Below are 71,912 nucleotides of genomic sequence, written 5' to 3' on the forward strand. Positions count from 1 at the left end.
CCTCAGGTGAATATCCCCGAGGTCACGGTCAGCAGCGCTGACTTGCAGGGCTTGCAGGAGTGGCTACGCCATGGTGCCTATCAAAGCGAGGCCTCCTCTTGGTCGGAAAACGACCCGTATATTGCCAGGAGGGAGTGAAGCAAGTTGTTTGCTTCGGTGTGCGACTGCGTGCGTCGCGCGCAGCTGTTCTTGTTGATGCCTGTATGTAGGCTTGAAAGTCGCAGGGGTAGCGGACGCGGACGCCGTAGGCGTAGATGGAACAGACGCTGCTTAATGGGATATGGCCAGCGTTTCCACGCTTGAGATTTCACCCTTGTACGCGTGGAGTATCGGGGTCCACTCACTGGGACGAAGGTCTTCCCTCTGCGCTTGCACCTCCATGGCTGCGGGGGGGGGGGGGGGGTAGGTACGCTGCCGGTGAGTGAGGAACGCAGCGCGCCGGCGAGGCTCGCCTCGATGAGGCGAGGCTTAGTGCAGCGGTACAGCAGGCGGAGACGTTTTCACTTGCCAGTTCTTGTGAATCATCGGGCACATCCAAAAGATGATAACGGTTAGGGCCCGTGTACCTTCCTGGATCTGTTCAGGGTTTTGATGGGTCCTTGGGAAGATTTAGCTGGGCACACGGCACTGACTTGCCCCGCAGAGCACTGTCGGCGCGCTCTAGACAGGGCTGCTCACCACGGTACCTGTACAGACGAAACTTGTCCACGGCAACAGCGAACGCGCTGTGGAGCGCCATTCGTGAACAGTGGGAGGTCCTTCAAGCTGATCGCGAATATGTCATCTCTCTTTACAATTCCAGGTCAAGGAGAATGTGGGCGACAATTTCCGCGGGTGGTCACCCTAAATTAACAAGGAACGCAGTGGACGCATTGCGTCAATGCTATTTTTTGTGACTCTGAAAACAATAAAAATGAAAATTGGTTTTGGGGAAAACGAAATGCCGCAGTATCTGTCTCACATATCGGCGGACACCGATATAAAAGAGGGATAAAGGAGGGAGTGAAAGAAGAAAGGAAGAAAGAGGTGCCGTAGTGGAGGGCTCCGGAATAATTTCGACCACCGCTGCGTTTCAATGGAGGCGAAACCCTAAGGCGCCCCTTTTCAATGCAATGAGAGTGCGCGTTAAATGTCCCCAGGTGGTTGAATCTGAACCCTGCACCAATTTTTGTTCTTTAATCTTCAAGCTATGACTATGCCGATATCTGCTGGCATTATTTTTTTCCTCTTCTAATGGCTTGTTTTATTTTGTTTGCATAGTGGCCTGCCTATATCGGCTCCTCTGATGAAAATGAAGTTAGCCATTTATCGGCGGAATGCCCTTGAGTTTTCAGTGCACTCGTTCATATTCCAACATCACACGGTATGTCTAAACAAAAAAGAATGCAAAGAAGAGAAGAAACCCTTTATCAGGCGGCGGTTTCTCGTCGAGAAGGGTATATTTTATCTGATCGGGACAAAGCAAGCAACGCGTGCTTCACCGTAGTCCTGCCCCCGCTGAACTGCACACGTGGGGCACAGGATAAAGAAAGCGACCCCTAGCCCCAATAGCAGCATGTATTCAGCTCGTGGCCAATCCCCCACCATGGGTATGTGCCATCGTATTTGAGGCAACCCGGGTCCGAACCCGACCGTGGCGGCTGCGTTTTTTATGGAGAAAAAGCGCTAAGGCGCCCGTGTGCTGTGCGATGTCAGTGCACGTTAAAAATTCCCAGGTGGTCGAAATGATTCCGGAGCCCTCCACTACGGCACCTCTTCTTCCTTTATTCTTTCACTCCCTCCATTATTCCTTCCCTTACGGCGCGGTTCAGGTGTCCAACGATATATGAGACAGACACTGCGCCATTTCCTTTCCCCAAAAACCAATTATTATTATTTGAGGCAACAACAACAACATTCAGCTCGTACGCTGCAAGAGAGGCAAAAAATTTGTCAGTGGCTTAGCTCAACTGGGCCAGGATATGTGGCAAAAGGTACTGTTTAGCTTGGTTTGTTTTGGCGTAGCTGTAATGGCAAAGCTGTATATAATAAGTAAATGTGTGACAACCAATCGTTTATTTACAGTTCATCAACGTTTATCGCTTTTAAGGCCGCAATAACTGTTCTATGCTCAGTAAAGTAAACTGAAGACGCGGCTTGCTATACACCCGGCCACCAGCCGCGTCTACGTTTTCAATTGCACCTTCTCCCAAGGCTAGCGGTCGCTCCGCGGCTTATATCCACCGCCGCGCACGGCCGCTAAGAGCATAGCGCATGCGCAGTGAGGTGCATAGCTAAGTGATGACGTCACGCGCTGCGCTGCGCGGAGAGCTGCGAGACGACGTTGCGTGGCTCGGAGCACCGCGCATGCGCACTGAGGCGCATAGTTAAGTGATGACGTCACGCGCGGCGCGGAGACTTGCAAAGCGGCGGCGCGCGGCGAACACCTGGGTCTCGGCGCTGCTGGTTGCCATGGTTATGGCGCATGCGCAGAAGTGACTATTATCGACCACCTGAAATACGCTGGCTGAAATTAAACGCACTGGTTTAACACGGCTAAACCTAAGTATACAAAGCGAGAGCGGAAAGTTAGCATAGTTATACTTGGCTAAGCTCGGTCTTGCTAAATTGTGGTATTGGGCAACTATAGACGCGGTTTGGCGTCTGTAGCGTTGAGTGCGTTCCGCAGACTGTATAGGAAGCGCACCCACCCTGACACCCTGGCAGGTGGCATACAAATAATGGTCGATTGCGAGAGGTTGCTCACCAAATGAACGCTGCGGTCCATTGATGCAGTACCGCGTGTTTGCCACAACGTTGTCAGCGCTATTGCATGCAGACCACATCTCTCTCTCACCGCCGCCACGTACCTCAAAGCGTGATTGAGGAATCCACTAACCCAGGAACCCAGTTAGGCGCCCTTCCTTTCCTCGAAATCATCGGAGACTAGAACGTTGTCAAAGCCAATGAAGACGATAAACGTCGGCGGTTTATGAAAATATAGGTGAACGTTCGGTTTCGGCTGCGGCGGCGGCTGAGTGACGTCATTGCTGTCACGTGGTGTCTCCTTGGTTCAAGGTCAAACTCGCGCACGCGACGAAGAAGCTACGGAGGACAGCAGTAAAGCTTTCGTTTTAAAATACACGGCTGCGACCAAAAAAAAAAGGACGCGCACGAGCACTGCGATATCTCGACACCAGAAGTGAAACGTTAGGCGACGAGCAGTTTATCTTACTTTCGCCTCCTGCCTTGAGTCCTGAGTTGCGTTAGCAATCGCCCGGACCAAATCAGGAGTTCGCCATCGTGTCGGGCACGCTAAATAACGGTTTTCTATCGATATTAGTCCAAATCGGTTGAGTGAAATTTTGTGCGTCACGCGGACCAAGTTATTAGAAATGATGGGCCTGATTTGGAGGTCGCCATCGTGTCGGGCACGCTAAGTTATGGTTTCAAATTGATTATGGTCCAAATCGTCCAAAGTCATAATTTATGAGGCCATCCAGACCAAGTTGGGATGTTGCCTTGTGTCAGGCACGCTCAATTACAGTTTGCATCCACATTGGTTGTGGGGTTTGTAGAGCGGTTTGGACCCCGCACTAAAGACTAACACCACTAGGCTAGCTCGAACCAAAGCTCTGGCCGCGAGACACACCCCTACCGCAGATTAGCCCGCTGGCAAAACCGTTCACTGGGGTCTCCCAAATTCGCACGGCCTCCCCTCCCTCCGTCACAGGCAAGCAGCAGCACCGCGGCAGGCAGGCAGCAGCAGGCACGGGAAACAGTTCTGGTCTCCTGGGCCGCGGAGGTGTAGTCGCCTGCGTCCGCTCCGTCCAGCGTCTCGCTCTCAATTCTCTCGCTGCCCGTCGCATGTCCGCCCGAGAGGCTGACGGCAACCGAGATACGGGGGGAGGGGGAAGGGGCCTGCCCACGTCACGATGAGGGGGCCCCATCACCGGGGTGGTCGAGAAGGGAAGGCCAGCGGCGGGCCCCGAAAGAGAGAAGGGGAGCGCTAGCTTCCGGCGGGTGAGAGAAAAGTGGTTTCCACATCCTACAAATCGATTTCGAGACCAAATTTTGGAAATGATCCGGGCCAAATTTGGACAAACAGAGAGGTGGTGGTGGTGGTGGTAGTGGTTTTTATTAAAATAATAGCAAAGGGGAAAGAAAAGATTTTTGCTAGCCCCGGCATCTCACATCGATACTGAAGCACCTGAGCTGGGGAAGCGGAAATAAAGGACAGCAGGCAGAATGGAGAAATGAAATGAAAGAGGTGAGGGGACAGGAAGAGAGGATAGGGGGAGAAGTAATATATACAAACTATTTACACAATAAGAAATGTGTCCAGGTTGTGCGCTGATTAGTTCATGTTGGAGGAATTAAAACGCGCACAGCACTGTGTTGGCTACAACTGGAGTGGGGCGTCCAGTTATTAATCGTTCAAGGTAGAACTCGCTGAGCGTTCGGTCGCTGCGTGTAACTGCCTGACGGAGAACAGACGGGACGTCAAGCCCATGTGTTCGAGGAATGCACTGAGGCTCACCAAGGTTCGCTCACGAGTGCGCGCACTGCCCTGCGGCCACAATAGCGTCTTGAGGGAGTCTGGTAGTATGCCCAGCTCCCTATAGGCCGTAAGCATATCGCGACGAGCATCGGTGAACGCGGCAAAGTGAAGGAGCAGGTGTTGTAGTGTTTCCACTGCACCGCATCCATCCTACACATCACTCGTCCCGATTTCGTGACGCACCCGTCGTTTCCCGGGCCACACGTAGCCAATGCGCGGGCGGAGGATCATTACACGTTGCGACCGCGTAAGTTCGCGACACCCGGTGATACTGTCAATGCGCTCACCTCCTCGATGCGTGGGTCGGGGTGCTGCTTTCGGAGATGGTCGTGGATGGCCACACGCACGTCTTCCAGCGCAAGGGGCAGATCGCTGGCAGGTAGTTGATGTGCAGCGGTTGCGAGGTCGTCAGCTTCTTCGTTGGCAGCGATGCCGCAGTGACCGGGCACCCACTGTGCACGCACGGCACATCCTCTCTGCGCGAGGCGCTCGATACGCTAACGAATTTCCCACACTAGTGAGGTACCACGACCGTTAGATTGTAGGCGGCTGAGGGCGGCGCGGGAGTCGCACAGCAGATCACTCCTGGACGGCGGAGGGCCGAGGGTGAACAGCAGGTCCAGCCCGAGCCGGATCCCCATCAACTCCGCCGTGGTGGAGGAGCCCAGGAATGTTGCGTGTTGCTGGCTGTGCAGTCGCAGGGCGGGGATGGTAGCCGCCGCTGCAAGGGAGCAGCTGTCGCGGGCCACTGAGCCGTCGGTGTACACGAAGAGATGGTCCTGGAGATCCTCGTGTACGACGGCTCTGGCCAGCTGCTGCACAGCACAGAGGGGTGTGCTCCGCTTTCCCGCGATGCCGACGATATCTCGCTGAACCACCGAGGCAGCAGGCCAGGGCAAGCAGGAGCCGGTGGCTCAGTGGTTAGAGCGCTCGGCTACAGAGAGAAAAACTTCTGCAAGTGAGGTTTAGACCCTGCTCTGTCCCTGGGCCACTGCGCGGTCCCGGACTGCATCATGTAGGTCATGCTGAGACATGACGTCGGCAGCCCGAGTCATTGCAGCAAGCTGCGATGCCAGGTCTGCAGACGTGAGCAGGACCTCCCAGTCCTCCCGGCTCGAGATGGCGTGTTGTCCCTGCGGGGGAGTTTCAGCAGAGCATCGTGAGCTTCTCCGTACTACTTATAGAGGGCATTAGTGCGAGCTACACGGCGAGGGATATGATATTGGGGATGGACGTTTCGAGGAACAGGTTTCACATTAGAAGTGTACGGATGTGTCGAGGGGTGGCTATAAGGATTGACTAGTTATTGGGTATGCTGATGTGAAGGGAGGAGAGTATATGGCGGCCAGTGGCGCTCGCGGCAAGTCTGTGTCTGAAGGCGCGCGTTAACTAGTTCCTGAATGGTGTTATGCATGCCCAGTGCTAGGAGTTTGGCTGTGCTAGTGCTACGAGGTAAGTTTAGGGCCGCCTTATTCGCAAGGCGGATCGTGGCGTTCACGCGTTCGGTTTCCGTGTGGTTCGGTTTGAGATATGGGGTTTCGTATAGAATGTGGCTAATTGTAAATGCATGCACTATTTTCAAGTTGTCCGCTTCGTCTAAACCCTGGTTAAGGGAGGATACTTGGCGTAGAAGGTGCAACACGGATTGCGTGGAGGCCTTGAGTCTTTTAAGAGTATGTTCATTTCGTCCATAAACCCGCAAGTGGAGGCCGAGGATGCGTAGGGCGGGTGTAATGGGGATAGGGGATCCTTTTAAATTGATCTGGATGGGCGAGTTAGCGCCAGATTTTGGTCTAATTAGGAAGAGCGCGCACGAGAGATGGGGAACATTCGAGCCAGATGGATGACGCGTCAGAGGAGATGGTGTCTGCTGCTAACTGAAGAGTTTCTTCAATTTCCCCGTCAGACCCATGTAGACCATGTGGACCAGGTAGTAATATCTTCAGCGTACAGAGTATGCTTTTGGTGTGGGATTAGAGCCAGTTTGTGAGCTAAAGGGATGAGAGCAATGTTATAAAAAAAGGGAGAAAGGACGGCCCCCTGAGGGGTTCTGAGCTCTTCGAGTGTATAAGGGGGTGTAGTAATCTGATCTATCTGCATGGAGGCAGAGTAGCCCGAGAGGAAGGCTCGAGAGTAGTTGTAGGTCTTAGGGCCTACCCATTGAGCCTGCAGTTCCCGTAAGATTTGGAGTGTTCCATCGCGCCGGGCTAGCTCAGTTATGGTTAGACATTGATTTTGGCGCAAATCGAATGAGGCAAAATTTTGAGGGTCGCCCGGGTCCAATTTATGAAAATGATGCGGGTACTATTTGGAGCTTGCGATCGTGCCGGGCTAGCTCAGTTATGGTTAGACATCGATTTTGGTCCAATTCGACCAAAGTCAAATTTCGGGGGTCGCTTGCGCCAAATTTTCGGAAATGATCCGGGCCAAATTGGGAGTTTGCCCCGTGCCGGGCACGCTCAGTAATGGCGAGATTGATTTTGGTGCAAATAGGATAAGGTCTAATTTCTGGGTCGCCCGGGCCATATTTTTGGAAATGACTTGGCCGAAGTTTAGAGAGCCACATTCCAGGCACGTTCAATTATGGTTGGTCATCGACTATGGTCCGAATCGGCCAATGTCAAATTTCGGGGCTGGGCCGGGCCAAATTCTTGCCGCTTGACGTCACAATTGTTATTGCAACGAGCGATACACAAAAACGTGCCCGTTAAGTCCGATCGTCTACGGCTGTATACTTAACGGGCATGCATTGGTGTATCGCTCGTTGTCATAGCAACTGTAACATCAAATCCGACCGTCTACGCTCGAAACTCTAAGGCGGCTGTGTGCTGTGCGATGTCAGTGCACGTTAAAGATCCCCAGGTGGTCGAAATTATTCCGGAGCCATCCACTACGACACCTCGTTCTTCCTTTCTTCTTTCACTGGCTCCTTTTCCCTTCCCTTCCGGGGCCGTTCAGGTGTCCGCCGATATGTGAGACATACTGCGCCATTTCCTTTCCCCCAAAACCAATTTTCTATTTTCTACGGCTAAAAAAAGTTGGTTTTGGGGAAAGGAAATGGCGCACTATCTGTCTCACACATCGGTGGCCACCTGAACCGTGCCGTGCCGTAAGGGAAGGAATAAAGGAGGGAGTCAAAGAGGAAAGGAAGAAAGGTGCCGTAGTGGAGGACTCTGGAATAATTTCGACCAACCTGGGGATTTTTCATTTTCTACAGCTACCCGCCGCGGTGGCCCATTGGTTACAGCGCTCGACTACTGATCCGGGGTTCCCGGGTTCGACCCCGACCTTGGCGGCTGCGTTTCAGTGGAGGCGAAACGCTAAGGCGCCCGTGTGCTGTGCGATGTCAGTGCACGTTAAAGATCCCCAGTTGGTCGAATAATTCCAGAGCCCTCTCCTACGGCACCTATTCCTCCCTTTCTTCTTTCACTCTCTCCTTTATTCCTTCCCTTATGGCCCAGTTCAGGTGTCCACCGATATGTGAGACAGATACTGAGCCAATTCTTTTCCCCAAAATCCAATTTTCAATTCTTTTCTACGGCTCCAGACACCATGCTGTCTAACTTGGTTGTGTGTGTGGCGATTCGGCTGAGAGAACACATTTTCTAGTCACTTATACGCGAATTTCTAGCGTACTCCGGCATGCTTGAAAGCTCTTTCATTACAGAAACGTGACTTTTGATGGGATCAGTGACGCGCTGCATTATATGAGAAATTGCGGACGAATTAGCTTAAGAAACTTTTAGTAGAGCCTCCGAATAGCTTGCGCACATTGTCGATCTCTCCTGCTAAACTCTGCAGAAAATGTGTTTATTTGCTGGCTGTATGAGGCGGTTTCAACTGTCTCCTGAATATTCGAAATTTTGGCACGAGGTTTCAAGTTGCAGTGAATGTATTAGGTTTTCGTAGTGTTTTTAAGCGATGCGAAGTAATTGATTTGCCATTATTGATTGGTTCTGATTTTCTTTGTCTACAAGGGAAAGTTTACCCCGCTGTCAGACGTAATAGCCTTGACGCGCTTAAAAACGTGGACGCACTGAATATGCTATGACGCCTGCATTGCTCCGTGGAGGGTCGCGCGTTGCGCTGCCGAGTGTTATATAACCTGCCGGCGGAATTTTACTTGGCTCTACGCTATCTTCGCTTGTTGAGGGGGCTGAGTGCCCAGTGCGGATGCTCGCCTTCTATTTTTTTGGGCGCAAGGTTAAGGGAGTTAGTACCTGGTGTAACACTCAACAGGGGTCCGCAGGTTTTCCGGATGCCCGTTTTTTATTCATCTATGGTGGCTTTTCATCGTAACGCCAACCGTATCAGTCCGGACTTCAACATCTCGGCGAATAGAGTGGTAGAGTCATTGTGTGCATTGCTTCTTCCTCTGGTAACCTCCAAACCGCAGGCGACGGGCGGATTCCACTTCTTTTTTGCCGTTTTCGGCGCCTTTTCTTCCGGGGCATCTACGTGACTTTATGTGGCTCTTGGAGTGGAGAGTTTTGCCTACACGAGACCGGCTACAACAATGGGGCTTCATGTTTGCGCCCGTCTTTGGAATTATCCGATAACCTCGTTGAGAAGGTTCGCCGTAGGACGCTCCTCTTGAACGAGCGCCGCTGCCTCCACATAAGTGCTCGTTCCGGGACCAGGAGAGACACACCGAACACAAGGAGTGAGGGGTGGAGAGGAGTAGCAAGCGAAAATTGGCTTAATCTGGGCTGCTACGTGGACCGCGCTGCCAGCAATGAGGTGAAGGAGCGAGGAAAAGAAGAACGAGAGAAAGGACTACCGTAGTAGACTTCTACGGAACAATTACTACCGGAGTAATGTCGGAAACTTCAATCTGCACTGACATCGCACTGCACACGGGCATACTTTTTTATTCTGCCTCCATCGAAATGGCACCGCCTAAGGCGACATTTGTTCCACCCTGCTCTTGCTCGACTGCTGTGCGCCTTACCACTCTGCCACTTAACGGGTGAGGGAAACAAAACGATAATTGCTTTTAAGGAAATCAAATACGCACAAATTCTACACTGAGTGGACACCTCAACCACTAGGCAGCCGAAAAGCTTACCTCTGAGCCACTGCGGCGGCCGAGAGAAAAAACAAATATTGCTTTTGAGGAAGGGGAAGGCTCAGTAATTGTCTTCCTCCTCGTTGGACATTTCAACCGTGCAGTGAGGGAATACATAGAGGGAACGAACGAAACCAGAATAAATTAGATGGACTCCTCAGCTCCACCTTAAAGGCGTGACGCGACAGTATCCTGTGTTCCGGACTCATTACAAACATACTCATCAGCATAAAATTTAAAGATGCCGCTTTACGGGAAAGACCGCACAACTTACATATCAACTCCAACTTGTTCCCAAGCCATTCAAGCGTGCCTTGTGTGTCCTACTCTGTAGCGAGTTTGACTCTCAAGCGAAGGATCCGGGGATCGATCCCCGCCTAAGATTCATAACATGATAAGTAAACTCATTAACTTTAGTAAGTTTATTCATTCCAGACATGCAGCTACCTTTAAATCGCATTGCTAGTCATGTTGTAATCACTTTAACTCCAGTCATGAAGTCAGGTTTCACGTGGGGGTTATGGGTTGTTTGGAATTCCTGCGTGAGGTCCAATGGCTGTGACGCGATTACTGTCAAGCAACCACGATATTCGCGTAACAACGCCACCGACGCCTGCTATTCTGCGACACCAGCTCGTTAAAGCCATCGCGTTAAAGAGGGCTGCAATCGAAGGTTTCGGTACATTTAGAACGCCTGGCGTACTTTCACATGCACACCCGTTAATTATGGCGGGGGAGGGGATGAGGCAAGGGGGCGATAGGGTAAAGCAGGTCAAATTGGCGCTTTTTTACAGATGCGGAAATGGCGCAGTAACTTCCTCACTTCTCGGTGGACGTCTCCACCGCGTCTAAAGGCAAGGGGGGGGGGGAATGGAAGGGAAAGAAGAGAGAAAGGAGTTACGTAGGGCCTGCTCTGGAATAATTTCTACCGCTCAGCTTTTCGTCGCACCTTTGAATAACATGCCAGATTTCCAGGTCTGGGAGCGCGACGATTTTTAAAGAGGAGTCGTTGTCCTCGCGGCCAATTTGCGCGTCTGGTGATAGTTGCTGGTGCTTTTGCGCTCTGGCGCAATCGCTGTGAGTCTTTTGCGTCAGAACGCCATAACCGTGGCGCCTTCGTGGGGAGCTCTTAAGCTTCGTTTCTGAAGAGTTGTTCCTTTAGATTAGAGTTCGTCGACCTACCCTTTCTTGTCCGCTTCGGACGAGCATGTAAGGATCGTTTTCCGGCAGACCTGGTTCGTGTAACCAGGTCGCAATTCTCGTGTATTATCGCTTATTGTGATCACACAGTGTACGTCAACAACACGGCCATTGACATGTATTCACTGTATGTATATATAGCCACCTAAAGGCTCTAGATATGATTTTGTAGGCAATAACTGTATATGTATTCATTGCTACCGTGTATTCGCTGTATATGTATACTTTCCCAGTTATCAGTACTATCTTCATTGTGCTCTCGGAATATTTTTTTTCATGACTAGCGACTAGCATGCAAATAGGCACCCATTCTGTGATGTTCTTGGCTTCTAATGTCTGAAATGGGCTGTGACATTCCTTGTGTGCTACGAGGTACATTCCTTGTGTGTGCTACGAGGTACATTCCTTGTGTGTGCTACGAGGTACATTCCTTGTGTGTGCTACGAGGTACATTCCTTGTGTGTGCTACGAGGTTCCACGTCCGACGGCGCGGCGTAGACGGAGACCCAGATGACAGGCATCAATTACCCAGCCATGCTCGTTGAGAGTGACAACCAGAACGAAGGGGTTTAAGCTCAACCGGACCGAACCGGACCCGCCGCCGCCGCCGCGGGGAAACAGGCTTTATCCTCCCCAATTGGCGTGGCGGTTCCAGGGGCGGCCCTTCCGAGCACATTCCAGGACAAGGGAACTGTCAGCAAGCCAGAGCGCGCCTTACCACAGCCGGCGCTATGCGCTACCTCGAAGACAACCTTCTTTCCCCAGGACTAAACACGTGAGGGGGGCGAGACCACGATGCGGTGGTATGTTTGTGCGCCCAAGTGAAAGCCCTAGCCCCCCCTCCTTCCCCTCCGGCGTGGGCGTCCTCACCCTAGGGAGTGTGGAGAAGAGGATATAAAAATCGAGAAGCAGTACGGAAGAGGCACGCTCAGGACGACATCGTTCGCCAAGAGGGCCTTCAGCGCCGAAGCCCGACGGCGTGCAGCTTCTGCCAGCAACCGCTCGAGCCCAACTCCGGAGCCACTCCATCGCCCCCATGAAGTCGTCGGCACGTAAGCTCGGACGCCCCAGCCTCTGATGTATAATCTTAATCATGTGTAATTATTGAATATACCTGTTTGTTTAAACTGAGCCATACGGTGTCTCTTTGCCTCTCCGTCCCGTGTGGACCTGCGCATTATGGGGGTCATCACACTGGTGTCAGAAGTGGGGTCTCAAAAGCAAATGTCCTCTGAATGCTGTGACATTCATGACTTCAAAATTGTAATCAAAAGGGAATCACGGGACTGATTGTGGGACTTTTACCCCCATTTGAGAGGCTTGAGGCACTGGAGGGCTTGAAAAAAAAATGTCTGTATCTGAGGGAGCTCCCACTCCACAGCCGTCGCTCGGAGCAAGCATGCTGGCATTAGGAAGCGTCATTCCGACGTTTACGGGAGATAAGACAGGGGTTCCAATCTGCGATTTCTTTTCCATGCTAGAAGAGATTGGGAAAATGGGGGGATGGTCGGATGCTCAAATGCTGGGAATGGCGAGGTGTAAGATGGCAGGAGCTGCTCATGATTTTGCATGGCGAGACGAAAAAGTAAAATCCACAAAATCATTTGCGGAATTTAAGAAGCTCGCGTTTGAGCATTTCGACACTGAACCACGTCACGTGCGGGTACAGAGGTTCCGTGACGCCGGACAGATGGTAGGGGAGGACGTGCGAACATTTGCGTCGCGGCTTCAGCGCCTAGCACGCGATACGTTAAGCAGGGAGGAGGAAGGAGACCAGCTAAGAAAGAAATACGCGGAGGATCTACTTAAAGAGGAAATGACCGCTTTGTTCGTGGCTGGTCTGCAAGACCCCGTGCGCCGGTTCGTGCTCTCGCGCAAGCCGAGCAATTTCGACCAAGCCGTGGCGGCCGCATTGGATGAGGAACAAAATGAGGCGTTAACGACAGCCGCAGCGAGAGTACGCGTCATAGAAAGAGCGGTGCTCAACCCTGAGGTTGCTCTCTTGACAGAGCGGTTAGATCGCTTAGAACAGCTGCTATCTCAGCAGGGGGAACACCAGGTTGAAGCGCGCGCTCAACAGCGCCCATTCGCTGGAAACCGGAGACCGCCACAAAGCTACAGGCGCGGTATGCGAGATTTTGAAGAAATCGTATGCTTCGCTAGCCAGGGTCGCGGACACATCGCCAGGTTCTGCCAAAACGTGCGCCGTGGGGAGCCACAAAGAGAAGCAGGCGAGACACGCCCTAAGCAAGCCTACAGCGGGGCTCCAGATACCGAGACAAAAAACTAGTTAGTCCTCCCCAGCCTGAGGAGCGTGGGGAGGGAGCAATGGATGATGAGGTGGTGGTAGTTTGTGTGGCCGACGAGGCATGCCCTGTTGTGCGTTGCAAGTTAAATGGTTGTTGCATGGAACTGTTGATAGATACGGGGTCAAAGGTGACATTGCTTAAGGAGAGCAGTTTTAACACGCTTCGAAGGAAGGGGGACCGCGAGGTGTTGGAAGCGTCTGGTGGTATGGCAACCAAATTTGTAGGCATAACGGGGGATCCTCTTGGCATAAGTGGACTCTACCGGTTACACTTCTCTCTCGGCGGAATTGCATTGGAGCACCCCTGCTACGTATGCCCGGACACGGTGTCTCTGCCAAACGGAGTGTCAGGTATATTAGGGCAGGATTTTTTGAGAAAAGGGAAGGTAGTAGTCTCATTCTCTGAGGAAGAGGTTAATGCGGGCGGATCAAAAGTTCCGTTTTTGAACAGGAGAGGGGCTGAGATTCGCATTACCGATATTGACACCCGTCAAACAGTGGGATCATTGGAGAAGGTATATTCGCGGGTTGCCGTCAGGCTGGTCGATGAGGCGGTCATCCTTCCTTGGTCGGAGCACATTTTGTACGCGTTTGTGCCTTCAGATGTAGAGAGCGGCGCCGTGGGAGGGCTTGAGCCGGTCGACTCTCTCAGCAATGGCCTGAAGGCAGCCGCGTGCCTCGTGACAGTTTATGACGCCCACAGAGTGCCCCTACGGGTGGTTAACTGTAGCCAGCAGCCACTGAGCCTTCCCAAGAACAAAACATTGGCTTTCTTCACCTCTGCGATAGAGAAACGTGAGCCCACCGATACGGTACTCGCAACTGTAGAGCATGCTAGTCCTTCGGCTGCTCCAAAGGTGTCGTTCGATCTTTCTCACGTAAAATCCAGGGAGAGGGAGGCTCTGGCTGGTTTGCTGAACGACTACTCGGAGGTATTCGCCGCGTCCAACCTGGATTTGGGCTGCTGTGGCGTTATAAAGCACAGGATAGAAACCGGCACTTCATCGCCCGTTTACCAGCGTGCGTACAGGATTCCTTACTCCCAACGTGAGGAGATGGAGCGGCAGGTGCAGGACCTGATTGATCGCGGCATTGTCGAACACTCAAAGTCACCCTGGGGAGCACCAGCACTATTGGTGGAAAAGCCAGATGGCTCGTATCGATTGGTAGTGGACTACCGCAAACTAAATGCCGTAACTCGCATCGATCCATACCCCATCCCCAATATACAGGAGACGCTTTCTCAGCTGGGCTCTGCCAGGTACTTCACGGTAGTGGACATGGCGGCGGGATTCTGGCAGATAGCAATGGATCCGGCAGATGCCGAGAAAACGGCATCCAACACGCCCTCAGGGCACTATGAATGGAAAACAATGCCGATGGGTCTGGCCAACAGCCCTGCTGTCTGGCAGAGAACCGCTGATGTTATCCTGGCAGGTCTTCTGGGGAGGCTGTGCTTCGTGTATATGGATGACATTATCATATACAGTGACAGTTTTAAGAACCATTTGCGCGATATTGAGCAGGTTTTGGTGCGACTAAGAGGCGCGGGTCTCAAGCTGAAGCCCTCTAAGTGCCAATTCCTCAAAAACGAGATGAAATACCTCGGGCACGTTGTTTCAGCTGACGGCGTGCGACCGGACCCTGAGAAACTAAGGTGTGTCTCGGATTTTCCATCCCCGACTAGCGTCCGCCAGGTCCGGCAGTTTCTCGGCCTGATTGGTTACTACCGAAGGCACATAGAGGAGTTCGCCAAGCTCGCTAAGCCGCTCACCGCCTTAACAGCCAAAAATGTCGCCTTTCGCTGGGACGAAAACGCGGAGGATGCTTTTGAGGCCCTGAAAAGGAAGCTAATGAGTGCACCGCTGTTGCGCCACCCGGATTTTAATTTGCCCTTCGTTATGGCCACAGATGCGTCAAAGTTCGCAGTTGGTGCCGTGCTATCTCAGGTTATCGAGGGCAAAGAACATCCCGTTGCTTTTGCTAGCCGACAGCTGAGCCCCACAGAGCAAAAGTACGGAGCTACGGAAAGGGAGTGCCTCGCCGTTGTCTGGGCAGTAAAGCACTTCAGATGCTACCTTTACGGCCGCAAATTCAAGCTAGTCACAGACTGCCATCCTCTGAAATGGGTGATGAGTGTCAGGGACCCTAGCTCGCGACTCGCTAGATGGAATCTACACCTGCAGGAATACTGCTTTGAAGTTGAGCACAAGTCAGGAAAGACACATCTGAATGCTGATGCACTCAGCCGCACAGAGCAGTGCAAAGATCCTGACCTGAAGCGAATAATCGAAAGCTTAGAGGGCGCACCGTCTCACCCCGAACAGCTAGGTTATTTCATTGACAAAGACGGCACCCTGTGTCGGCGCACGAGGCCAACCAGGAAAGGGAGACCAGAGAAAACCGCTTGGGAGAGAGTCGTCATACCTCGGTCGTGGACAGAAAGGGTTCTTCGCGCGTTTCACGATGCGCCATGCGCCGGTCATTTTGGCGTAGCGAAGACACGCAGGCGTGTGGAGCGTTTGTACTTTTGGAGTGGCATGCGACAGGATGTTAGAGACTACTGTGCGAAGTGTCATTCCTGTCTCGAAAGAAAAACACCCAAGGGACGAAGACCAGCTCAAATTCAGCCGTTCCCTGAGGTTTCGGCTCCCTTCGAGCGGACAGGTATGGACATAATGGGCCCCTTGCCCACGACCACTTCCGGAAACAAGTACATTTTAGTATTTGTCGATCACCTTTCAAAATACGCGGAAGCGGTAGCACTCCCAGATCAGAAGGCAGACACGGTTGCAAGAGCATTTGTCGAACAGATCGTGCTCCGACATGGACCCCCGAGGCAACTCTTGACAGATCGGGGAACGAACTTCGTGTCGCAGCTAATGAGGAGAGTTTGCGAGCTGCTTAAGATCGCTAAGAAGGAGACAACACCGTACCATCCGGCTTGCAACGGCGCGGTGGAGCGACTGAACCAAACCGTGGCCGGGTTCCTGTCGCATTTTGTTTCGCGCGACCAGCGGGACTGGGACTTGTGGCTCCCGTATGCAATGTTTGCCTACAATTCCGCAGCACACGAGAGCACGGGCGAATCGCCATTCTTTCTTCTCTACGGCCGAGACCCGGACCAGCCTAGTGAAGTGCCAGAGGGCCCCCGTCGTGTCCCATACGCTTCACTGGACGACTATAAGGTTGAGCTAGAATCGCGCTTGCAAGTGGCGAGGGACATCGCAAAGGAGTCCTTAAAGAAAGCGGCGAAGCGCAGGAAGGAGGTGCACGATCGCAGTGCTAAAGACGCGCCGTTTGATGTGGGGGACAGCGTGTACATTGAAAACTGCCAAAGGCAGATTGGGCTAGCTCGTAAGTTCCAGACGAAGTGGAGAGGACCGTGCGAGGTTGTCGAGAAGCTTTCTCCGGTAAACTTCAGAGTCCGAGACGTGAACCGGCGTTTGATAAGTTTACACGCAAATCGCCTCAAGTCGGCACCGGTTCAGTATTCACGAAATGAGGAAAGGGAAAGCGCGGATTTTGATGGGGACAGAAGTGAAGCGGAGCGCGCAGATAGTTCGCAAGAAACGCCCTCTCCTGCATTTGTTCGGCAGGCGCCCGAGGTGACGGCCGGAATGCCACCGGATTTACTTCATGCATTGCTAGAAGAAGAAGCGCGCGAGGTTGCCGCGCAGATAACGCCATGAGAGGCTCCTGCCACGAGCCCTCGCGAGTCCCAAAGCAGACAAAGGGGCACAGACTTACTTAGTATGACTCATGAAGGCCGATATCCGCTGCGAAATCGGAAAGCTAAGTCGGACTAATGGTGTAAACAGAGCGGAGTTGTGAACTGGTCAGAATTGTGTAATGCCGCAGCTCATAACATTGCTATATGCGTATGTGTTAAGTTATCGGAGTTAGTAGTTAAACCTTTCTGTCATTAAGTAACACCTTCACAGGAGAGCATGCGGAGCGCATGCAGAACCTGCCCTACTTCCTTTCGTTATCTATATTTTTGTCTGTGCCGTGATCGTGCTAGAAGTGGGAGCTCCTTTGTAACTGTGGTAAATTTATTTCGTCCAGTTTGGACTAGAAAGGAGAGGCTTGGGTGCTGAGTTTCATGTTTATCTGTAAAAGAAGATCAGTGCTGCCCCTGGAGACGCCAGTTATGACAGCGGAGGCATATGGTGTTGTGCAGTGGTGTTGAGTGCAGGGAAAAGTGTTTTGTCGGACGCACTGTGCGAGGCGATTCAGAAAGACAAGGGGAGCTGCAGGGACTCAAATGTTCGGAGAACATTCTTCTGGAGGGTGAGCGAGTGTGACATTCCTTGTGTGCTACGAGGTACATTCCTTGTGTGTGCTACGAGGTACATTCCTTGTGTGTGCTACGAGGTACATTCCTTGTGTGTGCTACGAGGTACATTCCTTGTGTGTGCTACGAGGTTCCACGTCCGACGGCGCGGCGTAGACGGAGACCCAGATGACAGGCATCATCAATTACCCAGCCATGCTCGTTGAGAGTGACAACCAGAACGAAGGGGTTTAAGTCCAACCGGACCCAACCGGACCCGCCGCCGCCGCCGCGGGGAAACAGGCTTTATCCTCCCCAATTGGCGTGGCGGTTCCAGGGGCGGCCCTTCCGAGCACATTCCAGGACAAGGGAACTGTCAGCAAGCCAGAGCGCGCCTTACCACAGCCGGCGCTATGCGCTACCTCGAAGACAACCTTCTTTCCCCAGGACTCAACACGTGAGGGGGGCGAGACCACGATGCGGTGGTATGTTTGTGCGCCCAAGTGAAAGCCCTAGCCCCCCTCCTTCCCCTCCGGCGTGGGCGTCCTCACCCTAGGGAGTGTGGAGAAGAGGATATAAAAATCGAGAAGCAGTACGGAAGAGGCACGCTCAGGACGACATCGTTCGCCAAGAGGGCCTTCAGCGCCGAAGCCCGACGGCGTGCAGCTTCTTCCAGCAACCGCTCGAGCCCAACTCCGGAGCCACTCCATCGCCCCCATGAAGTCGTCGGTACGTAAGCTCGGACGCCCCAGCCTCTGATGTATAATCTTAATCATGTGTAATTATTGAATATACCTGTTTGTTTAAACTGAGCCATACGGTGTCTCTTTGCCTCTCCGTCCCGTGTGGACCTGCGCATTATGGGGGTCATCACAGGGCAATGTTCAGTTATTGCCCCGCACGGTCGTTGTTCTTGCGCCTCGTTATCGCTCGTACCCACAGTCAACGTGAATTAAACTTTTTCTCACTGTAGTATAACCGTCCTTTGTAGGGTGACCCGTACGCTCCCCTTTAAAGGCGTGACTCGATAGCGGCTTATGGTCCTGAGTAGTTACAAACACACCCAAGCCGGTCAGGCGTGCCTTATGTGTACTTGTAGGTAGCGAATCTGGCTCCCAACCGAAGGATCCTGGGTATAAACACTGCCTATAATTCTTAACATAAATATTAAGCCTGATTATATGTCATGTTCTAATCACTTTCATTCCGCGCATAACCTTACATTTCACGTCAGCGTTGTGGGCTGTTCTTAATTCCCGCGCAATGTCATGTGGCTCTGACATTATGACCATGTGGAACAATTACGATATTCGCGTAACAACGCCATCGACGCCGGCTTTTCTGCGACACGATTTCTTTAACGTTGTCGCATTAAAAGGGGCAGCAATGGAGGGCTCCGGGATCTGGGCATAGGGTCTCTTCAGATCTTCTCCCTCTGTCTAGCGGACCCTCCACCGTGGGGCCTAGAGAACCTCAAGAACTGGCAGGAATGGGAGGCCCGCATGCCCAAGGAGAATCCGTCCTTACAGAACATCGCCACCGGCTGTGCTGCCAGTGTTATCGACATAAGGAACATAAACACTTGAGCGCAGTGGGGTCGGGAGAACACATAGGGGCGTGCCCCGAATTCCTTTCTAATAATAAAGTTTTCTCTTTTTCTCTGCCTCCGGTAAATATGAAACACCGGGTGTTCTTTCACTTGCATGCTCGATAAAGTTAGCAAAGGAGCGAATGGGAAGGGGGCTGTAGGATTAAGCGGAGCAAATTATCGTTTCTTCGCGAAAAAATGTGGCGCAGTAACTCCATCACTTCTCGGTGGATATCTCAACGGCGCCGTATGAGAAGGAAGTCCGAAGTGAGCAAGGAAGAAAAAAAGTGGTCGAAATTTTTATCCGGAGACCTTCACTACGGCACCTCTTTCTTCCATTCTTCTTTCACTCCCCCTTTTTTCCTTCCCTTACTGCGCGGTTCAGGTGTCCGACGATATGTGACAGAGATACTGCGCCATATCCTTTCCCGAAAAACCAATTTTTATTTTACCCGGGCCAAATTTGAGGTTGCCGCCATAATTGGGCATCCCCGGCGCGACGGAATAATAATAACAATAATTGTTTTTATACAGGACAGCGCGCACTTTGACAGGAACTACGAGGAAGACACGACACAGACGAGCGTTGACTTCCAAAAAAAGAAGACAGAACCGTTCTTAGATTCAAGTCATTCATACATGCTGCACTGAACAACGACGATAACTAAGATCATCATTTTCCCCCCGCTATAAAAAGAAAGAACACATTGTAATGATACCTACCTTATGATCAGTAGGTGCTCGTTGATATGATATTTGCTAGTGCTACTGTTATCTGAATAACAACCCGATTATAGCCCTGCCAATACTTACCTAAGCACCTCAATGCTAACTGATTAGATGTGGAATTGCCACAGGTGATAGCATCCACAATAACACCAGCATTTGTTAGGTGCACAATAAACTGCAGTACCAGCTTTGCTAATATTCCTCCTGGTGTAGCACCAGAGGCACAGAAAGTCCCCACAGTCTGTGACCAGCCACCCAGGAAAGGCCGGGACAAGAACACGAGCACATGAGCAGCATCTTTCTTTTCCTCTCCTGGTCTTCTGTGCTCGGAGAAGCTCACCTTGCCCATGAGTGCCATGTCAGACTCTCTGATGTGAACGCTTCTTCTCACAGACATCCCATCAAACATTAAGACGCCTACAACAAAAACTTTTATTAGTTTTGAACTATAAGACTCACATGATATCTTCAGAATCATACGTGCCAAACTAGATTTCAGCAAATGTTACCTCGGCGCTCTCTGTCTGGAACTGCTAGTAGCTTTTCCTTTAGGACAATGAATAAATTTGCGTCAAAGCCAAAATAAGCCTTCAAGTTCCACATGTAGCCATAGATTGTGCGAGAATTTGACAAAGGAAGGTACTCGTTCTCGTGAAGGAACATGTACACTGCAGTGGACTTTATCTTGAGAAGAAGAAAGTCATACAGTCACTCCTTGTTGTAACTAGCGAAAAAAAAGGGAAATTTTCACTCAGAGACGTATTCAAGGGACTTCACACTTGAACGGTATTACAGCATAGGAATCCTGGAACACGAGACTGTATGCTAATTTACAGGCATGACCCAGAACAGCATTTAAATTAGCAATTACAACATGATGCAGTAAAAATTGATAGTCATTTTATGAATGCTGCAATAATGAATCATACAACAGCAAATTAAAGGCATCAATACGATATGCTTCTGTTCAGTTTCTGACGTGCAATAGTCAAAAGAAGGCAGCCAATAGCAGAAATTATACTTTGTGTTTACCGTGCAGCTTTCGAAGACTTGAGGTTGGCTTTCATCAGCCACTGGTCAAAAATTACCTTCTGACACTCTGACAACTTTGCGCCATCTCTCTCCAATTGTATCAGCTTGTTCGCCTTTAACGCCATCGTCGCCAGCTTTTTCTGGCACAGGCGAAGCTGTTGCTGTGCGCTCCGGAGCTGGCACTTCACTGCCTGTAGCTCCGACAGCTAACATACCGCTTCCTCTGTTTGACAGCCATGGCAGTGTGTGAGCGTGTGGACGCACTCGCAGGGTTCAGTGTGATATCTGCAAGGAGCAGTGAAAAACAGTTGTTCAGAGCGCGGAAATAGGAGACCATAAAGGCTACAGGAACAACCTGCTGGTAAGGAAAGAAAAAAAGCGCCTAGGGGCGTGAGCCTTACCGTCATCTCCGTGTGTGGGAGTGGACGGGCATTCGCTTGAAGGGCGAACATCATCTGCCACAGCGCTGTGTTCTGACAATTATCCAAGCCTTTTTGCTGACGGCTCCACTCTGAGCGTGCGAGATCGTGGATTCGGCTTGCTCAAGTACGCTGGCAGGCCGTGGAACGGCCGCTGCTGAAGATGATCAAGCGAGGGGCGCTGCGGGGTTTACGGAGCTTCTCCCAAGCGAACACCACTGAAGAAAGCCGGGCGCCAGGCCGGGGGCCGCTGCACCCATTTTCACCGGTGGGTGTCCGGCGGTGGTTTCGAACCAACCACCTCCCGCAGCCGAGACGGGCGCCCAACCTCCGTGGAACGGCGCCGGGCCTGGGTTTCAACTTTTCACGTTGCGGCGACACTGCTTCTTCGCTGACCACAAATTCGTCAGTTCGAATAATACCCGGGGGGTCACAATGCTTCTCGCAGACACGGACATGCTTGGAGTCGAAGCTAAATGCACCACTTTCTTGTCATGGTGTCGCCCGTTTCCATATTTCACGCTGCTCGGCGTCGCTGGGTAGACAGAACAGCGAGACCTTTTCTTGCGTACCTCTGAAGCCGGAGCGGCAACCCGTCACGCAGCAAGTCCGGCATCGCGGGTGAGCGTGTAACATGCGCTGCAGTTGTTTATGAAAATCAGGACCAAAAATACTAGCTGCCACACCCAGAGGTGGGCAAATGCCCTCGCCTTTACTTTTCCTACCTCACCCTCACTTTTGAATCCATTGGTCCTCCCTCACCCTCGCCCTCATTTTGAAAAGTTATCCGGCTTTCCCTCGCCCTCATCTTCACTTCGAAAAACTTGCTCGCCCTCTCTCACCCTCACTAACAGTCATTTTTAAAATTCGAGTTGTATTTTCTAGTCTGCAACTTCTGGCGATATTACAGAGTAATAAACATACAAGGCAAGCTTTCAAGGCTATGTTGAACGAGAGGATATGGACGCTTATACTGTTATGTGTGTGCGGGTAAGTGTGTGTGAGCTATTTCAGCTAATACGTGAGACAAAACCGAGACAGTTGCGAGTTGGGCCTGAAATATCATTCTGGATTTACTTCTGGCACACACTGCATGCATACGTGTGCACTTTCTGCACATATAACATTTCATTCTTAGCTATATTTATTTTGCGTACACTGCAATCCCCACTGGGGATTTTCGCAGGGGCGGATACAGATAAGTAAACAAAATATAATAACACAGACAATGAACACAAGAACAAAGTAGAATAACGTAGCTTGAAAATTTTGGAAAATTCGTACACAAGAGATATTTAAACAATACTGGAAAGAAATGTCAGCATAGATGATTTCGAAACGTGGTCATTGGTTAAGAGATTTCCTTCAAAATTACTGTTCGTGGGAAGAATACTTAAAACGGTTATTATGCGTGGTTAATGGCGTTACTGTGCGGCTATGTCTTTGCCTAGTGGCGTACTCAAATGAAAAAAAAATATTCTCTTTGGATCTGTCTTATAGTGACATTAATAAATTGAAAGACGAATTTTAGCCGTGACACACGGTTTCTTTGTGTTAATGAAGGCAAGTCCGCTTTGGTTAACAGTTTTGTCACTTACGTACGTCCAGATCTATTTTAAATGAAGCGAGCTGCTTTTCGTGGCGCCATTTCTATCTTATTAGTGAAATTTTTAGTGAAAAAGTGTCCCAAAAAACGCAGGCACAGTCCAGTACCGGCATAATTATGTATTTTATGCGAGCAGTTGGACAAAAAGACTAAGAAGTGTCAAAGCTCTGCTCAGAAAGAACAACTTGCGCTTAACATTAGCCATTATGTAATCAATGTGCTTAGTCCAAGTGAAGTCATTAGTGATCAAGAGTCCGAGATACTTATGATGTATCTTATAATGTACGCCGAGAAAAGTTCGAGAAAAGTTTCGATAGGATGAATGTTTAGGTTTCTTATCTAAAGCGGCGTCTCCAGTAGTCAGCAGTACAGCTTTGTGGTCCGATAGTCTGTCTACTATCTGGCTATTTATTTTGGCAGTAATTGATCTGCTAACAAAAAAGAGGTCGAGCATTGATGGAGAATTGCCCTGAAATATGGTTTTTTCTTCTACAATCTGCAATAAGTTGAAGTCAGAAGCAATGCACAACATAGCTTCACCTAGGGGGTCGTGCCTTTAACTGAAAAATTTGACCTATCTACTTCAGGCGAATTAAAATATCCGGGCAGTATAATACGGATATTGGGTTTAGTATGCTTGCACAAATATTCTTTCAGTTCCTATAGTACGGCAACGATAGAGTTGGGGGGCCTGTATATTGCTCCAACAATATATCTAAACTTTTCATAGTGCGCTGTACAAAAAAAATGTACTCTACATTGCGTACAGGGGTTGGCAAAAATCCACAGGGATGATTTAAACCGAATGCTGACATCTCAACCTCTACCATCACGATCCTTTCGGTACTAACTGTAGCCAGTGGTAACGATCTCACTGTCAAACATTGTATTGTTAAGCCAACTTCCTGTCAAAATCGCTATTTCAAGGTTGTGCAAAAAGAGAAGGGCCTCCAACTCAGTTGTCTTGTTTATGACACTTCTGCAATTAACTTTTAGTATTTTCTGGGTGTGAATTGTCTCTTAATTAGTCCGGAGTCAGTTTGATTTCTTTCTAAGCCTAAAGCGAGCAGCTCCTGTTTCATCCTAACCATACACTACGCTTTTGCCGCTTAGCTTATCATGAATTAGCTTTAAACATTGGCGCCCTCTTTCCCCTCTTCTTCACAGCTTTTCCACTGCTGTCTCTGTATTTTCCTAACTCGTTTAAATCCTCGGCTAATTATTTTGTGCTTTTTTGGAGTTTGGATTTGGAGCTGATTTTGGTGTTTTTGTGCCAATAGAATGATCGAAATATTGAAATTTTTTCACTAAGGAGTTTCCAAACGATTGGTCGCGCCTTATTTATTTCTTTTTTACCCAACCTGTGGCATATTTCGACACCACTCACTGTTCAACCTTGTTCCAGAGAAAACATCATCAATTACTTCCTTTCCCACATCCTCGCTGGTCCCCTCGCTAAGCTCTTTTATTCCTTAAATGATCAGGTGGTTTCTCCTGCCTCTGTTTTCTAAATCGTCCATCTGGTTCTTAACGGTACTAAGCTTCTCCTGAAGTTCCGATATTGCCGATTCCATGTCTTTTACCTTCGTGGCTAAAACATTTAGGCACGACAACTGTTTCTCAGTGCCATCAATTCGCTGAGTTAAACCGGAAAGTTTATTCTCAGTTATGTTTTGAGACGCCTGCAGGCCAGCCATTGTTGAATTAATCTTGCTCTGGCCTTCTAGCAATTCCGACAGCATTTGTTTTTCAATCGGGCCAGGATTTGTTTTAACACCGCCACAAGACAACAGATCTTTTGATAATGCGATCACGCAAGAAAGGAAACGCTGAACAGACAGTGGGCAGGGCAGCAGCACTAAATAGCGATTGTGACTCCTGTAGCAATGTGCAGATTTGGAATCCCTAACCTGGATGGAAAAGCAAAAAGGATTGCTTAGCATGCTGCCTCGTTTGCTGCTGCCAGCCCACTGTGCTAAAATGGACGGCTAAAATCAGTGAGCGCGTTGTTGTGTATGTGTACAAAAACTAATGTAGGCCAAGAGTAGTTAGATAACAATTCAGGAGCGTTTACCACGATAATTAATAATAATAATTGGTTTTTGGTGGAAAGGAAATGGCGCAGTATCTGTCTCATATATCATTGGACACCTGAACCGCGCCGTAAGGGAAGGGATAAAGGAGGGAGTGAAAGAAGAGAGGAAGAATGAGGTCCCGTAGTGGAGGGCTCCGGAATAATTTCGACCACCTGGGGATCTTTAACGTGCCCTGACATCGCACAGCACACGGGCGCCTTAGCGTTTTTCCTCCATAAAAACGCAGCCGCCGCGGTCGGGTTCGAACCCGGGAACTCCGGATCAGTAATTACGCAAAAGCATTTTTGCGCTGCAGCCAGTTCAGTGAAACCTCACTGAGCTGGAATCTGATTTCCTTCCGGCAAAGAAGGCCTAGAACTTTGGAATTCAACAGCCTTACTAGGTATAATTTCTACGTGTTTTACTCTACACTGTGATCAATCGACAGACTCGGGGCTGATAATGAAAATGTTGACTGCGGTACCGTGGTTCCCGTTGGATTGGCAGCCATCCGCACGGCCCGGACAGTGGCCCCTTGTTATCGCATTATACAGGGTGTTTCATCGAATACATTACACAATAAAAAAGAACAGGTTTTTGAGCTAGAAGAGCGTTTTTTTTCGGCAGTGTAGTATATCTAGACGACAGAGAAGGTGTGCTGCACCCGCGTTTCGTTTTCACCTCGTGTAGCTCCAGAGTGCAGACACTATGTGTTCTCCAGGATCTTCACCCTATGAAGTAGCGCTTTAAAATGGGCATTCATAATGGGCGACACAGGCAAAAGCGTTAGCCCGGAGTATGGTTTGGGCCACCACCCTCGCCCTCGAATAGTGAATTCTGCCCTCCCTCACCCTCACCTCATCATGTCTTCCCTCCCTCGCCCTCACCTCACCTTGTCTTTCCTCCCTCACCCTCGACCTCAAGTATTTTCATCCGCCCATCTTCCCTCACCCTTACCTCATCAAGTGAAATCCTCATGAGGTGAGGGTGAGGAAGGCCTCATGAGGGTTCGCCCTAGTGAGTATGCCCATCTCTGGCCACAAGCGTTTGCGGGCAGGTGGGCTGGAAACGCTGATTGGTCAAACAAAATGTGACGTCACGTTTAAAACGTCACGTGACGTCATGGTCACGTGACTTTTAACACGTCCTGTCCGGTTGGGAAGAGACATATTTTCCCTAGATTTTTCTCGGAATTCCCCACGTTTTTGACAGCGCGCGCGGGTTCAAAAAGCGCACCTGATGCGCCGCGCTTTCACACACTGCATGCGCGTTTCTATATTTTTATTATATATGATATCCTTGAACTGCTGGTGTATTATTTTAGTGCGCTCGAACGGCGCGCTTCGTTGTGCATTTATTATAATCGCCACTGCCTGGCGGACCCGATACAGCTTTTGCAGACCTGAGAGGTTAAACACGTACTATCCATGCAAAGCCACGCAAATGCGCCTACAGGTGACCACGCCCGTCTATCAGCGCTCCGTCGAGTGCCTGCATTTACAATCGAGTGCTGTAGGACTATGAACCTGACCTAGAGCATACATATTATAATTTTTCCTTGTATTCTACATTCTCTACATGCAGGAGACTACACTCATAGCTTTCGTTAGTGCAGAAATTTCGTACAACCGTGTCAAAATTTGGCGGTCCGGTTTTTTTCTGCACGACGTTTTGGAGGAGAAAAGCATTGGGTCTTTGAAGGACGACAGTCTATATAAACTCCTATTCACTGTGTCGTCGTACCTATCGTAATTAATGACGACATATAAAGGCTTTTGATACAACTCTCGTGATTTAAAACAAAACTGTTCGTTTCACTAACCCGCGAAAAAATATTGCGCGCAATCATTCGCCACAGCCCGTTGCTGCGTAATTTTTGTTTTGTGCGGATTTTCTTTTATAATATGACAGCTGCACGCGATAGCTTATATATATAGTTGCGCAGCCGACCACAGCAGGTACCAGTAAACACGTACCCCGTTTAGAATGAATTTAAAAACGCGGTCGGGAGTTGGAAATATTTGCCCGGGACGCTGCGGTCAAAGTTCGCAGTTTTGAAAATTGAAACACGGAAATTTTTGCGCATAGCTAGTCACTCTTGCATAAGTAAATATCTTATTCCTACCCATCATCCCCTTGTCAAAACACATATATTAATGAGAAAAACGACCCATTTGATGCAATTAAGTTCACAGTCCTACAGGGTGGATTCCACAACAAAGAGAGCAACGGGAGTCGTACTTTATTTACAAATTTGTAACAATTCCTCACGGCATTAATGAAAGTCCGGGTTTATTGACCTCCATCGCCCCTTTCAGAGCCAGTGCTGACCTTAGGAGTGCCGGCGCGCCAAACCTCGGTCGTTTGTCGCCAGCGGCATCTTTTTCAAGCTTCGCTGCCCGTCCGCTTACACAAAGCTCTTAATTCATCCCCCACCCCTGTCTTCCCAGTTCGACGTACCACCTTGTCGAGCGGGGTGCAATTGAAGAACCAAGAACCCTTGATTAAATGCTCCTGCCATGTGCACCTTTACCCCCCCACAGGACACTTTCGCGAACTCGTATGTTTTGCCGCCTTTTTTCTTTTTCTTTTGGGTGTGTGTTTCATGCACAGTGCACGTGTGTGTAGTTAACCTAACTGCGCCGCTGATTCCGCCTTCACTATTCGTACCGAAGACGCTCCTGGAACGTCTCCTGCCCTGTCTGAATTTATTGTTTATTTGTTTGCTCGTTTTGGCCGGCGGCACGGGCAGTACATGCATCTATGATTCTTATCTGCTCCGGGACTCCGCCAAAGTCTGTTATTGTTGCTTTGAGCGCCCAGATGCCCTCCCTCCCCTCGTTATTCCTTTTTTCCCCCGGGCTGGCCTCCCGCGCAAGCTCGCTGGGCGGCAGGGGACAAAGCGTTTTTCTTTTTCTCTTTATTTCTTTCTCCTTTTTCTAGTATTTTTCTTTTGTGCCCATCAAGGGTTCTTGGTTCTTCAATTGCACCCCGCTCGGCAAGGTGGTGCGTCGAATTGGCAAGACAGGGGTGGGGGATGAACTCAGAGCTTTGTGTAAGCGGGCAGCGAAGCTTGAAAAGGATGCCGCTGGCGACAAACGACCGAGATTTGTCGCGCCGGAATTCCTAAGGTCAGCATTGGCTCTGCAAGGGGCGATGGAGGTCAATACACCAGGATTTTCAATAATGCCGTGAGGAATTGTTATTAAATTTGTAAATAAAGTACGACTCGCGTTGCTCGAGATCTCTTTGTTGTGGAACCCACCCTGTAGGACTGTTAACTTAATTGCATCAAAGGGGTCGTTTTTCTCATTATTATATGTGTTTTAACAAGGGGAGGTAGGGATAAAATATGCGTGCGGTGGTTATTAAAGCGAATTCGTATAAAGTTAACGGTCTGCCCAATGTACTGCGTACTGCACACACTGCATCCTAGGAGGTATATTACGTTGCAGAAATCCCAATCAGAGTTGTCATTAATTTTTCATTTGAATCCTGAAGCTGTGCTTATTTCACAGCTTGATGTTTGTAATGTGTTTGCAGACCTGGAATCTACTTTTTCCACAAGGTCGACACCCCAAAACCGGCTCTTTATGTGACTGAGTGTATTAGAATGTTTCGAATGTTTTTCGGTCGTCTGTAGACTGCACGAGGGAGAGCAGTGAAAATTTTGGCGAGGCGCTAGCTCGCTTTGTTTGAGAATGTTGAAATGTTTTTTTGAAGATTTTGTTTACGTACGTTAGGCGGCTGGGTTACTGGTGAAGGGAAGTACGAGATTTGCCTGATGGTCTGTTTGCTCGCTGTATCGACGTCACTCCAGTATTTGCTCTCGGTTGGGTTTAGATGTCCTTTGAATGGCATCGTCGGCAATGGCGACGGGTATCGCTGCTTAATGAGGACTTCTTGCATGCGTTTGGAATTTTTTACGAAGTCTTCATCTTGGGAACATATTCCTTCAGATCGATGTGCCTGAGAGTATGGGATGCTTGTTTTAGAGTGACGAGGATGGCAGCTCTGGAAGTGTACGTATTGTTGACGGTCCGTTGGTTTTCTATATACACTGGTGGTGAGTGAGCTTTCGTTTACCAAAATCTCAACATCTAGGAAGTTAATTGTGGTGTGGGCGCACGTGTAAGTGAAAGATATGTTGGGGTGGACGAGGTGTGTCAGTCCAAATTAAAAAGATGTCATCCAAGTAGCGTTTGTATAGGGTGGGCTTAATGGGACAATCTTTCAAAAATTTACACTTATTACTATGCATGAAGATGTTGACGTAGGTGTGGGCCATCCTTGTACCCATGGCTGTGCCGTTAATTTGTGAATAGTGTTGATTGATGAATTCGAAGTTGTTATATTCGAGTACGATTTTCGACAGTATTTATAAAACACGTGGAGCAGGGGAGCATCAAATCACTGATCGAAGCGTATGAACAAAACAGAAAGAAGGAATCCCCTGCTGCACGTGTGTTAGATATGTTGTTCTCAGCAACATCTTGCATGAAGCTGCAGGGAAGAGAAAAGTCGATGAGACGTAGCCAATTGTACTTGAGCCGTCTACATCGAAGGATTCACCACCGATCCTCTCACCAGGTTTCGTGAAGCTTGCGCTTTATCGTGCCGGTTTACCATTGTCCTTCTTGCTAGTGAAGCGATTATTTTTTTAATGTTCTCTTTTTGTCCCATTTGCCATCTGCCATTTTTGATCGTGCCATCTTCTGGGCAAGTACTACGTTTGAGGTTCGAAAAAGATGCATAAGCGATCACGACCTATGCAAACAATAACAAAGACGAAACACGCTACAAGAGCACCACTAGCTGCATATCTGCATATCGCGCGCACACGTGCGACTGATTTTCGCTGACGATCGGCCGCTCCCGCTGTATTCAATTAGCTGTGTCGCCAGATCGTCTGTCGCGAGGCGCTTTCGCTGTGCCCGCATGACCGTTTGTCTTGACCTTCCAGGAGAATTGCGCGTTGCTCGCGCGCGGCTTAGCCCGAAGCCGGTAAACCGGCTGGCCACCGCCACATCTGGACCTGGTTTGACTCAAATTGGTCTCAGCCGCGTCTTGTTCGGTTCGGGCGCGAACAATACGCGAGATTCAAAGCGCTCGGCCGTCTCTGTCTCTATGGGGGGGGGGGGGGGGGGGGGCACTTGACCCCAAGGGCGCTCCTTATCAGCACCACCCCGCCGTCGCCCGCCTCCGATTGAACAGGCGGGAGGTTCAAAGGGGAGCTGCCGCGGAGAGGCCGGGCAGCTCGTTCTAATGACAGCGCAGAACATGCGTCACTGACAGCCCGCTTCCTTTCGCCGTCTTGTCCATCGTGCGTCGCGCCGAGCCCGACAAAGAAAAGGCCGTCACCCCCCCCTTCCCCTTCTGAATCGGGGGGTGGGGGGGCGGAAATTCCGCAAATAGTTTCCCAGAGGCATCCTGTTTTTTTTTTCATGGGGTCAAGGAAGGTGGCCCAAACAGTGCGAGGCAACGTTCTCTGTTCATTCTAGAGAAGCAAGCTTACACTGCAAAATTAAACCTTGTCTTTCTCTTCCAAATGCAATTAACTAGGAGTCCTGTCCAAAACCATTTCAGGTTGTTATGTGGGCACCCCCAACCTTTTTTATTTCCGTGTAACTCCAGCACTTCTTCACCTTTGTCATTGTAGCCGCTATTGTTCAAGTACCATGCAACATCTTGTTATTAGCACTTGCTAATTCATGCCTTCTGCAGGGTTTAAAGGACCTTTTTAATTGGAAATGAGAGCATGTGCACAGGGTGGAAAGCGCGTGATCTGCCAGGAAACACTAAAGCGGCCCCGAGAAGGGATCTTTATTAAGGATGCCAGCCATCTTGGGCCTCTCCACTTGGCAACGACGACAAAGCGTGTGCGGTCCCTATGGTTAGGCCCCAGCTGTGGAAGCCATCCTCGGACACGACCATGACCTTCGACATCTGATGTTTTTATTTAAAAGCACAGGGACCAAAGTCGTGCTGTATGCAGTGCAATCGCCATGTGGTTCCATAATCATCCATATAGCCCGGCTCTTTGGACGGATTCAGGAAACGACTGAAAATAACAAAAGTAACGAGCAAACAAAGGTGCGCTGCATAAAAATTAGAACGTAAAGAGACGAAGGCACGCTGCGCTAATGCTGTAGCGAGGTCTAACATGTAAAATTTCGCGGCTGGCGTCGATTTCTACAAAGCGCGAGTAGTGCCTACGGAAATAAACAAAGGCGCACTGGAGATGGGTAAGTCTGTATACAAGCACGAGTTTTTGTCTCTACCAGCGATTTACTAGCTCACACCGCGCGATTTTGATGTCTGGCGTCGATTTCGACAGAGAGGGAATACGGGCACGAAACGGGACGCTCGCGATCTGCCAGGAAACAATGAGGTGGCCCTAAAAAGGGCCGTTTGCAGGAGCACTTCAACCGTGACCTGCAGCGGCGTGGAGGCGCGGTGAGCAGTAGGCCTAGCAGTGGTCCGTCTTGTGCCCTTTGGCTCCGCACCGACGACACCGGTGCACGACGTACACCTCTCCTGGTCTTGCCCTTGAAGCCGACGCTATCCCTGGTCCGTAGATCTTGACGAGGGCCGCGACGATAATCTTTGACATCTGGTCGATGCCCCGGTCTCTCGCCACGTGATATCGGTCTGCGGCAAACAAGGACAGCATCGGCTTGCCAGAAGCATCCAGGAAACGATGCTGCAAAAAAAGTTACGTTACAAGCGCCGCAATTTGGTGAGTTCTGCTCGAGAAAACTTGCGAAAATGTTGTTCAACCCTTACCTCGGGGTTGAGAATGTGCACGCCCGACAAGCGCTTCAGCGTGGCTGACAGACGGCGGTTCAGCTGGCGACGCCGGCCGTCCTCAAATTGCGCCTTACGTGGCTCATCGAAATGGCGTGGCAAGACTTTGAAGACCAGCACGACACTGGCCACGTTCTCCTGCAGCAGCAAAACGAGGTCCTGGAATGCGCAAGACATGTAGGTAAGCGGTACAGCACTTCATGAAGCGAAATTTGAGATAAAATGCCTACCTTTATGTGGCTGGAAGCGAAATTTGAGATAAAATGCGTACCTTTATGTGGCTGGCGATTTCTCGCGGGTCATCCCCTCTGTCGAGATCGTTGCCGCCAACATATAGGACAACAAAATCGGCGTGCCGAAAGCATGTCTCTCGAATCATTTCAGCTAGGCTGATTGCGTCGTGGCCGCTAAAGCTGAAAGTGCATGTTCTCACTAACGGCGAAAGCCGTAAGCGAGAACTGCACAGAAATTTCAGCTGGCTGTCGCCGACGAGCGCACCACGCAAAAAAGCCATACCTGGACAGCTCCCGAAACGCGCCCGCCGCCGCCTAGGTTCACGAAGCGAATGCCCGCGCACCACGCAAGCACGGCGGACGGCCGGACCTAGCGATTCCCTAGGCCGTCTAGGGACAGGCCAAGAGAGGCGCGGCGACCCCACATCCGGTTGAGAACGAGAGAGAAGCAGAAAAACGTCACGGAGAAGCGCATCCCATCGACCAATCAGTGTTTCCAACCCACCTGCAGCCAAACGCATCTCTCTGGCCCACACCACAGAAGCGTTTGAGTGCAGGTGGGCTGGAAACTCTGATTGGTCGATGGGATGCGCTTCTTCGTGAAGTTTTTCTGCTTCTCCCTCGTTCTCAACCGGATGTGGGGTCGCCGCGCCTTTCTCGGCCTGTCCCTAGACGGCCTAGGGAATCGCTAGGTCCGCCGTCCGCCGTGCTTGCGTGGTGCGCGGGCATTCGCTTCGTGAACCTAGGCGGCGGCGGGCGCGTTTCGGGAGCTGTCCAGGTATGGCTTTTTGCGTGGTGCGCTCGTCGGCGACAGCCAGCTGAAATTTCTGTGCAGTTCTCGCTTACGGCTTTCGCCGTTAGTGAGAACATGTACTTTCAGCTTTAGCGGCCACGACGCAATCAGCCTAGCTGAAATGATTCGAGAGACATGCTTTCGGCACGCCGATTTTGTTGTCCTATATGTTGGCGGCAACGATCTCGACAGAGGGGATGACCCGCGAGAAATCGCCAGCCACATAAAGGTACGCATTGTATCTCAAATTTCGCTTCCAGCCACATAAAGGTAGGCATTTTATCTCAAATTTCGCTTCATGAAGTGCTGTACCGCTTACCTACATGTCTTGCGCATTCCAGGACCTCGTTTTGCTGCTGCAGGAGAACGTGGCCAGTGTCGTGCTGGTCTTCAAAGTCTTGCCACGCCATTTCGATGAGCCACGTAAGGCGCAATTTGAGGACCGCCGGCGTCGCCAGCTGAAGCGCTTGTCGGGCGTGCACATTCTCAACCCCGAGGTAAGGGTTGAACAACATTTTCGCAAGTTTTCTCGAGCAGAACTCACCAAATTGCGGCGCTTGTGACGTAACTTTTTTTGCAGCACCGTTTCCTGGATGCTTCTGGCAAGCCGATGCTGTCCTTGTTTGCCGCAGACCGATATCACGTGGCGAGAGACCGGGGCATCGACCAGATGTCAAATATTATCGTCGCGGCCCTCGTCAAGATCTACGGACCAGGGATAGCGTCGGCTTCAAGGGCAAGACCAGGAGAGGTGTACGTCGTGCACCGGTGTCGTCGGTGCGGAGCCAAAGGGCACAAGACGGACCACTGCTGGGCCTACTGCTCACCGCGCCGCCACGCCGCTGCAGGTCGCGGTTGAAGTGCTCCTGCAAACGGCCCTTTTTAGGGCCACCTCATTGTTTCCTGGCAGATCGCGAGCGTCCCGTTTCGTGCCCGTATTCCCTCTATCTCGAAATCGACGCCAGACATTAAAATCGCGCGGTGTGAGCTAGTAAATCGCTGGTAGAGACAAAAACTCGTGCTTGTATACAGACTTACCCATCTCCAGTGCGCCTTTGTTTATTTCCGTAGGCACTACTCGCGCTTTGTAGAAATCGACGCCAGCCGCGAAATTTTACATGTTAGACCTCGCTACAGCATTAGCGCAGCATGCCTTCGTCTCTTTACGTTCTAACTTTTATGCAGCGCACCTTTGTTTGCTCGTTACTTTTGTGATTTTCAGTCGTTTCCTGAATCCGTCCGAAGAGCCGGGCTATATGGAAGATTATGGAACCACATGGCGATTGCACTGCATACAGCACGACTTTGGTCCCTGTGTTTTTAAATAAAAACATCAGATGTCGAAGGTCATGGTCGTGTCCGAGGATGGCTTCCACAGCTGGGGCCTAACCATAGGGACCGCACACGCTTTGTCGTCGTTGCCAAGTAGAGAGGCCCAAGATGGCTGGCATCCTTAATAAAGATCCCTTCTCGGGGCCGCTTTAGTGTTTCCTGGCAGATCACGCGCTTTCCACCCTGTGCACATGCTCTCATTTCCAATTAAAAAGGTCCTTTAAACCCTGCAGAAGGCATGAATTAGCAAGTGCTAATAACAAGATGTTGCATGGTACTTGAACAATAGCGGCTACAATGACAAAGGTGAAGAAGTGCTGGAGTTACACGGAAATAAAAAAGGTTGGGGGTGCCCACATAACAACCTGAAATGGTTTTGGACAGGACTCCTAGTTAATTGCATTTGGAAGAGAAAGACAAGGTTTAATTTTGCAGTGTAAGCTTGCTTCTCTAGAATGAACAGAGAACGTTGCCTCACACTGCTTGCGCCACCTTCCTTGACCCCATGAAAAAAAAACAGGATGCCTCTGGGAAACTATTTGCGGAATTTCCGCCCCCCCGCCCCCGATTCAGAAGGGGCAGGGGGGGGGGGGGGTGACGGCCTTTTCTTTGTCGGGCTCGGCGCGACGCACGATGGACAAGACGGCGAAAGGAAGGGGGCTGTCAGTGACGCATGTTCTGCGCTGTCATTAGGACGAGCTGCCCGGCCTCTCCGCGGCAGCTCCCCTTTGAACCTCCCGCCTGTTCAATCGGAGGCGGGCGACGGCGGGGTGGTGCTGAAAAGGAGCGCCCTTGGGGTCAAGTGCCCCCCCCCCCCCATAGAGACAGAGACGGCCGAGCGCTTTGAATCTCGCGTATTGTTCGCGCCCGAACCGAACAAGACGCGGCTGAGACCAATTTGAGTCAAACCAGGTCCAGATGTGGCGGTGGCCAGCCGGTTTACCGGCTTCGGGCTAAGCCGCGCGCGAGCAACGCGCAATTCTCCTGGAAGGTCAAGACAAGCGGTCATGCGGGCACAGCGAAAGCGCCTCGCGACAGACGATCTGGCGACACAGCTAATTGAATACAGCGGGAGCGGCCGATCGTCAGCGAAAATCAGTCGCACGTGTGCGCGCGATATGCAGATATGCAGCTAGTGGTGCTCTTGTAGCGTGTTTCGTCTTTGTTATTGTTTGCATAGGTCGTGATCGCTTATGCATCTTTTTCGAACCTCAAACGTAGTACTTGCCCAGAAGATGGCACGATCAAAAATGGCAGATGGCAAATGGGACAAAAAGAGAACATTAAAAAAATAATCGCTTCACTAGCAAGGACAATGGTAAACCGGCACGATAAAGCGCAAGCTTCACGAAACCTGGTGAGAGGATCGGTGGTGAATCCTTCGATGTAGACGGCTCAAGTACAATTGGCTACGTCTCATCGACTTTTCTCTTCCCTGCAGCTTCATGCAAGATGTTGCTGAGAACAACATATCTAACACACGTGCAGCAGGGGATTCCTTCTTTCTGTTTTGTTCATACGCTTCGATCAGTGATTTGATGCTCCCCTGCTCCACGTGTTTTATAAATACTGTCGAAAATCGTACTCGAATATAACAACTTCGAATTCATCAATCAACACTATTCACAAATTAACGGCACAGCCATGGGTACAAGGATGGCCCACACCTACGTCAACATCTTCATGCATAGTAATAAGTGTAAATTTTTGAAAGATTGTCCCAATAAGCCCACCGTATACAAACGCTACTTGGATGACATCTTTTTAATTTGGACTGACACACCTCGTCCACCCCAACATATCTTTCACTTACACGTGCGCCCACACCACAATTAACTTCCTAGATGTTGAGATTTTGGTAAACGAAAGCTCACTCACCACCAGTGTATATAGAAAACCAACGGACCGTCAACAATACGTACACTTCCAGAGCTGCCATCCTCGTCACTCTAAAACAAGCATCCCATACTCTCAGGCACATCGATCTGAAGGAATATGTTCCCAAGATGAAGACTTCGTAAAAAATTCCAAATGCATGCAAGAAGTCCTCATTAAGCAGCGATACCCGTCGCCATTGCCGACGATGCCATTCAAAGGACATCTAAACCCAACCGAGAGCAAATACTGGAGTGACGTCGATACAGCGAGCAAACAGACCATCAGGCAAATCTCGTACTTCCCTTCACCAGTAACCCAGCCGCCTAACGTACGTAAACAAAATCTTCAAAAAAACATTTCAACATTCTCAAACAAAGCGAGCTAGCGCCTCGCCAAAATTTTCACTGCTCTCCCTCGTGCAGTCTACAGACGACCGAAAAACATTCGAAACATTCTAATACACTCAGTCACATAAAGAGCCGGTTTTGGGGTGTCGACCTTGTGGAAAAAGTAGATTCCAGGTCTGCAAACACATTACAAACATCAAGCTGTGAAATAAGCACAGCTTCAGGATTCAAATGAAAAATTAATGACAACTCTGATTGGGATTTCTGCAACGTAATATACCTCCTAGGATGCAGTGTGTGCAGTACGCAGTACATTGGGCAGACCGTTAACTTTATACGAATTCGCTTTAATAACCACCGCACGCATATTTTATCCCTTCCTCCCCTTGTTAAAACACATATATTAATGAGAAAAACGACCAATTTGATGCAATTAAGTTAACAGTCCTACAGGGTGGGTTCCACAACAAAGAGATCTCGAGCAACGCGAGTCGTACTTTATTTACAAATTTAATAACAATTCCTCACGGCATTAATGAAAGTCCGGGTGTATTGCCCTCCATCGCCCCTTGCAGAGCCAATGCTGACCTTAGGAATTCCGGCGCGACAAACCTCGGTCGTTTGTCGCCAGCGGCATCTTTTTCAAGCTTGGCTGCCGGCTTACACAAAGCTCTGAATTCATCCCCCACCCCTGTCTTGCCAATTCGACGCACCACCTTGCCGAGCGGGGTGCAATTGAAGAACCAAGAACCCTTGATGGGCACAAAAGAAAAATACTAGAAAAAGGAGAAAGAAATAAAGAGAAAAAGAAAACGCTTTGTCCCCTGCCGCCCAGCGAGCTTGCGCGGGAGGCCAGCCCGGGGAAAAAAAGGAATAACGAGGGGAGGGAGGGCATCCGGGCCCTCAAAGCAACAATAACAGACTTTGGCGGAGTCCCGGAGCAGATAAGAATCATAGATGCATGTACTGCCCGTGCCGCCGGCCAAAACGAGCAAACAAATAAACAATAAATTCAGACAGGGCAGGAGACGTTCCAGGAGCGTCTTCGGTACGAATAGTGAAGGCGGAATCAGCGGCGCAGTTAGCTTAACTACACACATGTGCACTGTGCATGAAACACACACACAAAAGAAAAAGAAAAAAGGTGGCAAAACATACGAGCTCGCGAAAGTGTCCTGTGGGGGGGTAAAGGTGAATGGCAGGAGCATTTAATCAAGGGTTCTTGGTTCTTCAATTGCACCCCGCTCGACAAGGTGGTACGTCGAACTGGGAAGACAGGGGTGGGGGATGAATTAAGAGCTTTGTGTAAGCGGACGGGCAGCGAAGCTTGAAAAAGATGCCGCTGGCGACAAACGACCGAGGTTTGACGCGCCGGCACTCCTAAGGTCAGCACTGGCTCTGAAAGGGGCGATGGAGGTCAATAAACCCGCACTTTCATTAATGCCATGAGGAATTGTTACAAATTTGTAAATAAAGTACGACTCCCGTTGCTCTCTTTGTTGTGGAACCCACCCTGTAGGACTGTGAACTTAATTGCATCAAATGGGTCGTTTTTCTCATTAATATATGTGTTTTGACAAGGGGATGATGGGTAGGAATAAGATATTTACTTATGCAAGAGTGACTAGCTATGCGCAAAAATTTCCGTGTTTCAATTTTCAAAACTGCGAACTTTGACCGCAGCGTCCCGGACAAATAATTCCAACTCCCGACCGCGTTTTTAAATTCATTCTAAACGGGGTACGTGTTTACTGGTACCTGCTGTGGTCGGCTGCGCAACTATATATATAAGCTATCGCGTGCAGCTGTCATATTATAAAAGAAAATCCGCACAAAACAAAAATTACGCAGCAACGGGCTGTGGCGAATGATTGCGCGCAATATTTTTTCGCGGGTTAGTGAAACGAACAGTTTTGTTTTAAATCACGAGAGTTGTATCAAAAGCCTTTATATGTCGTCATTAATTACGATAGATACGACGACACAGTGAATAGGAGTTTATATAGACTGTCGTCCTTCAAAGACCCAATGCTTTTCTCCTCCAAAACGTCGTGCAGAAAAAAACCGGACCGCCAAATTTTGACACGGTTGTACGAAATTTCTGCACTAACGAAAGCTATGAGTGTAGTCTCCTGCATGTAGAGAATGTAGAATACAAGGAAAAATTATAATATGTATGCTCTAGGTCAGGTTCATAGTCCTACAGCACTCGATTGTAAATGCAGGCACTCGACGGAGCGCTGATAGACGGGCGTGGTCACCTGTAGGCGCATTTGCGTGGCTTTGCATGGGTAGTACGTGTTTAACCTCTCAGGTCTGCAAAAGCTGTATCGGGTCCGCCAGGAAGTGGCGATTATAATAAATGCACAACGAAGCGCGCCGTTCGAGCGCACTAAAATAATACACCAGCAGTTCAAGGATATCATATATAATAAAAATATAGAAACGCGCATGCAGTGTGTGAAAGCGCGGCGCATCAGGTGCGCTTTTTGAACCCGCGCGCGCTGTCAAAAACGTGGGGAATTCCGAGAAAAATCTAAGGAAAATATGTCTATTCCCAACCGGGCATGACGTCATTAAACGTCACGTGACCATGACGTCACGTGACGTTTTAGACGTGACGTCACATTTTGTTTGACCAATCAGCGTTTCCAGCCCACCTGCCCGCAAACGCTTGTCACACCACAGGCATCGCAATCTGCATGTGGTCTCGCGGCTACACAGGCGCTCGCTTGCTCGCGTCGTTGCCCCCACTGGGCTACTAGCGCCGCCTCGTGGAAGGCGCGGTCAACATATGAAGCTCTCCCATAGCGTTACGGAGAAGTTTCGTGACCAGAAAAGCATTGAAAGACTCTGCCTGTAGCTAACCACAGCTTTATTGCAGGCGAGAGTTGTGTCTTTTGCACTCTCGGGTTTGCCTTTTGCCCATCACCGACTGTGTTTCTGTTTCATCATTCTATTTTGTGACTGTGAGTTTCTTTCAAATGTTCAAAAGCACTGCCCTCCGAAGGCAATTACTTAACCTGTTGTGGTCGCAATAAGGCGTTTCATTATAAAAAAATTATGTTCAGAGGTTACTGCAAAGTCTGCTGCCGGAAGAGGTTTTGGAGCATACGCCGACTGGCGCTGTCTGCATTGTCCTTCACAGAGCGGTACGGATTCAGAAAATTAAAACGCGTGTTCGTCAAGAACTCTCGAGCAGCTCCTTGCTAAGATAGAGAGCGTGTTGCCTCTTAAGGACGTAATCAGCTCACTTTCCCGTAGATTGGATGAGTTGCTGTTGCTGAAAACTGATGTTGAGCCGCTACAAGAATCAGTGAAAAGTATACACGCCTCTATTTTTTTCTTATCTGGGAACTATGATGACTTAGTTAAATCCACTGCTGCCCAGCAGACCACAGTACAGAAGCTTGAAGATGAAGCACTTACTCTGAGCACCCCAGTGGTAGGCTAAAATGAGCAACTACCACATCTTCAGAAAGCGATTAATAACATGAAACAATATAGCAGGCTGCAGAACTTAGAGATACAGGGCTTCGCTCTTAAGCAAGGTGAGCAGGTGTCAGAGGCAGTAAAGAACTTAGCAGAGACGTTGAAAATTGTGTTATTTGACTCAGGTATTGAAGCAGCTCATTGACTCCCGCATAAAAAAGAAAAAAAAATTCTGTAGGTGAGATTCACTTCTGTCGCTGCAAAGGAAAAATGGATGAGTAATCGAAGCCAGATCACGCCCCTAGTGGAAAAGAGGCAGCTACCTGAAATGTACTTTAACGACAACCTCACCACATCAAACAGGAAACTGCTTTGGGAGGCTATGCAGAAAGGCAAGGCAAATAATTTTAGAATTCGTTGGGTCAACCATGGAAAAATGTTTTCTAGGAAGACCGAAGTCTCCTCTAATTTTTGAATTCATGATTCTACCAATTTAGATAAACTAGTTAGAATCATGAACTGTGCCTTGCTCAGTGAGCTAAAGGAGGACGCGTTCTGTGTACTTCATGTAAATATACGTAGCTTGCGAAAAGATAGGAATGAATGTTTGGCTGTTGTTGACAAGACTAAGAATACTATTGATGCATTCGTACTTACCAAAATTAACATCCCTTCCACACTTCTCTCCTATTTTTCGTTACCCAATTACTCTAGTTTCTCTTTCACACGCTCAACTGGGATAGGCGGCGGAATTCTTGTTTTTGTTCACAGCAAAATGAATGCCTACCCTTTACAGTGAAAATTTTGCTTTGCAGAGTGCGTTGCGTTGCAGATATCATTCTCAAATTCGAAGGTTACACTTCTAGGAATTTACAGGCCTCCTTACCTAAATGTGAATAAATTTCCTTCTTAGCTCGACAATTTTTTGGGCTCCCTACTGCCAAATCATGCTATATGCCTCATTGGAGACTTCATATTGACACCTTGTCTCTAGCACTTTCTTCTGTTTGCGAATACCTAAATAGCTTGGCAAAACATTATATTGAACCAACGATAAAAGCCTACACAAGACAACAGTGCCTGGGAAAACATTTCGTAGTTTCTTGTATTGATCACATCAATATAAGAGCTCCGTTTGCCCAGTCTTTCTCGTCGGTAATTACATACAAACTTTCAGATCATGCTGTTAGTTGTTCGGAACAGGTTACGTCCCAGAAGGACTGCGGGACCTACGGAGCTTTCTTCAGGACTGCACCCCATAAACAAACCGGTCGCCAGGTCGGGGAGCGCCTGTACCCATCCGGAGGTTATCCGTCGGTGGGTTTCGAACCTGCCACCCCCTTGTGGGACGTAACCTGTTTCGAACAACTAACAGCCTGACAACCCGGTTCAATATGTGCTGTCTTCGTGTTTGTCTTTGTGCCGCATATGTGTTATATGTTTACCCCTCTCAGGGGGGATTTCCGGCCGTCAATGGCGATCGAAGAGAAGGGTGCCATGTAAATGCATGGATCTCGGTTTCAGATCACTGCGTTGTAGGTTCTCATATCCTTTTTCTTCCTTAAATAAATCATACCCTAATGAGGAGCGAGAGAGAGACAGAGAATGAAAAGGAAAAGCAGGGAGGTTAACCAGATGTGAGTCTCCGGTTTGCTACTCTACACTGGGGATGGGGGATAGGGGTTAGAAAGATGACAGAGAGGAAAACGCAAAAAAAGGAACGTGCACACTTGGAGAAACACACACACACAAGGCGTTCCAGTTAAAGTCTTTCACACGGGCCGGTAGATTGTAAGAAGCGCAAAAGCGCTTGCACGGTCTTCTTCTGCGGCGGTAGGTCCTTTCGATGTTGTAGAATTCTTTTTTCGGATAGCGGTTGGTCGTCCAGTTGGTCAAGTTCGTGGCTAAGGCATGCCCTCAGTGGACTGTACTGCGGGCAGGAGCACAATATATGGCCAATTGATTCTTCATGGCCGCAGTGGTCACAGGTTGGGGTGTCGGTCATCCCTATGCGGAAGGCCTAGGCTTTAGTAAAGGCAACACCCAACCAAAGTCGATATAAAAGCGTGGCGGCTCTACGGCGAAGCTGTGATGGCGCTCGAAGACTTAATGTTGGATCAAGCGAGTACAGTCGCGTATTTATTAAATGTGGCTCATTCCATTGCGACTCGGTGCACTGCCGAGCAAGTAGGCGGAGCTTCCGTGCCGCGTCTGTTCTAGAAAGAGGAATTGGGACGTGGCGCTCCTCAGTATGGGCTGAGCGGGCAGCGTGATCCGCCCGTTCGTTGCCGATAATCCCGCAGTGAGTTGGAAGCCACTGGAACGTTATTTCATGGCCGGCATCACTTATATGGTGTAACGTCTCTGTAATATGGAAGATTAGTTGTTCGTTCGGTCCGCGTCGTAGAGGTGACAGTAGAAACTGCAGTGCCGCCTTCGAATCGCAGAATATTGTCCATTTGTGTGGCGGTTCATCACCAATGTGATGAAGGGCAGTTAAGAGCGCTGCGAGCTCTGCTGCCGTCGATGTTGTCACGTGGGTCGTCTTAAATTTGATTGTTGTAGCTTTCGCTGGAATGACGATTGCCGCCGCAAAGCTGCTTGGAAGGACAGATCCATCAGTGTAAATATGCGTTGAGTCACGGTAGTTCTCGTACAAATGTAGTAGCGTGAGCTGTCTAAGGGCTGGTTATGACAGATCAGCTTTTTTCGAGATACCAGGTATTGCGAGGTTGATTTTTGGCTGAGCGAGGCACCATGGAGGGATCGAAGGTCTCGCAGCCGGAGTGAAATAAGCTGGCAATGATTCATCGTATGCAGTTATCGTTTGGCTGAAAGATGTGTGTGACCTGTCCGCTGGTAGAGAGGCTAAATGATGACGAGGATTCCTGGCTAGATGCCTTATATGGGTCCTGAGTACTTCAATTTCAATGTGGGTCTTGACAAGGTGGTCTCTAGCGATTGCTATCGTAGCCACTGTTGAAGCACTCTGAGGCAGGCCTAGACAGATCCGGAGCACTTGACCCTGAAGACTTTGTATTGTGCGTAGATTCGTTTTGCCTGTGTTGTTTATGGCTGGCAAGCTGTATCGTAGAGATCCTAGAAAAAGCACCCTGTACAGATGTAACATGGCACTAGGCGACATTCCCCAGGTCTTGCCAGCGAAAAACTTGAACAGGTGGCAGATGCCTGTCAACCGTTTTTTCACGTATGATATGTGTGGGCTCCATGACAAGTCCCTGTCGATTATGACACCTAGAAACTTGTACGATCGGACCCGTCGTATTATTTGGCCATTTATCATTGCACTGTAGTTTGCCATGGGTTTGCGCGTAAATGCCGCTAGTGCGCATTTCTCGGAGGAAATTTCCAGGCCTTGATTACGGAGGTAGATAACAGTTTGTGTGGCAGCTCTCTGAATTCTCGCTCGGAACTGTAGGCGTGTTACTGCAGATGTCCATATGCAGATGTCATCCGCGTACATTGATAGCCTGACTGTGGTTGGCACGTGCTCAAGGAGAGCAATTAGTGTTAGATTAAATAACACGGGGCTAAGTACACCGCCCTGGGGGACGCCGCGGTAGCTATAGTGAAGAGAAGTATGGCCTTCCTCGGTGCTTACAAAGAAGGATCGCATGGATAGATAGCTCCGTATCCATTGAAACATCCGACCACCCACTCCTACCTGTGCGAGAGCAGAGAGGATGGCTTCATGCGTAACGTTGTCATACACCCCTTTAACGTCGAGGAATAAGCATGCGCAGAGACGCTTACGGTATTTATCATGTTGAATGTAGGTCACCAGGTCGACGACGTTATCGATCGATGATCGACCGCGTCGGAAGCCCGCCATGGCATCTGGGTAGGTGTTGTGGTACTCCAAGTACCACTCCAGGTGTCCTAGGACCATCCTCTCCATTACTTTGCCCACACAGCTCGCCAAAGCGATCGGGCGATATGATGAGAGCTCCAACGGCGACTTGCCAGGCTTCAGCAGTGGAACAAGGCGACTTGTCTTCCAGGTTGTTGGTAGCGTGCCATTTCTCCAAGATTCATTGTACACCTCAAGAACTCCTCTCGCTCGCTCCCCCAGGTGACACAGAGCTCGGTAGGAAATTCCGTCAGGTCCTGGCGCTGATGTGCGGCTACACAAAGCTAATGCTGCCTTAAGTTCGTGGATCGAGAATGGTAGATCCAACCGGAAATCACGTGGTGGCAGGTAGCTGCCCGAAGGCTATGGAATGTTGGTAGCTGTGAGTTGGCCGGATAATCTGGCGCAGAAATCCTCTGCCACGTCAATCTCCGATCTCTTTTGAGAGAGGACAAGCGCCTTGAATGGGAATCACTGTACGGGAAGTGTCCGCAGCCCGCGCACCGTTCTCCATAGTTGCGATAAAGGCTTGCGTGGATCTAGCGACTCACAGAAGGCAGCCCAACGTTGCAATTCGAGCTTGTCTAACCGGCGCTGTATCTTCTTTTGCGTGCGCGTGGCGGTCCGTAGATCGTCCATTGTTTTCGTACGTCGGTACCTTCGTTCAGCACGTCGTCGGATTGCTCGTAGTCGTTCTAGTTCCACATCAAAATCATTAAGTTTCGAGGAGAATATTAGAGTACGCACAGTGTCCTGCACCACGCTCTTGATTGCCTCTTCCAAGTCGAAAGATGAATTGGCGTCGCAGTGATCTTCCATAATAGACTGAAATTTAAGCCAGTCCACTGTTTGGATTGTATCCTGTGTTATGGAAGCGGTCAATCCTCTGATCTTGATGTACGTGGGGATATGGTCGCTTCCGTGCGTCTCTATGTCCGCAAACCACCTGCACGTCTGACTAGGCTTCGTGAGACGAAAGCCAAGTCAAGACAACTGCAGTACGTGGAGCCACGTAAGAACGTAGGACTTCCATCATTCAGCAGCCAAAGTTCATTACTGGAGGCGAAAGATACCAGAGCTCTGCCTCTTGCATTGATGATCCGACTTCCCCAGAGTGTATGATGGGCGTTGAAGTCTGCAATGATGACCCAGGGATTGGAAGTTGAGGAAAGGATGTCTCGTAGTCGTTTGTAATCAAATCGACTTGACGGAGATAGGTAGGCGCCTAAAAAAGTAAAGGCCAGATTCTTTTTCCTTACGTTTAGGCATATAGTATATTGATTACTGTCATTAGGTGGTACAGGCTGATGAGTGTAGGTGAGGTCACGGCGAATAAACACCAAAACCTTACTGTTTTCATAAACAGCTGACGACATGAATGATTCATATCCAGAAAGCCTGATTTTGTTCGATAAGTTCGGCTCGCAAATGACGATAATGGGAAAAATATTGGCGTACACGAAGCGACGGAAATCCGAAAGGCGCGCTTTGAGTCCGCGGGCATTCCACTGAAAAATAGCTGCTTGTCGGACCTCTTCCCTAAAAGACCAAGGCTGTGGAGCCATGATCTACTCAAGGGTTGCAAGCACCGGACTCAGAGCGTCCAGTACTTGAAGCGCACTTCTGGCAGACGGTGTGTGCATGTTGCTTAGCAGCACGCGAATGGCATTCATTAAAGGCCTAATAAGTGCTATCACTTGCTCATCTGTATTCCGCGACTCCTCGGATACAGCACCTTGCTGTACTGGGGGCGGCTTCTTCTACGGCTCTTCTGGCGGTCGTGTACGCGGAAGTGGCGGCCATTCCTTTGTGGAAAGAGATCTGGCTGTTTTCTCCCTTCCAACACCGGTGTTCGGAGTGCTGGAAACGTCCGCTGATGATGATGCTTGACGAGGTGACTTTTCCTGAAAGCTTGATGTTTTCCGCCGTGAAGACGTTCGTCGGTGACGTCGTCTTCGCCGTACTTTCACAGCGGCCTCTTTGTGGGTAGAGTTGTCTCTCACCATTTGTTTAAGAATGGTGATCTCTTTCTTGATCTGGGGACAGTCTTTGGAAGAGGCGCAGTGATCACCTTGACAGTTAGGACACTTCAACATGGTTGCGCTGCAGTTGTCTTCTGAGTGGGGTTTCGGCACATCGAGGACACACGGCCGAATTTCTGCAAACACCCTTCACATGTCCAATCTTCTGACAATTGAAGCATTGCATAGGTCTTGAAATAAATGGTCGAACCTGGTGGCGAAAGTGGCCGACCTTCACGTAGGGTGGAAGGCAGTCGCCTTTGAAGGTTATCCTCACACAACGTGAGTTGCCGAGGCGACCAACATGCACAATCACGTTGTGTTCGCTTGCTGGTTTTATGAGAATTGGTAGGTCTGCATTAGATATTTCATTGTCAATGTCATAGATGACTCCTGTTATTGTGGCACCATTCGTTGGCACGATGGATCGGACCTTGATGTTTCCCAGCTGCGTTACATGTTGTAATATGGTCAGTACGCTCGGGTTCATCACATCGATTGCCAGGATGTTTCACCTAGTGTTTATCCTAACATCCTTGATCTCATTTGGCACGGTGTTTTCTAGATACACGGAGAGTGCTTGCCTGTTGAGGACGCGCAGGTTGTCGGTAGCGTTCTGTGGCACAAACAGGATGGAGTGAGGCCATCGCTGAGGAGCTGTCTTCACAATGTCCGAGCTGGACGCCGAAGATGAGTTGATAATTCTTCGTTTGGCCTTGCGGTACTGGACAAGTCGAAAGCTGTCTTCCGAGGACTCGTCACCTGATGCGCAGTACAGCTCTGTGTCCTCGCTACCACTCGACGTATTTCCTCGCTTCCGCGAACCGATGTCCGCGGATGAACGGGAACGGGAACCGCCCCCTCCATCACCGCGATGGAGGGGGCGGTAGACCCCACAGGTGCAGTAAGAAGTCCAGAAAAACACAGAGACGGGCGAGATGGAAGGAAGGAAGGAAGGCCTCAGACGTTGCTGGCACATACCCACTACGGGGGAGTGGCCAAGACACAGGCGGTTAATTACTGGATACAGGAAAGTTTTGACGGGAAAAAGAGTGGTAATAGTATGTAGTCTGATAGATTGGAAGAGGGAAGGAAAGGGATCCAGTTAACTTGGAGATCAAAGACGGGACAATTGCTTTATGTGCATAATAGTACACAATGCCTGTAATGTTGCAATGTCGAACTGACTGAGGGCGGCAAAAAGAAATTAGAATGGGAGTCGCTGCGTTCTTGAAGAAAATTTTGCACAGCAGAGCGCACACTCCTGTCGCTTCGTCCAAGCAAAGAAGCGCCAATGGAAAGAACAACCGCGGAAGACACAGGCAAGCCCAGTTAATGAAATGGAATTTGCAAAAGACGCTTCCTCAAATGAGAAAAGCGGCGGCAGAACAGAAGGAAGTGATCTATTGTCTCAGGTTCGGCACAAAAAGGGCACAGTGGGGAAGCTGCCAGGCCAGATCTGTGAAGGTAGAAATTTAGAAGGGGAACCCGGCAACGCAAGCGTGTGAAAGAGACCTCTAGTCTGCGTGAGCGCCAGTCTTTGCTACTCCAAGGATGCAGAAGATGCTGATATTCGGGAGATGATGTAAGAGCCGGGGCAGCAAATTCCTGAAATATTGTGTAGCTGCGAAACCTCACCGCAGCTGTATATGCACACGATGGCAGGACAGCAACAATTGGGCCGCTGAGAGAGGCTCTTGCTAAGGAATCTGCAACCTCATTTAAGTGAAAGCCCATGTGACCGGGTACCCAAAGCAACCTTACCGAATTTAGATGGAGCGGAATCAGGAACTTAAAGAGGCGTAATGGCCGAGAGTCAGTGGGTGAGGATAAGGAAGAGCAAATGGACAGAGTCTGTCATAACCACGACCTGGGAAACGGTAGATTCTAATTTTCGTAAGGCTAAGATTACTGCTAGTAATTCAGCCAGAAAAATTGGAGTGAAGTCAGGAAGACGGAGAGAAAAAGACCAATCCAGTGAAGGCGAAAAAATTCCCACACCTGCCTCGTCGTGATCCTGCGAGGCATCGGTAGCAATAAGAACATGACAGGGAAAGGACCTTAGGTGGTCCTGCAATAGGCCCTGAAGAAGCGGGAAGGGCTGCAGCTTTGCATTCGATGGGAAAATGTCATCGAATTCAATCTGGACAGATGAGGAGTTGTTATATATTTGACGGACATCTGTGAAATGAATATTTATGCGATCAAGGAGGGACTGCACGTAACATATCTGCGGGGTATGAAATCGATACCAGGCAGCACTAAAAAAGGCGGAAGGTTGACTAAGAAATATTATACTGGAAGCGTGAAGAGGTGAGTCGCACAATTTTAAAAATGTTTGAACTGTTAAAAGGCGAAACCTAGCTGATAACGAAGGCATTCGCGCCTCAAGGTGCAGAACAGCATTGGCGACATATTTTGGAAGCCCCAGACAAAGGCGCAACGCCTCACGCTCCAAAAGCACAAGAGGGCGAAGTTTATAGGCAGGAGCTCCTGAGAATAAAACACACCCGAACTCCAAAATTGGGCGGATTTACATTTTATAAATCATCAGAAGCGTATGCCTTCTCATGCCTGACCTAGCACTACAAAGCCTGCGCAGGATGCCAATGGCCCGAACTCCTTTTGCAGAAACTTGCTCAATGTGTGCCCGCCAGGAGAGAGTAGAGTCGTATATTACACCGAGATACTTCACCGTCTGAACTTGAGGTATTATGTTATTTCTATAGACCAGACAGATATTTACTGGAACAGAAACTGGAAATGCTAACAATGCGCATTTATTCACATTAAGGGACAGATGAATTCTTCCTAGCCAGTTGTCAAGAACATTGAGGTAATTTTGGAGGGTTTGATAAAGAGTGTGAATGTCACCTGGTGATGCAAAAAATGCAATATCGTCGGCGTACACATAAGTTTTCACATTTTGAATGCATGATATTAAGCTTAGAAAAATGTTAAAAAGAACAGGTGAGAGAACTGATCCTTGCGGAACACCTGTCTGTGGAAATTTCCTTGAGGAAACACCATTTTGGCAGCAGTAAAATTCTCTATTTTCCAAAAAAAAACAGAAATACAGGCTACAAAATAGCTTGGGAAGTTGAGTTCCTGTAATCTTAGTAATAGAGTCGAGTGCTCCACGCTGTCGTATGCTTTACTGACATCCAAGGTGACAAGCGCAGCAAACTTTTTTCTATTGCGAGCTAATTTAATACGACACTCAAGGTCAATATGAGAACACCAAATTGAACAACCCGGCCTGAAACCAATTTGGCATGGATTCAATACAGCATTTTCTGAAATGAATGACATGACACGGCTGAGAAGCACCCTTTCCACCAATTTCACAAGGTTCGATGTTAACGAAATTGGGCCTATATTGTCTAAAGTTAAGCCCTCCCCTTGCTTTTTAAGCAATGGAACTATTTCAGCAAGACGCCACTCATGCGGTATCCAAGGACCTTTAATAGAGTGGTTAATTAGAGCCAACAGGTCTGCAGGAGATTCATTGAACAATATTTTGATCATAGATGAAGTGACCTTATCGGGGCCAGGAGCCGCTGGGGATAAGCGCAGAACAATTTGCGACATCTCAGGCATAGAGACCTCAGTGAAATCACTTGAGGTGCATGTGAATATAGTAGAAGGTAAAGCAGATGTAAAGCGAAGCTCTAGGCCACACGCAATATCCTCTAAGGCCTTTGCGATGTCAGCAGGGGACTGAACGAGGGATTCAATGTTGGCAGCCGGAGGAATCACCTTGTTGCGCCTCATGAAATTAAACAAATCTCGTTTATTTCCTGATTGGGAAAGGAAATCATAATGATTTGTATTATACTCCTCCTTTGCACGGGCGACAGTGCGCTTAAATGTTGCTGCAACATACTTATAATCCAGCCAATTTTTTGGGCATTGATTGATGAGAAGTTTCTTCGAAGCTGCTTTCCGTCGTCTATATGCACGCGTGCACTCAGCATTCCACCAATTGTTCGCGATTGCACCCTTTGTTCTCTTAAGCAAAAATTCAGACTTTTGCCTTGCATGGTCCAGTACTGAGCATAGATGTGCAGCCTTGCTTTCAGCACTTCTCTGAGCGCGAGTGTCTGAAGTGATTTGGAGGGCTGATTTTAGCGTGTCTTTAAAGCAATTGTAATTTATTAACGTGCGCTGATGTCGCTCAGGAAGAGTTAATTTACACGCAAACTTGAAGCTAATCGGTAGATGATCACTGTTTGTTGCACAGTCAACAGGCTCCCAAGACATAACAGAGACTCCTGGGGAGGAAAAAGTTAAATCCAAGGCAGAGCGGCATTGACTGCGAACAAACGTAGGCAATCCGGAATTGTTGCAGATGAAGTTGTTGCCAGAAGCCCAATCAAATAGTCTAGAACCAAAGCTGTCTGTTTTAAACCCCCAAGTCACATGGTGCGAATTGAAGTCGCCAAGTAATAGAACCTGAGATCGGCTACTAGACATGAGTGAGTCAAGGAACCGAGTGTCACGCACACCAGACGGGAAATATGCATTAGCTACCGTAAAGGGCTGTTGACCTGGGACATTGAGGTCAACCGCTAGGATTTCACATTCATTGTCCGCATATTGAAAAGAAATGCATGCCCTGTGGCAAAACTTTTTAGATATGAGCACTAACAACCCTCCCCCTCGTGATGACCGGTCAAGCCGGAACGGATGGTAATCCTTGAGATGATAATTGAAATTTGGAGTGTTCCGCAAGAGAAGCACTTCGTCTTCCTTCTGAGGAGCGAATTTCATATAGAGACACTGCCACATTCGATAACCTTATAGCAGACTTTAACTCGGTTTCGTTGCACGAGGAAGTTTATTCTTTTAACGTGTACGACAGACTTGTGCAGGTTATTAATTCCGTAACTGCCTAACCACAAAAGGTCAAAGTGATAAACAAACGCTACCCAAATATTCTTTCGGTAACAAGTGACGTTCTAAAAGCCACTGCACAAAAAGACGCCCTTTGGACACGTTGCAAGTGTAGTACCAACAACATAAGCTTCAAGGATAATTTCAGGTTGTTTAGAAATAAAGTTACTGCCATGATTAGAGCCTCAAGACGTAACTACTTCAATTCGGCTTTTCGTTACAACCGACATTCTTCATGTAAATCTTGGTCAACTATCAATTGCCTCTCTGGGCGGAACCCAAAACAATCGATTAGCGATTCATTTGCTAAATCTTTCAAAGACTCGCCCTCTGCGGCCTCTGAGTTTATTGCATTTTCCTCTCAGGTTTTCAGGGAGTTTCCCATATCACACTATGAGGTTCCGCGGTCTATATAATGCACAGCTTCTTCAGCTTTTCTCCCCTCTATTACACCCCAGTACCTTGTGTGTGTGAAAAACTTTATTTCAGGGAGGAAGCTTGAGGTAGCCGGAGCTACCTCTCGCAATCTCTAGGTGGGCTCCTCATTACAGGAGCCCATTGGCGACCGCCGCGACTCGAGCTCGGTGGACCAGGGCCTTCTGGCTTGCTAGGTCCGAGCAGCCGAGCAGGGCTGATTCCCAGTCCTCCCGGGTGGGGTTGGGTTTGGGAACGAGGTTCGGGGTTGACTGGCATGCCCACACCATGTGAAAGATGTCCGAAGACTTCTCCGCACAGTGTGGGCATTCTCCTGTACAGGCAGGATCAAAGTGTTTTAAAACTGCCGGGCACAGCAGCGTTTTGGTGTAAAGGCGGAGGAGTGTGCGTTCCTCCACCTTTGTGAGGCCCTTACAAGGCTTGTGATAAATTGCATGGCCGAATTGGAATGATTCAGTAATTTCTCGAAAAGTGAGGGCCGGATTGGGTTCGGGATCCGTATCCAAAGAGTCTGAAGGCGTTGCCCGGAGAGTGAGCGCGCGGGCGGCGGCGTCTGCCGTTTCATTGCCTTCGAGGCCCATATGAGCTGGAGCCCATACAATCGTTCGAGACGCGGGGGCCCCGAGGTAGTTACTGTTTTGAATGATGCGATGCGCAAAGAGAGGAATGTACCTCTGTTTAATATTTCTGCAGGCCCCTCTCGAGTCGGTGACGATCACTCGCGACTCCTGGTCTGCGGCGGCTAACGCGATGGCAACTTCTTCCGCATGTGTTATGTCTTGAGCTCGGAACGTTAGGCCGTTCACCGCGATTTTTTGGTGGACGACTGCGGCCGTGTACCACCCCCCATGGTGAGGGCCTGAGGCGTCCACGTAGAAGATGCCATGTTTGTTCCCATAGTGACGGGCCAGTGCCTCCGCCCGCGCAAGGCGCCTGCCACAGTGGTCGTCACGTGTCATGTTGCCCGGAAGAGGGCGTACGTGCAGGGCGTATCTCCAGATTTCAGGAATCCGTACGCGCTCTTCCGTAAGTGTTGGGTGGTGGATGTGTAGTTGGGCTAATAGGCGGCGACCCGACGGCGTTTTTGAAAGCCTTGTGTATTGATTGGTCAAGTGCGCCTCCCGGAGCTCCGCGAATGTGTTAATCATCCCCAGGCCCATGAGACGCTGGTTGGATGTGGTGATCGGGAGATCGAGGGCACACTTGTACATCTTTCTGAGAATCACTTCGAGGGCGTTCTCATCAAACTTGCGCAGGTGGAGGTAAGGAGTCGAGTAGAGGACTCGACTTGTCACGAATGCATGCGCCAGCCGCAAAGCGTCTCTGCACCGTAACCCCCCGCGTTTGTTGGAAACCCGGCGGACCATCCGGCCCACCTGGTCCCCCACCTTGCGCAGTTTTGCTAGTGTGGTATCAGCCCGTCGATGTTTGTGGATAAGGAGACCAAGTACTCTAATCTCATCGTGTTCGGGTATCAGGCCGCTGGCCAGAGATAGTTCCATTTTGGTGGCGCAGTGAAGCGACGGGCGAATGTGCACAAATTCGGATTTTAACGGTGAGCACTGAAGGCCGCAGCGGCGGGCGTAAGCGTACACGATCTCCGCCGCTTGCTGCAGGTTGGCCTTAATGTCTCCAACCGATCCGTGTTTGGCCCAGATGGTTATGTCGTCGGCGTACAGCGCGTGCAGGATGCCTTCGACCTTCGCCAGCTGAGCCGGGAGTTTTATCATGGCCAGATTGAAAAGTAATGGCGAGAGGACCGCACCCTGTGGGGTTCCTCTCGTTCCCAGTTTATATGGGCCGTGTTCTTCGTCTTGTATTCGGATGAAACTTCGTCGATCCGAGAGAAATTGCTTGATGTACTGAAACGTGTTATGTCCACATTTCGTTTGGGAGAGATGTTGCAGGAAGATTTCGTGTGTGACATTGTCGAAAGCCCCCTTCAAGTCAAGGGCGAGTACTGCCTTATCGTTGAAGGGATATTCGACAGGGTTGAGAATTTCTCGGTCGAGTTGAAGCAGAACATCTTGAGCGGACCTCTGCGGGCGGAAACCGAACATGGTGTCTGCGAATGTATGTTCATTTTCCAGAAACCCAGACAGCCTATCCCGCACCATGGTCTCCATCAGCTTTCCCGCGCAAGACGTGAGGGAGATGGGGCGGAGGTTGTCTGTGTTTATGGCTTTGCCGGCTTTCGGAGCCCTGGTCTTTCAATTGGTCAATTGGTAGAGGTGCCTCAGCAAGCCAGATAGAGTTGATGAAAGCGAGGAGGGTTTCGTAGGCGGGATCGGGAAGATTAGCAAGCATTTTCACAGTTATCTTGTCCCTGCTCGGTGCCGTTCCTCGTTTCATTTTAGCTAGGGCCGCCTTGAGGTCATGCAACTGGAACGGTTTATCCAGATTCGCGTTCTCTGAACCTGCATACGAGAACGCGGGTCCTCCGGGGTCCTGCTTAGTGCAAAGATACTGGTCGCGCAGTTTGCATGCTAATTTTGATGTATTTCCATCGAAGCTATGAATAGCTCGTTGGAGATATTTTTGTGTCTCGGCGCGGGTTTGAGTCGGGTCAATTAGGGCGCAGAAAAGGCGCCACGTGCTCCGGCTCGACATTTGTCTGGCCGCCGTGTTGCAGCGGTCTACCCAGTTCGAGTCGGCGAGTTGGGCCGCGTACTCTGCCGCTCGCTGGGTGAGCTCGGCGATACGAATTTTGAGCTTTCTGTTACGTTTTTGGTGGCGCCATCTGCGGACGAGGCTGTGCCGCGCCTCCCAGAGGTGCAGAAGGTGGTTGTCCACCTCCGGAGTGGCCTCCGAGAGTTGAATTTGTGTTTCCACCGAACGAAGGTGTGTAACCAATCCTTGTGCCCACGCGTGGTAGCCTTGTTCGTGGATAGACGCCGAATTGATGTAGTTTTGCCGGAACTTATTCCAGTCTGGAAGCCGAGCTTGTGCGTGGGGTCTTGCCAATGGTTAAAGTCCTTACGGTGGTATTGATAAGGCAGTGGTCACTACCGAGGGTTTCCTCGGTGTTGATCCATTCTGCGTGTACAATGTTTTTGGTAAAGGTGAGATCCGGACAAGTATCCCGGGTCACGGAATTACCCAGCCGCGTTGGATATGCAGGGTCAGTGTGAAGAGTCAGGCCCAGCGTGGACGCGAGTTCCGCTAGCTTGCTTCCCCGCTTCTCTTCACGCACGTACCCCCATAGTGTACTGTGGGCGTTGAAATCGCCCACAATCACCAGGGGGTCCCTGCCCGCAGCCTTTAGAGCGCGGCTAAAGAGTGCTGCGAACGTTACATTTTTGAGTTTGGGGGAACAGTATATGTTGAGTACGTGGAGTGGTGCATCTTGTTTCTTGAGCGGAAGAAGAGTCACCATCGCATAGGAATATTCTGTGTAAAGTTCCAAGTCAACTAGATTAGCCGTATAATTTTTATGCACGCAGACGCAGGAAGAGGGGTCCTGCTTAAAGGGGATGTAATTTGTGAGGGTGACGCCACTCCCTGGCTCCTGGAGGGCAACCACCGCGGGAAGAGAATCGAAAGTTGAAAGGTAAAGTCGGAGATCCGCCCTCTTTGCGCGAGAACGGAAGCCCCGACAGTTCCACTGGACAGTTTGGACGGGGGTGGCCGAATTGGTTCTTGGGGAGCGCCTTATCTTAGGGCTGCTCGCCATGGTCACTTAGATTGAGGAGGGGTTGTACTGACACTGCTCGGGAGCCAACACTCGCAGGAAGGGGGGTATCCTCCATACCAGAGAGTGAGCAGTTGTCGTCGGCTACCTCGGGGGTGCGTCTAGAAGTTTTGTGAGGGCGGCCGGGTAAGGGATCGCCGGGCCTGCGCGAGGAGCGCAAGGAATTCGCAATTTGTTGGGCAATCATCGCGGGGATTGTCTCTTGCAATTTGGAGATGGCGTTTACCATCATTGAAATTTGATTCTCTATAGCGGCGAATCGGGCCTCTGTGGCCCCGAGGCGGGCCTGGAATGCGGCCTCCAAACTTGTTACCGCCTTCGGTACCACGAGCTCACTCTCTCTATTACCTCAGCCGCGGGAGGCGAGGGGGGAGAAGAAGACTGGTTGATTTTAGATTCCAATTCGTTAATTTTCTTTAGCAGCATCTCATTTTCGGCTCTGAGTGCTGCTATTTGATCTTGCTCGGCGCTATGCGCCATTGGAAAGGGAGTGGAAAGGGGGGAGAGAGAAGCAGCCCCACCCGAACCGCTCACCTGGTGGCTATTTTTGACTGCGTTGACCCAGGCCCTGGTATCACCGCGCGTTTCTGTCGACTGTTTCGCCAGTCCGCCGTGTGGTGGCGACACCTTGGATGGTTGTTTTGCATCACCTCCGGTAGGTGGGTTCTCGGTGTTGGAGATTTCCTGGCCATGCTGATCGCCGGGAGGCCCAAGATAGCGGCTTTTCTTCTTGGACGCCGTTTTTTTCTTTTTCGTCTTGGGTGTGCGGAATTTTGCTGCACAGTCACGAGAGTTGGTGGCATGGGAGCCACCGCACAGAGAACACCGGGGAACACAGTTGTGAGGAGCCCGCACCCCCTCCACTAGCGGAGCTTGGAGTCCGCAGAGTCCACAGGTGTTCGATCGCAGGTTTGGACACGCATCAGCGCGATGCCCGACGACCCCACACTGGCCGCACGCCGGGATAGTTTTGTAGTAGTTTCTCACAGAGACGACCATGTTGTCATAATGTACGTAACGGGGCTTCTCCTTACCCGCGAAAGTGATGCGTGCTTTCTTGGATGTCCCGAACTTCCGGATTTCCAGGATGGTGCCGGCGCGCCAGCACACTCGGTCTTTAAGAGTTTCCGTGGTGTCCGAGTTACGGACCACGATCACGCCGTGGCACATGTTGCCGCCGTCTTGTCTTAGGTAACCCCGAAGCGGGATCGACCCATTGTCGGAATTTACTGCGAAGTCCCCGATAAGCTGGTCGGCCGCCTCGATGTCCGGGGTATGCACAATGATGAGGTTTTTGCTCTCGTGAGGGTAGAATGGAGATGGCGCGGGCCCGTGTCATTCCGAGGTACGCTGAAATGGCAGTGCCGTAGCCGGTTTCTGTGAACGCCTCGTGAAGAGAAACGCTTTCTCTGGGCTTTATAACTATGACGTAGTCTTCAGGTGTCGGTTTGGGCATTGGACGCGGCTTCCACTTCGAGAACGCCTTGTCCTTGCTTCCCGTGGCGCGCGTCGCGGAAGCGTTCACGTTTCCGACCGACGAACCTGCGGCCGGGGCGGCGCCGAACGCCGCCATCTGGGCTTTGTCTTGGGAGCGGCGTGCAGCCGCCTGAAGCAAAGCTTGACTCTGAATTTTGGGAGTAACCGTCGAACTTGAATCTCCGGTGGTGGGCACCGAGGTCCACAACATCGCCTCAGGGTCGTAGCCGCGCACGTCTTGCGCGGAAGTCGCCATCTTGTCCTCGGAGGGCCAATTCCACCAGGCCAGGCGTTGGCGACGCCGTTAGGCTTAACGACGGCGCCGACGTGGTCGGTCGAAAAACGGCCGTAAATTTAGAGAAAGTCGGCCTACCTGGACGAATTCGGAGTCCAGGTGTTCCGCTTCGTTTTCCGGCTCGTTTGACGCCAGTTTTGCCGGGGTAGAATGATTTGGGATGTGCCCCCAGCCGAAAATCGGCGGAGCCGAAGAGACACATGTCTGCTCACGTCGCGCGCTCGCAGCGCCCCCTCCCAGTACCTTCATAGCATAATTTTTAGCTTCAATTTGAATAAAGATGCAGGTGTTGACAATATCAGATTGAGTGACCTCCAACGTAATTTTACGTGATTGCAATCGGTACATCTTTTTATGTTGAACAGTTTTATTACTCAATGCTTCATTCCACACAATTCAAAAGTTGCCATAGTCAAACCGTTGCATAAAAGTGGCTCTTTCAAGGCTATTAAAAATTATTGTCCTATTTCAATTTTACCTGCGATTGCGAGATTTTCGAAAAGCACCTACTCCGAGTTACGTACTGTTTTGTTATCACGAATACTATCCTATCAGAGGCACAGTTTGCCACATTTAAGATAAAGGAACGTTTTTTTATTAGAAAGCTGTACTGATATTTACTCAAGTTTTGATAATAACAAATTCGCATGTTGTCCGTTTTTGGACGCCAGCAAAACTTTTGATTGTGTTCGCCATGACCTATTGCTAGAGAAACTTGATGTCATGGGGTTTAGGGGTTGTTTTAATGATTTTCTGAAAGACTATTTTATTTTTCTAATCGGGATCAAGTTGTTGAGATAAGCGGGCATCGAAGTTCAGAATCATTTTTGCCGGCAGGTGTTCTACAGGGCTCTGTTTTATCGCCCTTGCTTTTAAATTTATTTCTAAATGATTCATGAAATGCTTTAGCAAAATGTTACATTTTTCAATGCGCTGATGAGACGCTTTTGTTGTCAACAAATGCATCGCTGCCTCTGGTCAAGGATGCTCTTAGAGCAGATGTGATGCATGTTATGGACTGTTCTTAAATAATTCTATTTCAATTAATCAACAAAAACAACTCATTAGTTTCCATAATCCCCATAAAAAGCTTTCCTTTGTTCAACCATTGTTTATACATTCCTCGCATTGTGTTAGTTGCTGTTGCATTCCTAATAATTTTTGAAATAGGGTCATGTACCTTGGTATACTTTTTCACAGAGATATGTCTTGGAATAGTCATCTTACCGTAGTGTGTAACAAGGATCGTGGTTTATCATGTCTTCTATACAATGGCCGATATTTATTACGTTTTCAGGCTCACAAGCTTATTGCACAATTCATTATTTAAAATATCATCAGATTTGGAGTCACTGTGTATTATTACTGCTCAAAGACTTAGCGAATTAAATTAAATGCTATACTAAGTAACACACTTCGATCCCTGGCACACAACACGGACGTTTCACCTGACTGCAATTTATTTTCGTTGTTACAGCTGCCCTCTTTTGAAGCCCTCTTTCTTCATGCGGTTACTCGTGCTCACTTTTGGGAGAGTGCATTTTGGTTCCTTTCATTCCTGTTCGTCGTTTTCGACGTCACCGTTTTATGGTACCTCGCTGCTACACTCATTATGGCCGCTTCACTCGTTATTGTTGTATACCCAAAATTTTCAATTCTCTGCCCTATTCGACCTTTTCAGTTTCTTCGCTATCCCAATTAAAGCACTTCTTAAAAACCCTTATGTCGATAACTTAAACTGTTTCTTTGTTCTTGTTTACTTTTGGTATTAAGGTTTATCTGGCCGCCGCGGTGGCTCAGCGGTTATGTCGCTCGGCTGCTGGCCCTAAAGACGCGGGTTCGATCCCGGCCACGGCGGTCGAATTTCGATCGAGACATATGTGATCTTACTGAACAAAATTCAGGTGGCTGCCTAGCGAGGCAATGCAAAGAAAACCCCTTTTCTGGAGGTCCACATACCATAAACTTTTATCTATGAGTGTACTTTGTGCCCAACTTAGCATCAGGTAGCTTGCAACTGTGTGGTAAAGATCCCTATTCTCACGCTTGAATTTTTCAGGCATATGAGTGAGACTGCCTGTGGGAGCAGCTGTAGTGTCTTTCACTGTAAACACATTTTTCATGAACTGGTACAAAGCCGTTTGCAGCTTTTTGGAGAAGCAAAGTATTTTGCATTTAAAGAAATATTCTCACCTCCGTTGCTTACGACTTACGAGTTCTGCAAGATGTAAACTTGCTCTCGCAGCTACAGATGATTACTAAACACTGTGGAGTTATTGCATAGAAGTGAATGTGGTCTGTCACATTCGCTTGCTTTAATGACATATTCTGAACTTAGTGTGCTCAGTTTTCCGCAGGAAACATGCCCTGTTTGGCTGGAATTTCGTCTGTGGTCTGTGATGACCCCCACAATGCGCAGGTCCACACGGGACGGAGAGGCAAAGAGACACCGTATGGCTCAGTTTAAACAAACAGATATATTCAATTATTATACATGATTAAGATTCAGAGGCTGGGGCGTCCGAGCTTACGTGCCGACGACTTCATGATGGGCGATGGAGTGGCTCCGGAGTTGGGCTCGAGCGGTTGCTGGCAGAAGCTGCACGCCGTCGGGCTTCGGCACTGAAGGCCCTCTTGGCGAACGATGTCGTCCTGAGCGTCCTCCTTCCGTACTGCTTGTCGATTTTTATATCCTCTTCTCCACACTCCCTAGGGTGAGGACGCCCACGCCAGAGGGGAAGGAGGGGGGCTAGGGCTTTCACTTGGGCGCACAAACATACCACCGCACTTATGGTCTCGCCCCCCTCACGTGTTGAGTCCGAGGGAAAGAAGGTTGTCTTTGAGGTAGCGCATAGCGTCGGCTGTGGTAAGGCGCGCTCTGGCCCGCTGACAGTTCCCGCGGGTCACCGGCCTCCGCTCTCCATCCATCAACTGACACTCGCTCCTCAAGGTAAGGCGCGCTCTGGATCGCTGACAGTTCCCGCGGGTCACCGGCCGGGAAAGTGGTCCCTTGTCCTGGGATGTGCTCGGGAGGCCTCTCCTGGAACCGCCACGGCAATTGGGGAGGATAAAGCCCGTTTCCCCGCGCCGGCGGCGGCGGGTCCGGTTGGGTCCGGTTGGGCATAAACCCCTTCGTTCTGGTCGTCACTCTCAAAGAGCATGGCTGGGTAATTGATGATGCCGCTGTCATCTGGGTCTCCGTCTACGCCGCGCCGTCGAACGCGGAACCTCGTAGCACACACAAGGAAAGTCACACTCCACAAGGAACGTCACACTCGCTCACCCTCCAGAAGAATGTTCTCCGAACATTTGAGTCCATGCAGCTCCCCTTGTCTTTCTGAATCGCCTCGCACAGTGTGTGCGACAAAACACTTTTCGCTGCACTCAACACCACTGCACAACACCATATGCCTCCGCTGTCATAACTGGCGTCTCCAGGGGCAGCACTGATCTTCTTTTACAGATAAACATGAAACTCAGCACCCAAGCCTCTCCTTTCTAGTCCAAACTGGACGAAATAAATTTACCACAGTTACAAAGGAGCTCCCACTTCTAGCACGATCACGGCACAGACAAAAATATAGATAACGAAAGGAAGTAGGGCAGGTTCTGCATGCGCTCCGCATGCTCTCCTGTGAAGGTGTTACTTAATGACAGAAAGGTTTAACTACCAACTCCGATAACTTAACACATAAGCACATAGCAATGTTATGAGCTGTGGCATTACACAATTCTAACCAGTTCACAACTCCGCTCTGTTTACGCCATTAGTCCGACTTAGCTTTCCGATTTCGCAGCGCATATCGGCCTTCATGAGTCATACTAAGTAAGTCTGTGACCCTTTGTCTGCTTTGGGACTCGCGAGGGCTAGTAAGAGGAACCTCTCCTGGCGTTATCTGCGCGGCAACCTCGCGCGCTTCTTCTTCTAGCAATGCATGAAGTAAATCCGGTGGCATTCCGGCCGTCACCTCTGGCGCCTGCCGAACAAATGCAGGAGAGGGCGTTTCTTGCGAACTATCTGCGCGCTCCGCTTCACTTCTGTCCCCATCAAAATCCGCGCTTTCCCTTTCCTCATTTCGTGAATACTGAACCGGTGCCGACTTGAGGCGATTTGCGTGTATCCTTATCAAGCGCCGGTTCACGTCTCGGACTCTGAAGTTTACCGGAGAAAGCTTCTCGACAACCTCGCACGGTCCTCTCCACTTCGTCTGGAACTTACGAGCTAGCCCAATCTGCCTTTGGCAGTTTTCAATGTACACGCTGTCCCCCACATTAAACGGCGCGTCTCTAGCACTGCGATCGTGCACCTCCTTCCTGCGCTTCGCCGCTTTCTTTAAGGCCTCCTTTGCGATGTCCCTCGCCACTTGCAAGCGCGATTCTAGCTCCACCTTATAGTCGTCCAGTGAAGCGTATGGGACACGACGGGGGCCCTCTGGCACTTCACTAGGCTGGTCCGGGTCTCGGCCGTAGAGAAGAAAGAATGGCGATTCGCCCGTGCTCTCGTGTGCTGCGGAATTGTAGGCAAACATTGCATACGGGAGCCACAAGTCCCAGTCCCGCTGGTCGCGCGAAACAAAATGCGACAGGAACCCGGCCACGGTTTGGTTCAGTCGCTCCACCGCGCCGTTGCAAGCCGGATGGTACGGTGTTGTCTGCTTCTTAGCGATCTTAAGCAGCTCGCAAACTCTCCTCATTAGCTGCGACACGAAGTTCGTTCCCCGATCTGTCAAGAGTTGCCTCGGGGGTCCATGTCGGAGCAAGATCTGTTCGACAAATGCTCTTGCAACCGTGTCTGCCTTCTGATCTGGGAGTGCTACCGCTTCCGCGTATTTTGAAAGGTGATCGACAAATACTAAAATGTACTTGTTTCCGGAAGTGGTCGTGGGCAATGGCCCATTATGTCCATACCTGTCCGCTCGAAGGGAGCCGAAACCTCAGGGAACGGCTGAATTGGAGCTGGTCTTCGTCCCTTGGGTGTTTTTCTTTCGAGACAGGAATGACACTTCGCACAGTAGTCTCTAACATCCTGTCGCATGCCACTCCAAAAGTACAAACGCTCCACACGCCTGCGTGTCTTCGCTACGCCAAAATGACCGGCGCATGGCGCATCGTGAAACGCGCGAAGAACCCTTTCTGTCCACGACCGAGGTATGACGACTCTCTCCCAAGCGGTTTTCTCTGGTCTCCCTTTCCTGGTTGGCCTCGTGCGCCGACACAGGGTGCCGTCTTTGCCAATGAAATAACCTAGCTGTTCGGGGTGAGACGGTGCGCCCTCTAAGCTTTCGATTATTCGCTTCAGGTCAGGATCTTTGCACTGCTCTGTGCGTAATTCGGCCGGGTCGACTACGGGGACAAACTCATCTATAGCTGCCACGGCAGCTGTGCGGCTGAGTGCATCAGCATTCAGATGCGTCTTTCCTGACTTGTGCTCAACTTCAAAGCAGTATTCCTGCAGGTGTAGATTCCATCTAGCGAGTCGCGAGCTAGGGTCCCTGACACTCATCACCCATTTCAGAGGATGGCAGTCTGTGACTAGCTTGAACTTGCGGCCGTAAAGGTAGCATCTGAAGTGCTTTACTGCCCAGACAACGGCGAGGCACTCCCTTTCCGTAGCTCCGTACTTCTGCTCTATGGGGCTCAGCTGTCGGCTAGCAAAAGCAACGGGATGTTCTTTGCCCTCGATAACCTGAGATAGCACGGCACCAACTGCGAACTTTGACGCATCTGTGGCTATAACGAAGGGCAAATTAAAATCCGGGTGGCGCAAGAGCGGTGCACTCATTAGCTTCCTTTTCAGGGCCCCAAAAGCATTCTCCGCTTTTTCGTCCCAGCGAAAGGCGACATTTTTGGCTGTTAAGGCGGTGAGCGGCTTAGTGAGCTTGGCGAACTCCTCTATGTGCCTTCGGTAGTAACCGATCAGGCCGAGAAACTGCCGGACCTGGCGGACGCTAGTCGGGGATGGAAAATCCGAGACACACCTTAGTTTCTCAGGGTCCGGTCGCACGCCGTCAGCTGAAACAACGTGCCCGAGGTATTTCACCTCGTTTTTGAGGAATTGGCACTTAGAGGGCTTCAGCTTGAGACCCGCTCCTCTTAGTCGCACCAAAACCTGCTCAATATCGCGCAAATGGTTCTCAAAACTGTCACTGTATATGATAATGTCATCCATATACACGAAGCACAGCCTCCCCAGAAGACCTGCCAGGATAACATCAGCGGTTCTCTGCCAGACAGCAGGGCTGTTGGCCAGACCCATCGGCATTGTTTTCCATTCATAGTGCCCTGAGGGCGTGTTGAATGCCGTTTTCTCGGCATCTGCCGGATCCATTGCTATCTGCCAGAATCCCGCCGCCATGTCCACTACCGTGAAGTACCTGGCAGAGCCCAGCTGAGAAAGCGTCTCCTGTATATTGGGGATGGGGTATGAATCGATGCGAGTTACGGCATTTAGTTTGAGGTAGTCCACTACCAATCGATACGAGCCATCTGGCTTTTCCACCAATAGTGCTGGTGCTCCCCAGGGTGACTTTGAGTGTTCGACAATGCCGCGATCAATCAGGTCCTGCACCTGCCGCTCCATCTCCTCACGTTGGGAGTAAGGAATCCTGTACGCACGCTGGTAAACGGGCGATGAAGTGCCGGTTTCTATCCTGTGCTTTATAACGCCACAGCAGCCCAAATCCAGGTTGGACGCGGCGAATACCTCCGAGTAGTCGTTCAGCAAACCAGCCAGAGCCTCCCTCTCCCTGGATTTTACGTGAGAAAGATCGAACGACACCTTTGGAGCAGCCGAAGGACTAACATGCTCTACAGTTGCGAGTACCGTATCGGTGGGCCCACGTTTCTCTATCGCAGAGGTGAAGAAAGCCAATGTTTTGTTCTTGGGAATGCTCAGTGGCTGCTGGCTACAGTTAACCACCCGTAGGGGCACTCTGTGGGCGTCATTAACTGTCACGAGGCACGCGGCTGCCTTCAGGCCATTGCTGAGAGAGTCGACCGGCTCAAGCACTCCCACGGCGCCGCTCTCTACATCTGAAGGCACAAACGCGTACAAAATGTGCTCCGACCAAGGAAGGACGACCGCCCCATCGACCAGCCTGACGGCAACCCGCGAATATACCTTCTCCAATGATCCCACTGTTTGACGGGTGTCAATATCGGTAATGCGAATCTCAGCCCCTCTCCTGTTCAAAAACGGAACTTTTGATCCGCCCGCATTAACCTCTTCCTCAGAGAATGAGACTACTACCTTCCCTTTTCTCAAAAAATCCTGCCCTAATATACCTGACACTCCGTTTGACAGAGACACCGTGTCCGGGCATACGTAGCAGGGGTGCTCCAATGCAATTTCGCCGAGAGAGAAGTGTAACCGGTAGAGTCCACTTATGCCAAGAGGATCCCCCGTTATGCCTACAAATTTGGTTGCCATACCACCAGACGCTTCCAACACCTCGCGGTCCCCCTTCCTTCGAAGCGTGTTAAAACTGCTCTCCTTAAGCAATGTCAGCTTTGACCCCGTATCTATCAACAATTCCATGCAACAACCATTTAACTTGCAACGCACAACAGGGCATGCCTCGTCGGCCACACAAACTACCACCACCTCATCATCCACTGCTCCCTCCCTACGCTCCTCAGGCTGGGGAGGACTATCTAGTTTTTTGTCTCGGTATCTGGAGCCCCGCTGTAGGCTTGCTTAGGGCGTGTCTCGCCTGCTTCTCTTTGTGGCTCCCCACGGCGCACGTTTTGGCAGAACCTGGCGATGTGTCCGCGACCCTGGCAAGCGAAGCATACGATTTCTTCAAAATCTCGCATACCGCGTCTGTAGCTTTGTGGCGGTCTCCGGTTTCCAGCGAATGGGCGCTGTTGAGTGCGCGCTTCAACCTGGCGTTCTACCTGCTGAGATAGCAGCTGTTCTAAGCGATCTAACCGCTCTGTCAAGAGAGCAACCTCAGGGTTGAGCACCGCTCTCTCTATGACGCGTACTCTCGCTGCGGCTGTCGTTAACGCCTCATTTCGTTCCTCATCCAATGCGGCCTCCACGGCTTGGTCGAAATTGCTCGGCTTGCAGGAGAGCATGAACCGGCGAGCGGGGTCTTGCAGACCAGCCACGAACAAAGCGGTCATTTCCTCTTTAAGTAGATCCTCCGCGTATTTCTTCCTTAGCTGGTCTCCTTCCTCCTCCCTGCTTAACGTATCGCGTGCTAGGCGCTGAAGCCGCGACGCAAATGTTCGCACGTCCTCCCCTACCATCTGTCCGGCGTCACGGAACCTCTGTACCCGCACGTGACGTGGTTCAGTGTCGAAATGCTCAAACGCGAGCTTCTTAAATTCCGCAAATGATTTTGTGGTTTTTACTTTTTCGTCTCGCCATGCAAAATCATGAGCAGCTCCTGCCATCTTACACCTCGCCATTCCCAGCATTTGAGCATCGGACCATCCCCCCATTTTCCCAATCTCTTCTAGCATGGAAAAGAAATCGCATATTGGAACCCCTGTCTTATCTCCCGTAAACGTCGGAATGACGCTTCCTAATGCCAGCATGCTTGCTCCGAGCGACGGCTGTGGAGTGGGAGCTCCCTCAGATAGACATTTTTTTGTTCTCAAGCCCTCCAGTGCCTCAAGCCTCTCAAATGGGGGTAAAAGTCCCACAATCAGTCCCGTGATTCCCTTTAGATTACAATTTTGAAGTCATGAATGTCACAGCTTTCAGAGGACATATGCTTTTGAGACCCCACTTCTGACACCAGTGTGATGACCGCCCATAATGCGCAGGTCCACACGGGACGGAGAGGCAAAGAGACACCGTATGGCTCAGTTTAAACAAACAGATATATTCAATAATTACACATGATTAAGATTATACATCAGAGGCTGGGGCGTCCGAGCTTACGTGCCGACGACTTCATGGGGACGATGGAGTGGCTCCGGAGTTGGTTGGGCTCGAGCGGTTGCTGGCAGAAGCTGCACGCCGTCGGGCTTCGGCGCTGAAGGCCCTCTTGGCGAACGATGTCGTTCTGAGCGTCCTCCTTCCGTACTGCTTGTTGATTTTTATATCCTCTTCTCCACACTCCCTAGGGTGAGGACGCCCACGCCGGAGGGGAAGGAGGGGGGCTAGGGCTTTCACTTGGGCGCACAAACATACCACCGCACTTATGGTCTCGCCCCCCTCACGTGTTGAGTCCGAGGGAAAGAAGGTTGTCTTCGAGGTAGCGCATAGCGTCGGCTGTGGTAAGGCGCGCTCTGGCCCGCTGACAGTCCCCGCGGGTCACCGGCCTCCGCTCTCCATCCATCAACTGACACTCGCTCCTCAAGGTAAGGCGCACTCTGGATCGCTGACAGTTCCCGCGGGTCACCGGCCGGGAAAGTGGTCCCTTGTCCTGGGATGTACTCGGGAGGCCTCTCCTGGAACCGCCACGGCAATTGGGGAGGATAAAGCCCGTTTCCCCGCGCCGGCGGCGGCGGGTCCGGTTGGGTCCGGTTGGGCTTAAACCCCTTCGTTCTGGTCGTCACTCTCAAAGAGCATGGCTGGGTAATTGATGATGCCGCTGTCATCTGGGTCTCCGTCTACGCCGCGCCGTCGAACGCGGAACCTCGTAGCACACACAAGGAAAGTCACACTCCACAAGGAACGTCACAGGTCTGTACAGTACGCTTCCTGCTACGTAAACCATCTCTATGGCCAGCTTGAAGAATTTCTTGTGAAGACTGCATTTATGTCATTAATAAAATCTGCCCGAATTTGATACGCTTTACAACTGTAGTCGTTGAGTGCTTCACAGTTTCATGCATATAACATACGACAAGGCGTATGTCAGATTTCGGACAATCTGTGGGCTTTTAATAAACCAATAGCCCCGAGAGATGTACTTGGTGGTTGTAGTTCTAGCCTGCTTCATGATTATGGAGAAGGCAATATACCTGCGAATATCTTCAAAAGATCCGCTGGCGAATATCCGGGATGGTTATCTCTCGGCGGATCTCCCACCGAGAACCGTATGCAGAATGAAGGACATACCTCGGGCATCCGATGAATGTACACTGGTTGATTGAGGTTCACAGAACTTGACGCCGCACTTGCGTCTCTGCAGTCTTACCCCTTCTTCCTTGTACTCCTGGGTGCTCGGAGGTTGACGGCAATGAGCTGACTAGCGGGCTCGCCCGTGAATCTCTTGTCCAGGCACTACTGATCCCCTGGCCAAAAAGAGTATTACAGTGCTCTCCGCCTTGATCGTTAACTCTCTCTCAGCCTGATCTTTCTGGCAGGAGGATCACATTCTTTTATCGCGATCCTTCATGTCCCTACTGCCCTGCCCCTGATGCCAACCTTCCACCGTTTGTTCTCCTGCCCTGTTGTCGGCAACCCGATTTCCTGTCCTGTTGGTTTCTTCCTCGTCCCTTGTATTTTTTTTTGCGCGGTTTCAAGATGCATTCTACTACTAGTCCCCAACTAGCCCGCCTCTCTCTATTATTCTTTCCCACTCCTCCCACACGCTCGGGATCTAGCGGACTGGCTTGGAGCTGTAGGTGGCGACTAACAGGGCCTAATCGTGCAGCAGGCATTGATGTCCAACCTGTACCAGAAGTTTTAGAGCTAACGCTCCCTCCATTGGCTGTCTATTGCAGCCCTGCACTGGCCTCATTAGCGAAGCGCGAACTCATCCCTTTATCCTACCAGTGTCGGCAAAACGCCCAAATATGCACACCTGCACGGTTTTAAGTGTACAAATTAGGTCGCGATATTTCATGTCCCTACTGCCCTGCCCCTGACGGCAAGCTCTCTATACAGTTTATTTTCAAGCCCAGTTGTCTCGAATCGGGTTTCTTTCCCACCCCTCCCACACTCGCGGCTCGACAGGCTTGGACGGCGAACAGCACGATAGGGACTTATCAGTGCCTAAGTGTTGTGCCTGAATAAAGTCCCAGACTACTACTATGAAAATCAGGGCCGAGTCTGATAATGCGCAGAACGGTTACGCGATTGTTGTTTGAGGGAACGAATATTCAGTGCCCTGGCACCTTCCATTTGTGTGGCAGCGTTCATGTTCAATACACATGGCCTCCAAGACAGCGAGATGCGGCAATATTCATCCGGTTTCATCAAACCATATCTTAACGCCGCGATCTATCATTGAGACTCACCGCGATATCTGAGTGTGAGACATTTGGCATCATTGCGTAGTCGGAGTGGGAATGGAACAAGATTTGATATAGATTGCAGAGTGAAAGGTGATGGACTTAGAACTGAAGCAGGATCATAAGTGGAATAGATTGGCGTGTATATGGAATGGCAGCGGAATCAAAATAGATTGCGAAGTGAAAGGTAATGGACATAGAATTGAAGCAGGATCATAAGTGGATTAGATTGGCTTGTAATAGAAAGGTACTATTGCATTTCTTACACATCAGTCCAATTGATCGCACCTAAATTTTTTAAAATTTGATGATCACAATCAGTAGAAGCTCAGTGACGCAGGATGTGGAGTACCTACTGAGAAAATTTAGCATAGCGAGAAGTAAGAACAAAAATAATTTGAAAAACACATGCCCTGCCTTTTTAGGCCCTCGATGATAATTTGCAATTCGTCCACTGAGTAACTTAGCACGACAATGTCAGCAGTAATCTCCGCTGACGTTTATCATCAACTTTTTCAATCCACACTTGTCAACAGCTGCAGTAAAGACTCGACTGACCGTACAGGGGATATCGTGTCTACCCGATTCTTGAATGGGATCTTTTCACTTTTCACTTGGAGGACTATGGCTGCTGTGTAGCTGTTGTAAATATTTTCCAGCATCTCTACAATTACATTTTAACTGCATGGTTTCCCGATACCTTCATGACTGCTGAGCTTTCGACTGAGTCATGGGCTGTTTCATAATTTATCAATGCTATATACAGGGGATGGTTGCATTCCGCGCTTTTCTGTATCGCCGGTGAAACATTCGGGCGTCCGCCAGTCTGTATTAGCGGCGTCGTTGGCAAGGCTCACCTGTTGGAAACAAACACTAAGCTTCTTCGGGATGGTTCCGAGCCGCGCGATAAGAATCGCTCCCACGTTCCCGACCCGAATACCCAAGAGCGTCGCCCGGGTGGATTCCGGGAACCAAGTAAGCGAAGCGGAGGCGCCGCCGCAGCAAACCAGCGGCAACTATTTTTCCCAAATGCCCGTGACTAATCTGACGGAACTAATGTGGCCTCATTCCAGGTAGAAGACGTTCAGCGTGGGGATACGACAGCGAGCTGGAGGTCGTTGTCTGCTAATCTTGGCAGGCATGGCTAATGACGAAGCGACTCCTTCCGGCTTCTTGACCTGACCGTGCGATCTTGCCCGGCGCGTCGGCTGACGTCTAAAGAACAGATGGCGGTGCGTGGGTTCTTTTGGCTGGCTACAAAATTATCCTCCCCGCAGTCGGAGCGGACCCGAGGGCATCCTCCTCTCTCCCTGGCTCGACACGTGAAAAGGGATTGTTCCTGTGTGCGGTGGTGCGCGTTTGTGCGCGATAATACAAGTTTTAGGCCACACCCACCATGGCGGAGACGTCCTTAACCTGGGGAATATAGGGACGGAGAACTGTTTAAAAACTGGAAGCTTAGTGCAGTGCATCATGCTCCTCTTGTGTGCTCCTTCTCGATGCTCCATCATGCTCTATTTTAGAATGCTACATATTGGTGTCCTTCATTATGATCCTACCTTAAGATCCTTTCTAAGGAGTGCAGTTCATTTTGATCCTTACCTATGTAAATAAATGTAAATAAACCCTCTCGTAGCCGTCCTCCCATCATCCAACTGCTTTAACTCGTCAGCAGTTCTGTCCTGGTGGTGGTGGCGGTGTTCGGAGCAAGCATCGTTCCTGATCTGTGGTTCCGTCTAGAGCGACTCTGAACCCGTCATCCAACAACTGGTGGCAGCGGTGGGATTGAGGCGCCATCTTCAACAACTGGTTGGCAGCGGTGCGATGAACCTGGTGACATGGAGCTGCATTTGGGGGTGAGTGCTTGATTTTTGCTTTGGTGTCCAACTCTGGGTTAAAAATTTCAACTGCTGGTTTATCGGGTGTATGTCTGTAGCACAGTGGTAGTAGCTCAAGATCACCATGTGCGAGCAAAACCAATATTTAAAGGCAGCGACCGTAGACTGAACGAGGTTGTCGAAGGCAGAACTGTTGTTTTTGTGCGATGAGTTAGGAGTGGATGTGGAGGAAAGCGCAAAATATTCGGACATTATCCAATCGATCAAAAGGTTTCAAACGGAATTAGAAGATGATTCTGAAATTGCTCCGGATAACACGCAAAGGTGGGCAGAAAAAGCAGCAGTGCAAAAGGGCTGAGGTAAAAGAAGGCAGAAACAGGAGGCAGAGCTGCAGGAGAGCAAAAGAGTTCTCAAAGAGACTATGTAGAAGCTAGCAGAAGAGCTAGAAGAGCTCAGACCCGAGGCTGAAAATGGGGGGCTTTGTAAAGGTATGGAAAGAGTAACAGCGAGGGAAGACCGCATCTTGCAAGCTGAACAAGGGCGGCTTTTTTCAAGGGGCATCGGCCTGCGGGAAGACCAAGACCACATCGACCTGACAGACAGGCGGTAAGGAAAAAAGAAAAGCGGCCTAAAGATCACAAGGCGCTAGGTTGCGAGACACCCAGCGCGCAAGAGTGCAGGGATCGAGCAGCAGTAACAGAGACTATACTCCGTTTCATACTTAGCTGTCTACGCAGCCAAGGCTACGGTGCCTGTTTGCGATCCTCGTCCGCATCATAATATAGTGCGTCAAAAATAAAAATAGAAATGAATTGACAAGCAAAGTGCACAGTAGTTGATATTGCCGCGAATATTTCCAGTGTTTGTTCGTTTTTCAAATCTGCCGCGACACCACCTTATCGCTTTGTTTGCGACGCAAGACGCGACTAGATTTATCTCGGTTGATCGCAGCCAGGCAAAGCTGATTCTACGTTGTTCCGGAATGTTCTAGTAACTTTGCGCCCTTTATCTTGAATGTTCGCTATCAGCTTTAAATTGAGCACGGCCGACAGCGGCGGGCATTCTGTTCGACGACCGCCGAGCACGCTTGTCGCTTCGCCGCCGCCGAGTGATTCAGTCCATTTTGGGTGCAAGTCAGCCCAATAAACAGTTCTTTTAGAAGACCCTTTCGTCCGTCTTCATCGCTGCTTCGACTGCCGTCACCACTACGTGACATCTGGTGGAGGTGCTGGGTAACTTCCATGTTCCGGACGCCCCCTTCAAGTCGTGAACCAAGCCCTGAGCGCTTCACACCCGAGGACGAACCAGCAGCTCAGCGAGCCAGCCAACGTCTCCAGGGGGAAGAGCCTGAGTTCGGGAAACTGCCGGACCGCACCAGACAGCGAAAAAACGCTGCTACCAGCACTGCAACCTCGCCAAAGATGTCGACACCGATCATACTGCAGCAGCCGCGGGTGCCGCCAACTTTCAATGGATCCCTAGGCGAAGACCCTGAAGAATGGTTGGACCAATTTGAGCGCGTGGCGTCATTCAACAAGTGGGATGATGCGGCAAAGATTGGACACGTTTTTTTCTCATTGGATGGCTCCGCACGCACGTGGTACGAAAACTACGAGTCGTCCCTTACGACATGGGAGCTATTCAAGAGAGAACTATTGAAGGTATTCACCAGTGTCGTGAGGAAAGAAAGAGCCGAACGACTCCTCGAGTCCAGGATCCAGCTTCCGAATGAGCCCGTCCGCAGTTACGTCGAGGAGATGAAGCACCTATTTCGCCGCGCCGATCCCGAGATGACCGAGGAAAAGAAAGTTCAGTTTTTAATGCGTGGCGTAAAAGAACAACTCTTTGGTTCAGCCACAGATCTGTTTGCACCGCTGTTCAAAATTTCCTGATAGAATCTCACCGACTGCCTTGCTAAGTGTTTCAACCTTTTCTTTTCTATCAATTGTTACATTTTGACTAAATCATTAATATTTAATAACTCTCTTTATTATTATTCTTAAAGTTTTAAAATCAAAACACTCATCCCTTTTTTGTTCATGACGAAAAATTCACCGGTGTTATGCTCCCACGTGCTTTTCCTTTTTGTTAACTGCGTTCAGGTGAATAGCCACCCGATTCTTGGCCGATCCCCCAGTGTGGGTATGTGCCATGTTTTGATAGGCTAACAACAACAACAACAACAACTCTTTGCAAGCCTCGTCCGCCAGCCGCCAAAAACAGTCGAGGAGTTTATGCAAGAAGCCTGCACGATTGAGAAGACCCTCGACGTTCGAGCTCGGCAGTACAATCGCCCTTCCTCTGCCTATGCAATCCGTTCGGACACGCCGGCCACCACCAGCGACAGCTTGCGGGAAGTTATCCGCGAAATCGTCCGAGAGGAGCTACGCCGATTACTGCCATCTTCCCCACAGCCACAAGCAGCGACTCTGATGGATGTGGTACGGGAAGAAGTGCAACAGGCACTTGGCACCCCGACGGCCACAGAACCCCAGGCCATGACCTACGCCGCTGCAGTAAGTACTGCTCAGCCCCAGCGACAACCCCCACGTCCTCCCCGAGATGAGCCAATCGTTCCACAACGCCGCCT

General features: G+C 50.0%; 1 long non-coding RNA gene and 2 pseudogenes across 1 annotated transcript; all 3 read right to left on the reverse strand.

The window, feature by feature from the left end:
* Positions 1–18,855: 18,855 nt before the first annotated feature.
* LOC144119917 (uncharacterized) lies at positions 18,856–21,776 on the reverse strand (annotated as a pseudogene).
* A 9,201-nt stretch (positions 21,777–30,977) lies between these two features.
* LOC144131113 (uncharacterized) lies at positions 30,978–31,698 on the reverse strand. Its single transcript, XR_013314535.1, has 2 exons — positions 31,628–31,698; positions 30,978–31,544 (listed from the first exon to the last, which is right to left on the reverse strand). It is a non-coding gene; the product is annotated as an uncharacterized LOC144131113 (long non-coding RNA).
* Positions 31,699–39,908: 8,210 nt separating this feature from the next.
* On the reverse strand, positions 39,909–56,309 carry LOC144120017 (uncharacterized; annotated as a pseudogene).
* Positions 56,310–71,912: the final 15,603 nt, after the last annotated feature.

The sequence above is a fragment of the Amblyomma americanum genome, chromosome 1, assembly GCF_052857255.1.
Source record: "Amblyomma americanum isolate KBUSLIRL-KWMA chromosome 1, ASM5285725v1, whole genome shotgun sequence".
Lineage (NCBI taxonomy): Eukaryota > Metazoa > Arthropoda > Arachnida > Ixodida > Ixodidae > Amblyomma > Amblyomma americanum.